The sequence below is a fragment of the Plectropomus leopardus genome, chromosome 17, assembly GCF_008729295.1.
Source record: "Plectropomus leopardus isolate mb chromosome 17, YSFRI_Pleo_2.0, whole genome shotgun sequence".
In the NCBI taxonomy this organism is placed as follows: Eukaryota; Metazoa; Chordata; class Actinopteri; order Perciformes; family Serranidae; genus Plectropomus; species Plectropomus leopardus.
Window position 1 is genome coordinate 23,018,851 of NC_056479.1, and position 71,274 is coordinate 23,090,124.

At 39.2% G+C, this 71,274-nt stretch overlaps 5 protein-coding genes across 5 annotated transcripts; 1 reads left to right on the forward strand and 4 right to left on the reverse strand.

Annotated features, from left to right (window-relative positions):
- Nucleotides 1-1,528: 1,528 nt before the first annotated feature.
- cdr2l (cerebellar degeneration-related protein 2-like) lies at nt 1,529-35,627 on the forward strand. Its single transcript, XM_042504441.1, has 5 exons — nt 1,529-1,601; nt 2,259-2,371; nt 3,877-4,025; nt 4,950-5,114; nt 31,522-35,627. Exons 1-5 carry the CDS (start codon nt 1,529-1,531, stop codon nt 32,450-32,452), a joined length of 1,431 nt encoding a protein of 476 aa, XP_042360375.1. The 3' UTR covers nt 32,453-35,627.
- LOC121956507 (rho GDP-dissociation inhibitor 1-like) lies at nt 34,571-50,734 on the reverse strand. Its single transcript, XM_042504764.1, has 6 exons — nt 50,645-50,734; nt 39,098-39,302; nt 38,046-38,129; nt 37,150-37,226; nt 36,933-36,996; nt 34,571-36,248 (listed from the first exon to the last, which is right to left on the reverse strand). The coding sequence occupies exons 2-6, from the start codon at nt 39,294-39,296 to the stop codon at nt 36,046-36,048; spliced, it is 627 nt and encodes a 208-aa protein (XP_042360698.1). The 5' UTR covers nt 39,297-39,302; nt 50,645-50,734; the 3' UTR covers nt 34,571-36,045.
- Nucleotides 50,735-55,475: 4,741 nt separating this feature from the next.
- Nucleotides 55,476-59,837, reverse strand: alyref (Aly/REF export factor). The gene is made up of 6 exons (XM_042505182.1): nt 59,471-59,837; nt 57,349-57,507; nt 57,079-57,226; nt 56,850-56,913; nt 56,592-56,772; nt 55,476-55,777 (listed from the first exon to the last, which is right to left on the reverse strand). Exons 1-6 carry the CDS (start codon nt 59,708-59,710, stop codon nt 55,763-55,765), a joined length of 807 nt encoding a protein of 268 aa, XP_042361116.1. The 5' UTR covers nt 59,711-59,837; the 3' UTR covers nt 55,476-55,762.
- Nucleotides 59,838-61,259: 1,422 nt separating this feature from the next.
- On the reverse strand, nt 61,260-66,261 carry mcrip1 (MAPK regulated corepressor interacting protein 1). The gene is made up of 5 exons (XM_042505098.1): nt 66,173-66,261; nt 65,363-65,456; nt 65,029-65,147; nt 62,120-62,224; nt 61,260-62,033 (listed from the first exon to the last, which is right to left on the reverse strand). The coding sequence occupies exons 2-5, from the start codon at nt 65,368-65,370 to the stop codon at nt 61,969-61,971; spliced, it is 297 nt and encodes a 98-aa protein (XP_042361032.1). The 5' UTR covers nt 65,371-65,456; nt 66,173-66,261; the 3' UTR covers nt 61,260-61,968.
- Nucleotides 66,262-67,798: 1,537 nt separating this feature from the next.
- Nucleotides 67,799-70,219, reverse strand: LOC121957199 (protein phosphatase 1 regulatory subunit 27). Its single transcript, XM_042505730.1, has 3 exons — nt 69,481-70,219; nt 69,196-69,346; nt 67,799-68,249 (listed from the first exon to the last, which is right to left on the reverse strand). The coding sequence occupies exons 1-3, from the start codon at nt 69,920-69,922 to the stop codon at nt 68,129-68,131; spliced, it is 714 nt and encodes a 237-aa protein (XP_042361664.1). The 5' UTR covers nt 69,923-70,219; the 3' UTR covers nt 67,799-68,128.
- Nucleotides 70,220-71,274: the final 1,055 nt, after the last annotated feature.

Here is a 71,274-nt window from a genome sequence, read left to right on the forward strand (position 1 = left end):
AGGAGGTATATGATAAGGTGTAGAAAAAAAACATCACAGATGGGAAGAGACCACCGGACTGCTGCATGAAAGTCTGGGGTTTGTTGGACCCATCCACTGCCCCTTCTGCACATCCCACAGGCGTCATGTTTCATGCGGATGTTGTAGGTGCCATCCTGCCGTCCTATGGCTTATAATAATTTCTCAGCTGGTTCTGTCCAGCCACGTTCTCACCTGATGCTGTCCAGCAGAGTTTCCTGCGGACAAGATGGCTTAGGGTATTGCGATCTTAAGCACAGTCAAAGCAGCGGTATTTTACGAGTTCTGAATGGGAATGGGTTGACAATATTCATTTGAAAAACTCTATATCGATGTCTCTTTCCAGAAATCATGGCCCAATTACTCAAAATCATGTTCACATCTCGAGCCTCTTATTTGGTCTTGGGCGATAACTTTTTTCATACCTTTATATCTTTCCGAAATTTTACCGGGGTATACGTTTTCTGGCGGTATTAGTGTGCAGCACTACTTTACCCGATTGGCGAGGTCGATATGTTCCACAAACTCTCTTTGCATTTTTGGTCTAATAAATAAACTATAAACTCACAAAATATCAAGAAAGTTAGTATTCTTACACCCATTTGTGTTTTAAACAGAGAAATGCAACTGTACACCTTCAGAATTCAAATTTTCTTTCACCAAACTAACACTAATATTAGCTTGGTCTCCTTATTAACTCATTGTAAAACACACTTCGGTAAAACTAGACAGAATCAAACTAAAACTCACCCAAACTGTCTTAATTAGTCTTGTAAGTTGTCTTGTTAGTTAGTCCACTTCACCAACAATCACCAGCTCTGATTTGGTCAATATGAACCCTTAATTCACCAAGTTAGATGTGAAAACGTACTGTTTGTCCCTGCAGTGTTTTTGCCATTGCTAGCCAGTTGTTTACAGTTGTGTAACGTTATCCCCACCACTCTCAGTCGCTAAGTTTGCGAGTTCAGCTGTCTGTTCCACCAGTAAAGACTAGGATGGGGATCAATAATGTTTTTATTGATATTGATACCATTATCTCTACTCCTTAACAATCTGGCTCTTTATCAATATCAACATTGCTACTTTTCTATTATTTGGTGAAAAGATGAGACAACAATGTATTTTTAACAGAACTGGTTTTGCTTTTATTGCATAACAAGTGACTGTTTCTTTTATATTGCTGGGAAAAAGAAATTTCTCAACAAAACAACTGTAGTATTTAGGTTTCTCGTCAAAAAACTAAAATTTCTTTTCTTGATGTTACATTTAAATAAATCATTTTTCAATTTCGTTTACATTTTTCAATTTTGCCTTTGGGGCGAAATGTCGCTTTAAGAATATTAGTTAAACCAGTGATTCCAGGTGCATTCAGACATACAGTAGCAGTAAATCACATCTAATCTCTTGTGTTTCACACCTACAATATTGCACGTGTGTGTATGTGTGTGTGTTCCTGTCATTGCTCACACCCAGTGCCATAGTGATAAAAACACTGCATTCATGTCCAGTAATGGGTGTCAATGGCTCTCTCTGTTTCTTCCCGTCTCTCCACTCCTCCAGTGCTGTGTTGTTACAGGCTCCAAGTATGCAGAGCCAGCAGGATTCTCCTCCTCCTCCTCAGTCCAGCTAGGCTTCTTTTCGGCAGAGGAGATGAATAATGTATGTTTCAAGCTGTGTTGAAAAATAACAGCAACTGTGAGTGTGGCGTCTGTGCTGTTATCACTGCTCAGAGCCTCCTGGTGTGCAGATGGCTACAGATTTGTATCAGTATGATTTGTGCTCGAGCAGCGGAGAAAAGTATTTTAGTTACATCTGCAAGGTCCTTCATTTTCTGTCAGCATTTCGTGTTCAGATGCTTTTATGCTTTCAGGTGTGGATTGTTAAGTCTTTTGTGCATTGTGACGGAAGTGATTAACAGTCACTTCCTACAAAAACACTCCCTCTTATTTTAGCTTTCATGAACACATCTTGAGAGCCAAACAGGCCAGAAAAATCAGGATTTTCTAAACCCCAAGGGGTTCAATTAAGGACAGGATGTTGTGTTTCTCATCATAAATTCAGTTTCAAATTAAGTTAGCCTTATCAAGGAGGGTACCTCAGCTGCAGTGAGTGCTTCTCAAAAAAGCAGTCGTCCAAATCCTTTGTGGTGACAACAAGAAATCAGTGTGTTGTTTCAGTGTTCGTTGAATCCACCACTTTCTTCTTGTTTATGTCTGTTCTTCTTTCTTGGCTCCTGTCAGATCTGCACTTGGCAGCCGAGCTCGGCAAGACTCTCCTGGAACGTAACAAGGAGCTAGAGGACTCCCTGCAACAGATGTACATCAACAATGAGGAGCAAGTGCAAGAGATAGAGGTACGCTTGTCCCACATATTGTTTCTCTGCAAGTGCAAGTTTCAGCTAATTAGTGGAGCATTAGGAAGAAAAAGAAAAAATAGCATAGAGGACAAGAAGTGTTTGTTCTGTGAACATAAAAGGATATGCAAAATTACTGACATCTCATCACAGCTCAAAGACTGGACTCCTTACTAGTTAGAAGTTTGGCTGAGGATGAGTGAACTCAGCAGACACAGAGCACGCAACTCTGAAGGAATCACATAAAACAAAACAAAACACGCTGTTCTTGTCAAGAATCTATGTTTCGGACACATGCAAGTGTCTATTATGTGTTATGTTAATATATGTCAGACTTGCAGCTAAACACAATTTTACATCAAAATGCATTCATTTGGTAAAAAGTGACTTAAAATAAGTGCATTTGAAGTCCACAGAAACAGGAGATAGATGTCATTAAATTTACAATTAAGTTAAGTGGTCTGCAATTTACATACCCTTATCAGATGGACTCAAGTTCCTTGAAATCATACTGCTTTTTCAGACCAGAGGAGCTTTTAAATACTTTTAAAAACTCCCTTTTTGTTTTGTCCGCACGGCAAGAATTGGGAATAATAATAATTCTTAGAACGCTGTTTTGAGACTTTTTAGCACATATTTTAAAGTAGATGCTCTAATTTTAAAGAGGACCTTGAGTGACATAAGTGTAAAATGATTGGTCGAGCACGCGATTTTTCAAAAACCTGCTAGCCGTATAAATCAGACAACACAAACAAAAGCTTGTATTGCAAAAAAAAAAAAAAGAAGAAAACACAGACAAAAATACCGACCAGTCCAGCGATGTTGCGATACCAACCACCAGCTGGCTTACTTCACTTTAACATTCCTATTGGCACACACAAACACAAAAAAAGTCCTGAAATGTATATAGCTGGTGGGGGAGATCCTCAGTGGGCAGTTCCTCTCAGGTATTCTCCAGAATTGCCTGGTCACAAAACACCTTTAGTTTTTTAAAAGTGCAATCTGTTGGTCAGTGGTGGCTGTCAGAAACATTTGTTGTGCTCCTGAATGTGACATAAGATGCATGCATTGTATTTGACTGATGATTCAAATGCCATAAAAAGTTGTAGTATAGTATGCAATAAAAAAGATACTAAAAAAGTCACAGAATATTATGCTGAAAAAGTCATAAAAATCAAGTATAGTATGTCAGAAATCACATGAAAAAATGTCATAAAATTGTAAGCTAAAAAAGTCACAGTATAATATGCTTAAAAAGTCAAGTATAGTTTGCCAAAGAAAAGGTCATACTATAGTACTACTATGGTACGCTAAAAATTGTCGTTGTATAGTATGCCAAAAAGGTCAAAGTATAGTATATTAGATATTACATGGAAACATTTTATAGTATAGTATAGTATAGTATACCATAAAAATGCTGTACAAAAAGTAAATTTGTTGTTTTTATGTCTTGTTGAGAAATGTAACAAACTTGTCTTGTAATCTTGAACTTGTCTTCCTTGCAGCACCTGTCCAAGCAGTTGGAGATGTTGAGAGAGATGAACGAACAGCATGCAAAGGTGTATGAACAGCTGGATGTAACTGCCAGAGAGCTGGAGATCACTAATGAGAAACTGGTGCTGGAGAGCAAAGCCTCGCAGCAGAAAATAGACAGGTGATCGCACACTGTTGCAAAACACATCAGTAACAAGAATTATGTCACAGGTCACCCTCGTCATCATCACATTACATAGGTCTTAAAAGCCACTTTGAAGCCAAACGAGTATTAACCAACTAAAACTAGGAGGTAACTTGGTATGTACATTGCCCAATATTTTTGCTTAACCCTTGGAAACCTGAGCAACATAGCCTGATTTCTCAAAAATTAGCAAGAAATTCATAAAAAGTTACAAGAAAATTGCCTATAAAATAGGCAATAAATAAATAAATAATAAGGAAAGGAAACATGAGAATTACCATAAGGAAGTGCAAAAAATAAGATAATGTTTTCCCCCTTTAATGCATTTTAAATATATTATTATAGGAATTATAAGTATATATTTTCTTGGACTTTTTTTTCTTTTTTGGATAATATCTAATAATCTCCTTCACAATCTCCCCAATACTTTTCTTTTCACCCTTTTCTTAAAAAAAAAAAAAAAGTTTTGTTGACATTTCTTGCCCAGTTGCACATTGCCTTTTTCCCCATGTTTTAAAAAGAAATCAAACCAATTGTCCCAGGTTCTATAGGTTTAAATTCCTGTGAAAGGTGCCTGAAAACAGCACAACAAAACTGATGTCGATCAGGGTAGGCCACTCTACCAGGGCAGATAAAGGGGACTTAACATTTTTGTTTACTTTGCAGTTTCATAATCACAATCAGGGATAAAGTTCTTTGCTAATCATATTAGTGGTCTTAATGCTAAAGATTTCAATGGTTGCCCCTGTGCTTTCTAAATATTCCCCTTCACATTCTTTATGTTGTAACAGTGGCTCACTGTAGCTTTAGGTGAATGGCATGCTAAGCAAAGAGAGAATTAAGTCACCTGAATAGTGACTAAGCAGCACTGAGAAAAATGTTGTGTGTGTGTGTGCACAGGTTGACAGGCACCATGGAGACCTTGCAGGGTCAGGTGGACAGCCTGTCCGCTCGGGTTGAAGAGCTACGAACTCTGGAGGAGCTGAGGGTCCGCAGAGAGAAGAAGGAACGGCGCAAGACTGTGCACTCCTTCCCCTGCCTCAAAGAGCTCTGCACTGCGCCAAGGTCACTAACTGTCAATAGCTTATCCTCTTCTTTTTTTTTTTAAGATTACTTTTTTGGCTTTTGCCTTTATTTGAGACAGGACAGATATAGTGTTAAAGGGGGAGAGAGAGTGAGGATGACATGCAGCAAAGGGCTTAGGCCAAAAACGAATCCGTGGCCGCTGTGCAAGGACACAGCCTCTGTACATGGGGCGCCCGCCCTACAAACTGAGCTACTGGGCGCCCCAAAAATGTATCTTCTAATATAAAGTGTAAAAGTACAGAAAGGCACTTTGTTTGCACAGATTAGTATGTTGCTAATATTTGCTGCAACACATGATTTGATTGCTCTGCAGGATATCTGATAAGTTGATTGAAGTCATTCTGTTGTTGCACTGCTGTGCAAAGCAAAAACTCAGTAACCACATTTTTGGCCAAAATTTTGTTAAATATGAGTGACTTTATGACTTTGACTTCTTGCCTTATCATATAAATAATTATACCATCAGATATATAATTCGGGGGACAGCAAAGGGAAAGTTGCAACAACTAGAAAACCTGAGGCAAAACCAAACTGCTGTAACTCTGCTCAACCTAGTTAACGTGAGGCTCACCGGTGAGATGCCTTAGCCAAAGCTTATTCACCACATTCTCGTTTCTAGCGGTTGAAAAAACAATTTTGATTCTACAACAAAAACCAAGTAACACCAGATAAATTTGTCCTACACAAAATTAACTAGCCTAACTGAGCAGAGTAATGTTTAATGTTAATGTGATGTTTTTGGCTGTTTTTTCGTCACAATATACTATGACGTGTCTCAGCATGCTTTTTTATGTGGTTTTCAGCTGTTTTTGGGACATGTCATTCTTTGACATTTTGCCATGCTATAGAATTCCTGTTTAGGTACTTTTTTTGAAATCCCATATTGTGGTGTTTTAGGCCATTTTTCCATCCATCCACCTATTTTCTTCCGCTTATCTGGAGTCGGGTCGTGGGGGCAGCAGCCTAAGCAGGGAAGCCCAGACTTCCCTCTCCCCAGCCACTTCATCCAGCTCTTCCCGGGGGATCCCGAGGCGTTCTGGGCCAGCTGAGAGACATAGTCTCTCCAGCGTGTCCTGGGTCTTCCCCGGGGTCTCCTACCAGTGGGACGTGCCCTGAGCACCTCACCAGGGAGGTGTCCGGGAGGCATCCTAATTAGATGCCCACGCCACCTCATCTGGCTCTTCTCAACGCGGAGGAGCAGCGGCTCTACTCCGAGCTCCTTCAGGATGACTGAGCTTCTCACCCTATCTCGAAGGGAGAGCCCAGCCACCCTACGAAAGAAAGCTCACTTCGGCTGCTTGTTCTTTCGGTCACTACCCAAAGCTCGTCGCCGTAGGTGAGGGTAGGAACGAAGAGACCGGTAAAACGAGAGCTTTGCCTTTCGGCTCAGCTTTCACCACACAGCTGCAGAGTCCCATTACTGCAGACGCCGCACCGATGCCTGTCGATCTCCCATCCATCCTTCCCTCAATCGTGAATAAGACCCCGAGGTACTTAATCTCCTCCACTTGGGGCAGGATCTCATCCCCGATCTGGAGGGGGCACTCCACCCTTTTCCGGCTGAGAACCATGGCCTCGGATTTGGAGGTGCTGATTCTCATCCCGGCCGCTTCACACTCGGCTGCGAACCGATCCAGTGAGAGCTGGAGGTCACGGCCTGATGAAGCCAACAGGACCACATCATCTGCAAAGAGCAGAGACCCAATCCTGAGGTCACCAAACAGGACCCCTCAACACCCTGGCTGCGCCTAGAAATTCTGTCCATAAAAGTTATGAACAGAATCGGTGACAAAGGGCAGCCCTGGCGGAGTCCAACCCTCACGGGAAACGAGTTTGACTTACTGCCGGCAATGCGGACCAAGCTCTGGCACCGGTCATACAGGGAAAGGACAGCCCGTATCAGGGGAGTGGAAACCCCATATTCCCGGAGCGGACCCTCCTCTCTCGAATGCCTTCTCCAAGTCCACAAAGCACATGTGGAATTGGGCAAACTCCCAAGCACCCTCAAGGATCCTGCCAAGGGTCCAGAGCTGGTCCACAGTTCCACGACCGGGGCGAAAAAACCGCATTGCCCTCCTAATCCGGGGTTCGTTCAGGCGGACCCTCCTCTCTAGTACCCCCGAATAGACCTTACCAGGGAGGCTGAGGAGTGTGATCCCCCTGTAGTTGGAACACACCCTCCGGTCCCCCTTCTTAAAAAGAGGGACCACCACCCCAGTCTGCCAGTCCAGAGGCACTGCCCCCGATGTCCACGCAATGTTGCAGAGTCGTGTCAACCACGAAAGCCCCACAACATCCAGGGCCTTGAGGAACTCCGGGCGGACCTCATCCACCCCCGGGGCCCTCCACCGAGGAGTTTTTTGACCACCTCGGCAACCTCAGCCCCAGAGATGGAGGAGCCCACCCCCGGGTCCCCAGGCCCTGCTTCCTCACCGGAAGGCATGTCGGTGGGATTGAGGAGGTCTTCGAAGTATTCCTTCCACCGATCCACAACGTCCCGAGTCGAGGTCAGCAGCGCCCCGTCCCCACCATACACAGTGTTGACAGAGCACTGCTTTCCCCCTCCTGAGACGCCGGATGGTGGTCCAGAACCTCTTCGAAGCCGTCCGGAAGTCGTTTTCCATGGCCTCACCGAACTCCTCCCATGCCCGGGTTTTCGCCTCGGCGACCGCCGCCGCTGCATTCCGCTTGGCCTGTCGGTACCTGTCTGCTGCCTCCGGAGTCCCACAGGCCAAGAAGGCCCGATAGGACTCCTTCTTCAGCTTGACGGCATCCCTTACCGCCGGTGTCCACCAGCGGGTTTGGGTGTTGCCGCCCCGACAGGCATCAACCACCTTACGGCCACAGCACCGTCGGCCGCTTCAGCAATGGAGGCACGGAACACGGCCCACTCGGGACTCAATGTCCCCAGCCTCCCCCGGGACATGGTCGAAGCTCTTCCGGAGGTGGGAGTTGAAGCTCCTTCTGACGGGAGACTCTGCCAGACGTTCCCAGCAGACCCTCACAATGCGTTTGGGTCTGCCAGGTCTGACCGGCATCGTCCCCCCCACCATCAGGAGCCAACTCACCACCAGGTGGTGATCGTGTTTTAAGACAGCTCCGCCTACCTCTCTTCACCCGAGTGTCCAAGACATACGGCCGCAAGTCCAACGATACATACAAAGTCGATCATTGAACTGCGGGTCATAGGGTGTCCTGATGCCAAGTGCGCTATGGACACCCTTATGCTAACATGGTGTGCTTATGGACAATCTTGGCAAGCACAGAAGTTTTAACAAAACACCACTCGGTGTCATTTTTGGGGGGCATTTTTGCCATACTATAGCCTTGCAACTTTTTTGGTTCATGGGCAACGTTGCATTTTTCAACATGCCCCAGAAGGAGCACTTTATGGACTGTTTTTGGATACTCTGAACTTTTTGCAACACCTAGGCACAAACTATGGCATGCATTGGCAGGCTATTTTAGGGCGTTTTTTTTAGCCGTTTTCAGCTGTTTTTGGGGGTCATATTTTGACATTTTTGCCATACTATAGCCTTGCATTTTGGTCAATTTTTTCAACATGGAATATTCCATGCTGTTTTTGACTGTTTTTTGCAACAATATATGCTATGCATGCAGGTGAGGCAGACTATTTTAGGTGGTTTTCAACCTCGCGCACCAGCTCAGGCTTTTCCCTGTTTTTGGAACATGTATTTTTTGACATTTTTGCCATACTATAGCCTTGCATTTTTGGTCATTTTTTTCAACATGCTATATTATGTGTTTTTGGCTGCCCAGTTTTTGCAACATATATGCTATGGCATGACTTGGCAGACTATTTTTAGTGTTTCCCATGTCACCTTTTTTCAGCTTTTTTGAACATGTCATTTTTGACATTTTGCCATACTATAGCCTTGCATTTTCAGTCATTTTTCAACATGGTTTATTATTGTGTTTTTGGTTTTTTTTTTTTTTTTCAACTTTCTATGCTATGGCATGTGTTTTGGCAGGCTTTTTATGGTGGTTTTCAGTTGTTTTTAGCTGTTTTTGGGAACATGCCATTTTTTGACATTTTTGCCATACTATAGCCTTGCATTTTCGGTCATTTTTTTCAACATGCATGCATTATTTGGTGTTTTTGGCCTTTTTTTGCAACATTCTATGCTATGGCATGCTTTGGCAGCTATTTTATGTGTTTTTTAAGTGGTTTTTTAGCTGTTTTTTGGGACATGTCATTTTTTGACATTTTTGCCATACTATAGCCTTGCATTTTTTTGTCATTTTTTTCAACATGCTATATTATGGTGTTTTTTTGGCTTTTTTGCAACATTTCTATGCTATGGCATGTTTTGGCACGCTATTTTTTTAGTGTTTTTTAGTGTGTTTTTTAGCTGTTTTTGGGACATGTCATTTTTTGACATTTTTTGCCATACTATAGCCTTGCATTTTTTTGGTCATTTTTTTTTTCAACATGCTATATTATTGTGTTTTTGGTTTTTTGCTTTTTTTGCAACATTCTATGCTATGGCATGTTTGGCAGGGCTTATTTTATGTGGTTTTTCAGTTGTTTTTTAGCTGTTTTTGGGACATGTCATTTTTTGACATTTTTTGCCATACTATAGCCTTGCATTTTCGGTCATTTTTTTTTTTCAACATGCTATTTATGTGTTTTTGGCCATTTTTTGCAACATTCTATGCTATGGCATGTGTTTTGGCATGCTATTTTATGTGTTTTCAATTGTTTTTTAGCTGTTTTTTTGGGACATGTCATTTTTTGACATTTTTGCCATACTATAGCCTTGCATTTTTGGTCATTTTTTTTCAACATGCCATATTATTGTGTTTTTTTGCCTTTTTTGCAACATTCTATGCTATGGCATGTTTTGGGACGCTATTTTTTATTTTTTCAGTGTTTTTTAGCTGTTTTTGGGACATGTCATTTTTTGACATTTTTGCCATACTATAGCCTTGCATTTTTTTGGGTCATTTTTTCAACATGCATATTTTGTGTTTTTGGCCTTTTTGCAACTTTCTATGCTATGGCATGTGTTTTTGGCATGTTATTTTATGTGTTTTAAGTGTTTTTTAGCTGTTTTTGGGACATGTCATTTTTTGACATTTTTGCCATACTATAGCCTTGCATTTTCGGTCATTTTTTTTTCAACATGCCAATATTATTGTTTTTTTGGCCCTTTTTGCAACTTTCTATGCTATGGCGTGTCTTGGCAGGCTATTTTATTTTAGTTTTTCAAGTTGTTTTTTAGCTGTTTTTTGGACATGTCATTTTTTTGACATTTTTGCCATACTATAGCCTTGCATTTTTTGGTCATTTTTTCAACATGCTATATTATGTGTTTTTGGCTGTTTTTTTTGCAACATTCTATGCTATGGCATGTCTTGGCAGGCTATTTTTTAGTGTGTTTTTGAGTGTGTTTTTAGCTGTTTTTGGGACATGTCATTTTTTGACATTTTTGCCATACTATAGCCTTGCATTTTTTGGTCATTTTTTCAACATGCTATATTTATGTGTTTTTTGGCTGTTTTTTTGCAACATTTGCTATGCTATGGCATGTGTTTTGGCATGCTATTTTTATGCTGTTTTTAGTGTGTTTTTAGCTGTTTTTTTTTGGGACATGTCATTTTTTGACATTTTTGCCATACTATAGCCTTGCATTTTTTCGTCATTTTTTTTCAACATGCTATATTATGGTGTTTTTTGCCCTTTTTTTGCAACATTTTTCTATGCTATGGCGTGTCTTGGCACGCTATTTTATGATGTTTTTAAGTGTTTTTTTAGCTGTTTTTGGGACATGTCATTTTTTGACATTTTTGCCATACTATAGCCTTGCATTTTTTGGTCATTTTTTTTTTTTCAACATGCTATATTATTTTGTTTTTTTGGCCCTTTTTTTGCAACATTTCTTTATGCTATGGCATGTCTTGGCATGGCTATTTTATGTGTTTTTTCAGTTGTTTTTAGCTGTTTTTTTGGACATGTCATTTTTTGACATTTTTGCCATACTATAGCCTTGCATTTTTGGTCATTTTTTTCAACATGCTATATTATGTGTTTTTTTGGCCCTTTTTTTGCAACATTTCTATGCTATGGCATGTCTTGGCAGGCTATTTTAATGTTTTTTTCAGTGTGTTTTTTTAGCTGTTTTTGGGACATGTCATTTTTTGACATTTTTGCCATACTATAGCCTTGCATTTTTGGTCATTTTTTCAACATGCTATATTATTATGTGTTTTTTTTGGCCCTTTTTGCAACTTTTTTATGCTATGGCATGTTTTGGCAAGGCTATTTTATGTTTTTTTAATGTGTTTTTTTTCAGCTGTTTTTTTTGTTTTTGGGACATGTCATTTTTTGACATTTTTGCCATACTATAGCCTTGCATTTTTGGTCATTTTTTCAACATGCTATATTATGTGTTTTTTTTGGCCCTTTTTTTGCAACTTTCTATGCTATGGCATGTTTGGCATGCTATTTTATGTGTTTTTTGTGTGTTTTTAGCTGTTTTTTTTGGGACATGTCATTTTTTGACATTTTTGCCATACTATAGCCTTGCATTTTTTGGTCATTTTTTTCAACATGCTATTATTTGTTTTTTTGGCTTTTTTGCAACATTCTATGCTATGGCGTGTGCTTTGGCATGCTATTTTATGTGTTTTTTGAGTGTTTTTTAGCTGTTTTTGGGACATGTCATTTTTTGACATTTTTGCCATACTATAGCCTTGCATTTTTTGGTCATTTTTTTTCAACATGCTATAATTATATGTGTTTTTTTGGCTTTTTTGCAACATTTCTATGCTATGGCGTGTCTTGGCACGCTATTTTATGTGTTTTTTAGGTGTTTTTTAGCTGTTTTTGGGACATGTCCATTTTTTTGACATTTTTGCCATACTATAGCCTTGCATTTTTTTGTCATTTTTTCAACATGCTATATTATTGTTTTTTGGCCCTTTTTTTGCAACATTTATGCTATGGCATGTGTTTTGGAGCAGTTATTTTAATGTGGTTTTTTTGTTTTTTTAGCTGTTTTTGGGACATGTCATTTTTTGACATTTTTGCCATACTATAGCCTTGCATTTTGGTCATTTTTTCAACATGCTATATTTTGTGTTTTTTGGCCCTTTTTTGCAACTTTTTGCTATGGCATGTCTTTGGCAGGCTATTTTTAGAGTTTTTTGAAGTGTGTTTTTAGCTGTTTTTGGGACATGTCATTTTTTGACATTTTTGCCATACTATAGCCTTGCATTTTTGGGTCATTTTTTTCAACATGCTATATTTATGTGTTTTTTTGGCCCTTTTTGCAACATTCTATGCTATGGCATGTTTTGGAAGGCTATTTTTATGTGTTTTTTAGTGTTTTTAGCTGTTTTTGGACATGTCATTTTTTGACATTTTTGCCATACTATAGCCTTGCATTTTTGGTCATTTTTTTCAACATGCCATATTATTATTGTGTTTTTTGCCCTTTTTGCAACATTCTATGCTATGGCATGTTTTGGCATGCTATTTTTTATGTGTTTTAGTGTTTTTTCAGCTGTTTTTGGGACATGTCATTTTTTGACATTTTTGCCATACTATAGCCTTGCATTTTTGGTCATTTTTTCAACATGCCATATTATTTGTGTTTTTGGCCCTTTTTTTGCAACATTTCTATGCTATGGCGTGTCTTTGGCACGCTATTTTATGTGTTTTAAGGTGTTTTTTTTAGCTGTTTTTGGGACATGTCATTTTTTGACATTTTTGCCATACTATAGCCTTGCATTTTTGGTCATTTTTTCAACATGCTATTTATGGTGTGTTTTTTTTTTTTTGCAACATTTCTATGCTATGGCGTGTCTCTGGCAAGGCTTTTATGTTGTTTTCAGTGTGTTTTCAGCTGTTTTTGGACATGTCATTTTTGACATTTTTGCCATACTATAGCCTTGCATTTTTTTTTCATTTTTTTTCAACATGCTATATTATTGGTGTTTTTGGCCCTTTTTTGCAACATTTTTTGTATGCTATGGCATGTCTTTGCAGGCACATTTTTTATGTGTTTTTAGTGTGTTTTTCAGCTGTTTTTGGGACATGTCCATTTTTTGACATTTTTGCCATACTATAGCCTTGCATTTTTTTGGTCATTTTTTCAACATGCTATATTATTGTGTTTTTTTTGGCCCTTTTTGCAACTTTCTATGCTATGGCATGTCTTTGGCACGCTATTTTATGTGTTTTTTGAATTTTTTTTAGCTGTTTTTGGGACATGTCATTTTTTGACATTTTTGCCATACTATAGCCTTGCATTTTCGGTCATCATTTTTTCAACATGCTATATTTGCTGGTGTTTTTTTGGCCTTTTTTTTTAACATTTCTATGCTATGCTTGGCGTGTTTGGCTAAGTTTTTAGCTGTTTTTATTTTTGTTTTTTTGCCAAATGTTTTTTCAGCTGTTTTTTTGGACATGTCATTTTTTGACATTTTTGCCATACTATAGCCTTGCATTTTTGGGTCATTTTTTTCAACATGCCATATTTTTTGACATGTTTTTTTTTTTTGCATTTTTTTTGCAACTTTCTATGCTATGGCATGTTTTGGCAAGGCTATTTTATGTGTTTTTAGTTGTTTTTTCAGCTGTTTTTTTTGGGACATGTCATATTTTTTTTGACATTTTTGCCATACTATAGCCTTGCATTTTTTGGTCATTTTTTTTCAACATGCTATATTATGGTGTTTTTGGCCCTTTTTTGCAACTTTCTATGCTATGGCGTGTCTTTGGCACGGCTATTTTAATGTGTTTTTTTAGTTGTTTTTTAGCTGTTTTTGGGACATGTCATTTTTTGACATTTTTGCCATACTATAGCCTTGCATTTTTTTTCATTTTTTTCAACATGCTATATTATTGTGTTTTTTTTGGCCTTTTTTTGCAACTTTCTATGCTATGGCATGTTTTGCAGCTATTTTATGCTGTTTTTGAGTGTTTTTTCAGCTGTTTTTGGGACATGTCATTTTTTGACATTTTTGCCATACTATAGCCTTGCATTTTTGGTCATTTTTTCAACATGCTATATTTTGTGTTTTTTTTGGCCTTTTTTTTGCAACATTTTTATGCTATGGCATGTCTTTGGCAGGCTTTTTATGTGTTTTTCAGTTGTTTTTTAGCTGTTTTTTTTGGGACATGTCATTTTTTGACATTTTTGCCATACTATAGCCTTGCATTCGAGGTGAGGCCGACTATATCTAGTCGGAACTTCTCAACCTCACGCACCAGCTCAGGCTCCTTCCCCATTTTTTTCAACATGCTATATCATGTTGTTTGGGGCTTTTTTGCAACATGCTATGCTATGGCATGCGTTGGCATGTTATTTTAGATGGTTTTCAGTTGTTTTTAGCTGTTTTTCGAACATGCCATTTTTTTGACATTTTTGCCATACTATAGCCTTGCATCTTCAGTCATTTTTTCAACATGCCATATTTTTGTGTTTTTGGATGTTTTTGCAACATGCTATGCTATGGCATTGTTTGGCACGTTATTTTAGATGGTTTTCAGTTGTTTTTAGCTGTTTTTAGAACATGGCATTTCTTGACATTTTTGCCATACTATAGCCTTGCATTTTCGGTCCTTTTTTTCAACATGCTATATAATGCTGTTTTGGGCTTTTTTTTTGCAACATTCTATGCTATGGCATGTATTGGCATGCTATTTTAGATGGTTTTCAGTTGTTTTTAGCTGTTTTTGGAACATGCCATTTTTTTGACATTTTTGCCATACTATAGCCTTGCTTTTTTGGTCATTTTTTCAACATGCTAAATTATGGTGTTTTTCAGTTTTTGCAACATTCTATACTATGGCATGCTTTGGCATGTTATTTTAGATGGTTCTGAGTTGTTTTTAGCTGTTTTTGGGAACATGCCATTTTTTGACATTTTTGCCATACTATAGCCTTGCATTTTCGGTCATTTTTTCAACATGCTATATTTTTGTGTTTTTTGGCTGTTTTTGCAGCATTCTATACTATGGCATGCTTTGGCAAGTTATTTTAGATGGTTTCTGAGTTGTTTTTAGCTGTTTTTGGAACATGCATTTTTTGACATTTTTGCCATACTATAGCCTTGCATTTTCGGTCATTTTTTTCAACATGCTATATTATCGTGTTTTTGCGAGTTTTTGCAACATTCTATGCTATGGCATGCTTTAGCATGTTATTTTAGATGATTCTGAGTTGTTTTTAGCTGTTTTTGGAACATGCATTTTTTGACATTTTTGCCATACTATAGCCTTGCATTTTCGGTCATTTTTTTCAACATGCTATATATTATGTGTTTTTCTGCTTTTTTGCAACATTCTATGCTATGGCATGCTTTGGCATGTTATTTTAGATGGTTTCTGTTGTTTTTAGCTGTTTTTGGAACATGTGCATTTTTTGACATTTTTGCCATACTATAGCCTTGCATTTTTGGTCATTTTTTCAACATACTATATTATCGTGTTTTTGCCAGTTTTTGCAACATTCTATACTATGGCATGCTTTGGCATGTTATTTAGATGATTCTGAGTTGTTTTTAGCTGTTTTTGGAACATGCCATTTTTTGACATTTTTGCCATACTATAGCCTTGCATTTTCGGTCATTTTTTCAACATGCTATATTTTGTGTTTTTGGCTGTTTTTTGCAGCATTCTATACTATGGCATGCTTTGGCAAGTTATTTTAGATGATTCTGAGTTGTTTTTAGCTGTTTTTGGAACATGCCATTTTTTTGACATTTTTGCCATACTATAGCCTTGCATTTTTGGTCATTTTTTCAACATGCTATATTATTGTTTTTTGGCTGTTTTTGCAGCATTCTATACTATGGCATGCTTTGGCATGTTATTTTAGATGGTTTTGAGTTGTTTTTAGCTGTTTTTGGAACATGCCATTTTTTGACATTTTTGCCATACTATAGCCTTGCATTTTGGTCATTTTTTCAACATGCTATTTTATTGTGTTTTTGGCTGTTTTTGCAGCATTCTATACTATGGCATGCTTTGGCATGTTATTTTAGATGTTTTCCAGTTGTTTTTAGCTGTTTTTGAACATGGCATTTTTTGACATTTTTGCCATACTATAGCCTTGCATTTTCGGTCATTTTTTTCAACATGCTATATTATGCTGTTTTTTTAGCTTTTTTGCAGCATGCTATGCTATGGCATGCTTTGGCATGCTATTTTAGATGGTTTCCAGTTGTTTTTAGCTGTTTTTGGAACGTGGCATTTTTTGACATTTTTGCCATACTATAGCCTTGCATTTTTGGTCATTTTTTTTCAACATGCTATATTATTTGTGTTTTTGCCTGTTTTTGCAACATTCTATACTATGGCATGCTTGGCATGTTATTTTAGGTGATTTGAGATTGTTTTTAGCTGTTTTTGGAACATGCATGCATTTTTTGACATTTTTGCCATACTATAGCCTTGCATTTTTTGGTCATTTTTTCAACATGCTATATTTTGTGTTTTTGGCTGTTTTTGCAGCATTCTATACTATGGCATGCTTTGGCATGTTATTTTAGATGGTTTTTTTTAGTTGTTTTTTTAGCTGTTTTTGGAACATGGCATTTTTTTGACATTTTTGCCATACTATAGCCTTGCATTTTCGGTCATTTTTTCAACATGCTATATTATTGTGTTTTTGCGCTGTTTTTGCAACATTCTATGCTATGGCATGCTTTGGCATGTTATTTTAGATGATTCTGAGTTGTTTTTTAGCTGTTTTTTGGGAACATGGCATTTTTTGACATTTTTGCCATACTATAGCCTTGCATTTTCGGTCATTTTTTTCAACATGCTATATTATGCTGTTTTTGCTTTTTTTGCAACATGCTATGCTATGGCATGCTTTGGCATGCTATTTTAGATGGTTTCCAGTTGTTTTTTTTCTGTTTTTGGAACATGGCATTTTTTGACATTTTTGCCATACTATAGCCTTGCATTTTTGGTCATTTTTTCAACATGCTATATTATTGTGTTTTTTGCCAGTTTTTGCAACATTCTATACTATGGCATGCTTTGGCATGTTATTTTAGATGATTCTGAGTTGTTTTTAGCTGTTTTTGGAACATGCCATTTTTTGACATTTTTGCCATACTATAGCCTTGCATTTTCGGTCATTTTTTCAACATGCTATATTATTGTGTTTTTGGCTGTTTTTGCAGCATTCTGTACTATGGCATGCTTTGGCATGTTATTTTAGATGGTTTTGAGTTGTTTTTAGCTGTTTTTGGAACATGGCATTTTTTGACATTTTTGCCATACTATAGCCTTGCATTTTCGGTCATTTTTTCAACATGCTCTATTATTATTGTGTTTTTGCGAGTTTTTGCAGCATTCTATGCTATGGCATGCTTTAGGCATGTTATTTTAGGTGATTCTGAGTTGTTTTTAGCTGTTTTTGGAACATGGCATTTTTTGACATTTTTGCCATACTATAGCCTTGCATTTTTGGTCATTTTTTTCAACATGCTATATTTTTTGTGTTTTTGGCTGTTTTTGCAGCATCTATATACTATGGCATGCTTTGGCATGTTATTTTAGGTGGTTCTGAGTTGTTTTTAGCTGTTTTTGGAACGTGCCATTTTTTGACATTTTTTTGCCATACTATAGCCTTGCATTTTGGTCATTTTTTTCAACATGCTATATTTTATTGTGTTTTTGGCTGTTTTTGCAGCATTCTATACTATGGCATGCTTTGGCATGTTATTTTAGATGTTTTCTGAGTTGTTTTTAGCTGTTTTTGGAACATGGCATTTTTTGACATTTTTGCCATACTATAGCCTTGCATTTTTCGGTCATTTTTTCAACATGCTATATTTTTGTGTTTTTTGCTGTTTTTGCAGCATTCTATACTATGGCATGCTTTGGCATGTATTTTAGATGGTTTGAGTTGTTTTTAGCTGTTTTTGGAACGTGGCATTTTTTGACATTTTTGCCATACTATAGCCTTGCATTTTCGGTCATTTTTTCAACATGCTATATTATGCTGTTTTTGCTTTTTTGCAACATTCTATGCTATGGCATGCTTTGGCATGCTATTTTAGGTGGTTTCTGAGTTGTTTTTAGCTGTTTTTTGGAACATGGCATTTTTTGACATTTTTGCCATACTATAGCCTTGCATTTTTGGTCATTTTTTCAACATGCTATATTATCGTGTTTTTTGCCAGTTTTTGCAACATTCTATACTATGGCATGCTTTGGCATGTTATTTTAGGTGATTCTGAGTTGTTTTTAGCTGTTTTTGGAACATGCCATTTTTTGACATTTTTGCCATACTATAGCCTTGCATTTTCGGTCATTTTTTTCAACATGCTATATTTTTTGTGTTTTTGGCTGTTTTTGCAGCATTCTATACTATGGCATGCTTTGGCAAGTTATTTTAGATGGTTTCCAGTTGTTTTTTTAGCTGTTTTTAGAACATGGCATTTTTTGACATTTTTGCCATACTATAGCCTTGCATTTTCGGTCATTTTTTTCAACATGCTATATTATCGTGTTTTTTAGCGAGTTTTTGCAACATTCTATGCTATGGCATGCTTTGGCATGTTATTTTAGATGATTCTGAGTTGTTTTTTTTTCAGCTGTTTTTGGAACATGCCATTTTTTGACATTTTTGCCATACTATAGCCTTGCATCTTTGGTCATTTTTTCAACATGCTATATTATTTTGTGTTTTTGGCTGTTTTTGCAGCAATCTATACTATGGCAAGCTTTGGCATGTTATTTTAGATGATTCTGAGTTGTTTTTTAGCTGTTTTTGGAACATGCCATTTTTTGACTTTTTTGCCATACTATAGCCTTGCATTTTGGTCATTTTTTCAACATGCTATATTTTATTGTGTTTTTGGCTATTTTTTTTGCAGCATTCTATACTATGGCATGCTTTGGCATGTTATTTTAGATGATTCTGAGTTGTTTTTAGCTGTTTTTGGAACATGCCATTTTTTGACATTTTTGCCATACTATAGCCTTGCATTTTGGTCATTTTTTCAACATGCTATATTATTGTGTTTTTGGCTGTTTTTGCAGCAATCTATACTATGGCATGCTTTGGCATGTTATTTTAGATGATTCTGAGTTGTTTTTAGCTGTTTTTGGAACATGCCATTTTTTGACATTTTTTGCCATACTATAGCCTTGCATTTTTGGTCATTTTTTCAACATGCTATATTATTGTGTTTTTGGCTATTTTTGCAGCATTCTATACTATGGCATGCTTTAGCAAGTTATTTTAGATGATTCTGAGTTGTTTTTAGCTGTTTTTGGAACATGGCATTTTTTGACATTTTTGCCATACTATAGCCTTGCATTTTCGGTCATTTTTTTCAACATGCTATATTATGCTGTTTTTTGCTTTTTTGCAACATGCTATGCTATGGCATGCATTGGCATGCTATTTTAGATGGTTTCCAGTTGTTTTTAGCTGTTTTTGGAACATGCATTTTTTGACATTTTTGCCATACTATAGCCTTGCATTTTTGGTCATTTTTTCAACATGCTATATTATTGTGTTTTTGCCAGTTTTTGCAACATTCTATGCTATGGCATGCTTTGGCAAGTTATTTTAGATGATTCTGAGTTGTTTTTAGCTGTTTTTGGAACATGCCATTTTTTGACATTTTTGCCATACTATAGCCTTGCATTTTTGGTCATTTTTTCAACATGCTATATTATTTTGTTTTTTTGGCTGTTTTTGCAGCATCTATACTATGGCATGCTTTGGCATGTTATTTTAGATGGTTTTCAGTTGTCTTTTAGCTGTTTTTGGAACGTGGCATTTTTTGACATTTTTGCCATACTATAGCCTTGCATTTTTCGGTCATTTTTTCAACATGCTATATTATGCTGTTTTCTCTGCTTTTTTTTCCAAAATGCTATGCTATGGCATGCATTGGCATGCATTTTAGATGGTTTTTTCAGTTGTTTTTGGCTGTTTTTTGGAAACATGCCATTTTTTTTTGACATTTTTGCCATACTATAGCCTTGCATTTTCTGTCATTTTTTCAACATGCTATATTATTGTGTTTTTGCCAGTTTTTGCAACATTCAATGCTATGGCATGCTTTGGCATGTTATTTTAGGTGGTTCTGAGTTGTTTTTTTAGCTGTTTTTGGAACATGCCATTTTTTGACATTTTTGCCATACTATAGCCTTGCATTTTCGGTCATTTTTTCAACATGCTATATTTTTTGTTTTTTGGCTGTTTTTGCAGCATTCTATACTATGGCATGCTTTGGCACGTTATTTTAGATGGTTTCCAGTTGTTTTTTTAGCTGTTTTTGGAACATGCCATTTTTTGACATTTTTGCCATACTATAGCCTTGCATTTTTGGTCATTTTTTCAACATGCTATATTATTGTGTTTTTGCCAGTTTTTGCAACATTCTATGCTATGGCATGCTTTGGCATGTTATTTTAGGTGGTTCTGAGTTGTTTTTAGCTGTTTTTGGAACATGCCATTTTTTGACATTTTTGCCATACTATAGCCTTGCATCTTTGGTCATTTTTTCAACATACTATATTTTTGTGTTTTTGCTGCAACATTTTTGCAACATGCTATGCTATGGCATGCTTTGGCATGCTATTTTAGATGGTTTCCAGTTGTTTTTAGCTGTTTTTGGAACGTGGCATTTTTTTGACATTTTTGCCATACTATAGCCTTGCATTTTCGGTCATTTTTTTTTTTTACATGCTATATTATGCTGTTTTGGCTTTTTTTGCAACATTCTATGCTATGGCATGCATTGGCATGCTATTTTAGATGGTTTTCAGTTGTTTTTAGCTGTTTTTGGACCATGCCATTTTTTGACATTTTTGCCATACTATAGCCTTGCATTTTTGGTCATTTTTTCAACATGCTATATTATTGTGTTTTTGCCAGTTTTTGCAACATTCTATACTATGGCATGCTTTGGCATGTTATTTTAGGTGGTTCTGAGTTGTTTTTAGCTGTTTTTGGAACGTGGCATTTTTTGACATTTTTGCCATACTATAGCCTTGCATTTACGGTCATTTTTTTTCAACATGCTATAATTTTGTGTTTTTGGCTGTTTTTGCAGGAATCTATACTATGGCAAGCTTTGGCATGTTATTTTAGATGGTTTTCAGTTGTCTTTAGCTGTTTTTGGAACGTGGCATTTTTTGACATTTTTGCCATACTATAGCCTTGCATTTTTGGTCATTTTTTCAACATGCTATATTATCGTGTTTTTGCCAGTTTTTGCAAAATTCTATGCTATGGCATGCTTTTAGCAAGTTATTTTAGATGATTCTGAGTTGTTTTTAGCTGTTTTTGGAACATGCCATTTTTTGATATTTTTTGCCATACTATACCATTCCTGTCAATGATATCACAAAGGGCTACTGCTGCTGATTCATGAACATTTTTTCAACATGCTATATTGTATTGTTTTTGGCAGTTTTTTCATCATACTATACTATGTCATGTCTCAACATGCTATCCTTTGTGGTTTTCCACCATTTTTTGGTATGTCATTTTTTGAATTTTTGGTCATGCTATAGTATTGCTTTTTGGGTTACATATTTTACCATACCATATGATGGTGTTTTTTGGCTTTTCTTGCAACATTCTGTGCTGTGGCATGTCTCTGCACTCTATTTTAGGTGGTTTTCAACTGTTTTCAGCTGTATTTTGAACAAGTCATATTTTGACATTTTGCCATACTATAGCCTTGCATTTTCTGTCATTTTTTCAACATGCTATATATTATCATGTTTTTGGCCCATTTTTGCAACATTCTATGCCATGGCATGCATTGGCATGCTATTTTAGATGGTTTTCAGTTGTTTTTTAGCTGTTTTTGGAAATGCATTTTTTGCCATTTTTTGACATTTTTTTCGGTCATTTTTTCAACATGCTATATTATTGTGTTTTTGGCTGTTTTTGCAGCAATCTATACTATGGCAAGCTTTTGGCATGTTATTTTAGATGGTTTTCAGTTGTTTAAGCTGGTTTTGGAACGTGGCATTTTTTGACATTTTTGCCAAACTATAGCCTTGCATTTTTGGTCATTTTTTTCAACATGCTATATTATATGTGTTTTTGCCAGTTTTTTTGCTACATTCTATGCTATGGCATGCTTTAGCAAGTTATTTTAGATGATTCTGAGTTGTTTTTAGCTGTTTTTTTTGGAACATGCCATTTTTTGAATATTTTGCCATACTATAGCCTTGCATCTTTGGTCAGTTTTTTCAACATGCTATATTATGCTGTTTTTTGCTTTTTTGCAACATTCCATGCTATGGCATACATTGGCATGCTATTTTTAGATGTTTTTTAGTTGTTTTTAGCTGTTTTTGGAACATGCCATTTTTTTACATTTTTTGCCATACTATAGCCTTGCATCTTTGGTCAGTTTTTCAACATGATATTTTATTGTGTTTTTTTGGCTATTTTTGCAGCATTCTATATACTATGGCATGCTTTGGCATGTTATTTTAGATGGTTTTCAGTTGTTTTTAGCTGTTTTTGGAACATGCCATTTTTTGACATTTTTGCCATACTATAGCCTTGCATTTTCGGTCATTTTTTCAACATGCTATATTATCGTGTTTTTGCCAGTTTTTGCAACATTCTATGCTATGGCATGGTTTAGCAAGTTATTTTAGATGATTTCTGAGTTGTTTTTAGCTGTTTTTGGAACATGCCATTTTTTGATATTTTTGCATACTATAGCCTTGCATCTTTGGTCATTTTTTCAACATGCTATAATTTTGTGTTTTTTTTGGCTGTTTTTTGCAGCAATCTATACTATGGCAAGCTTTGGCATGTTATTTTAGATGGTTTTCAGTTGTTCTTTAGCTGTTTTTGGAACGTGGCATTTTTTGACATTTTTGCCATACTATAGCCTTGCATTTTTGTCATTTTTTTCAACATGCTATTTTATGCTGTTTTGGGCTTTTTTGCAACATGCTATGCTATGGCATGCATTGGCATGCCATTTTAGATGGTTTTCAGTTGTTTTTAGCTGTTTTTTTGGAAACATGCCATTTTTTGACATTTTTGCCATACTATAGCCTTGCATTTTTGGTCATTTTTTCAACATGCTATTTTATTGTGTTTTTGGCTATTTTTGCAGCATTCTATACTATGGCATGCTTTGGCATGCTATTTTAGATGGTTTTCAGTTGTTTTTGGCTGTTTTGGAACGTGGCATTTTTGACATTTTTGCCATACTATAGCCTTGCATTTTCGGTCATTTTTTTTCCATCCATCCATCCATTTTCTTCCGCTTATCCGGGGTCGGGTCGCGGGGGCAGCAGCCTAAGCAGGGAAACCCAGACTTCCCTCTCCCCGGCCACTTCATCCAGCTCTTCCCGGGGGACCCCGAGGCGTTCCCAGGCCAGCTGAGAGACGTAGTCTCTCCAGCGTGTCCTGGGTCTTCCCCGGGGCCTCCTACTGGTGGGACGTGCCCTGAACACCTCACCAGGGAGGCGTCCTGGAGGCATCCTAATTAGATGCCCGAGCCACCTCATCTGGCTCTTCTCAATGCGGAGGAGCAGCGGCTCTGCTCCGGAGGAGCGGCTCTACTCCGGATGACCGAGCTTCTCACCCTATCTCTAAGGGAGAGCCCAGTCACCCTACGGAGGAAAATCATTTCGGCCGCTTGTACCCGCGATTGTACTTGTTCTTTCGGTCACTACCCAAAGCTCGTGACCATAGGTGAGGGTAGGAACGAAGATCGACTGGTAAATCGAAAGCTTTGCCTTTCGGCTCAGCTCCCTCTTCACCAAGACAGGCCGGTGCAGAGTCCGCATTACTGCAGACGCCGCACCGATCCGCCTGTCGATCTCCCGTTCCATCCTTCCCTCACTCGTGAACAAGACCCCGAGGTACTTAAACTCCTCCACTTGGGGCAGGACTTCATCCCCGATCAGGAGGGGGCACGCCACCCTTTTCTGGCTGAGAACCATGGTCTCGGATTTGGAGGTGCTGATTTTCATTCCAGCCGCTTCACACTCGGCTGCGAACCGATCCAGTGAGAGCTGAAGGTCGCGGCCCGATGAAGCCAACAGGACCACATCATCTGCAAAGAGCAGCGAGACCTAATCCTGAGGTCACCAAACCGGACCCCCTCAACACCCTGGCTGCACCTAGAAATTCTGTCCATAAAAGTTATGAACAGAATCGGTGACAAAGGGCAGCCCTGGCGGAGTCCAACCCTCACCGGAAACGAGTTCGACTTACTGCCGGCAATGCGGACCAAGCTCCGGCACCGGTCATACAGGGAACGGACAGCCCGTATCAGGGAGTCCGAAACCCCATATTCCCAGAGAACCCCCACAGGACTCCCCGAGGGACACGGTCGAATGCCTTCTCCAAGTCCACAAAGCACATGTGGACTGGTTGGGCAAACTCCCAAGCACCCTCAAGGGTCCAGAGCTGGTCCACAGTTCCACGACCGGGGCGAAAACCGCATTGCTCCTCCTGAATCCGGGGTTCGACTATCCGGCGGACCCTCCTCTCTAGTACCCCCGAATAGACCTTACCAGGGAGGCTGAGGAGTGTGATCCCCCTGTAGTTGGAACACACCCTCCGGTCCCCCTTTCTTGAAAAGAGGGACCACCACCCCAGTCTGCCAGTCCAAGGCACTGCCCCCGATGTCCACGCAATGTTGCAGAGTCGTGTCAGCCACGACAGCCCCACAACATCCAGGGCCTTGAGGAACTCCGGGCGGACCTCGTCCACCCCCGGGGCCCTGCCACCGAGGAGCTTTTTGACCACCTCGGTAACCTCAGCCCCAGAGATAGAGGAGCCCACCCCCGGGTCCCCAGGCCCTGCTTCCCAAACGGAAGGCGTGTCGGTGGGATTGAGGAGGTCTTCGAAGTATTCCTTCCACCGATCCACAACGTCCCGAGTCGAGGTCAGCAGCGCCCCGTCGCCACCATACACAGTGTTGACGGAGCACTGCTTCCCCCTCCTGAGACGCCGGATGGTGGTCCAGAACCTCTTCGAAGCCGCCCGGAAGTCGTTTTCCATGGCCTCGCCAAACTCCTCCCATGCCCGGGTTTTCGCCTCGGCGACCGCCGCCGCCGCTGCACTCCGCTTGGCCTGTCGGTACCTGTCTGCTGCCTCCGGAGTCCCACAGGCCAAGAAGGTCCGATAGGACTCCTTCTTCAGCTTGACGGCACCCCTTACCGCCGGTGTCCACCAGCGGGTTCGGGTGTTGCCGCCCCAACAGGCACCAACCACCTTACGGCCACAGCACCGGTCGGCCGCCTCAGCAATGGAGGCACGGAACACGGCCCACTCGGACTCAATGTCCCCAGCCTCCCCTGGGACATGGTCGAAGCTCTTCCGGAGGTGGGAGTTGAAGCTCCTTCTGACGGGAGACTCTGCCAGACGTTCCCAGCAGACCCTCACTATGCGTTTGGGTCTGCCAGGTCTGACTGGCGTCCTCCCCCCTCCATCGGAGCCAACTCACCACCAGGTGGTGATCGGTTGACAGCTCCGCCCCTCTCTTCACCCCGAGTGTCCAAGACATACGGCCGCAAGTCCAACGATACGACTACAAAGTCGATCATTGAACTGCGGCCTAGGGTGTCCTGATGCCAAGTGCGCATATGGACACCCTTATGCTTGAACATGGTGTTCGTTATGGACAATCTGTGGCGAGCACAGAAGTCCAATAACAAAACACCACTCGGGTTCAGATCGGGGGGGCCATTCCTCCCGATCACACCCCTCCAGGTCTCACTGTCGTTGCCAATGTGAGCGTTGAAGTCCCCCAGCAGAATGAGGGAGTCCCCAGAAGGAGCACTCTCCAGCACCCCCTCTAAGGACTCCAAAAAGGGTGGATACTCTGAACTGCTGTTTGGACCATAGGCACAAACAACAGTCAGGATCCGTCCCCCAACCCGAAGGCGGAGGGAGGCTACCCTCTCATTCACCGGCGTAAACTCCAACGTGCAGGCGCCGAGCCGGGGGGCAATAAGTATTGCCACCCCTGCCCGGCGCCTCTCACCAGTGGCAACTCCAGAGTGGAAGAGAGTCCATCCCCTCTCGAGAAAGACTGGTTCCGGAGCCCAAGCCATGCGTCGAGGTGAGGCCGACTATATCTAGTCGGAACTTCTCAACCTCACGCACCAGCTCAGGCTCCTTCCCCATTTTTTTCAACATGCTATATCATGTTGTTTGGGGCTTTTTTGCAACATGCTATGCTATGGCATGCATTGGCATGTTATTTTAGATGGTTTTCAGTTGTTTTTAGCTGTTTTTCGAACATGCCATTTTTTGACATTTTTGCCATACTATAGCCTTGCATCTTCAGTCATTTTTTCAACATGCCATATTTTTGTGTTTTTGGATGTTTTTGCAACATGCTATGCTATGGCATTGTTTGGCACGTTATTTTAGATGGTTTTCAGTTGTTTTTAGCTGTTTTTAGAACATGGCATTTCTTGACATTTTTGCCATACTATAGCCTTGCATTTTCGGTCCTTTTTTTCAACATGCTATATAATGCTGTTTTGGGCTTTTTTTTTGCAACATTCTATGCTATGGCATGTATTGGCATGCTATTTTAGATGGTTTTCAGTTGTTTTTAGCTGTTTTTGGAACATGCCATTTTTTGACATTTTTGCCATACTATAGCCTTGCATTTTCGGTCATTTTTTCAACATGCTATATTTTTGTGTTTTTGGATGTTTTTGCAGCATTCTATACTATTGCATGCTTTGGCACATTATTTTAGATGGTTTTCAGTTGTTTTTAGCTGTTTTTAGAACATGGCATTTTTTGACATTTTTGCCTTGCATTTTCGGTCATTTTTTTCAACATGCTATATTATGCAGAATGAGAAGTATGAGAAATTTGACGAGTCTTTGGCAATTAGACCATATTGTGAGACATACCTTTTAGAAGAGAACCCCGCCTGAGGTTTAGACACTGGTGGTGGAAGTAGTGGTGATGAAAGGAGACATGGTGGGATAAGATGCGATAAAGAGAGAGCTGAGGATCTGGATGTGAAGAGGATGGAACGTGATGAGTTCATCCACTGCTCAGAAAAGTGCTACTGGAGGGGAATGTGGTGGAGGACACCACGATGATTATTCCTCAAATGACAGCTGAAAGCAAAAGAGAGGACACCAGATGTGTTTGTCAGTCATCTTTCTGCTTTAACCTGTGCTGAGCTCCACAAAAAAGTCACAGTAAATTATATCATCTGTAACTGCAATAAAAATTCATAACACAGTATGTCATCTAAAATGGCATGCAAAGGTCATTTCTTGTCCAAAGATGCATAAATGGTACAGTATGTGGTCCAGAAAAGTATAAAAAAAAAAAGTCACAGTATTATGTGTCATCCAAAATAGCGTAAAATAGACATAGTGTAGTATGTCATTCAAAATACCATAAAATATAATAGTATGGTATATCATCCAAAACGACTTAGAAATGCCATAGTACAGGATTTCTTCCAAAATGGAGTAGAAATGTCATAGTAAAAATGTTGACCAAATTAGCCTAAAACAGTAATAGTATATGTCGTCCAAAATTCCAATTAAAAAGTCACAGTATTGTGTGTCATCCAAAATGGCATAAAAATGTCATAGTATAGCCTAAAGTCAAAAATGACATTTAAAAAGCAGTAGTCTAGTATATCGTACAAAATAGAATTACAAAAAATTAATCAAAGCTGCATGCTGTGATGAAAGGGCCCTCGCACTCCCACATATGTCTGGGTACTGGTGAACTCCAGCTAAAGCAGTCGTTTTTTCGCATTTCTGTGAAAGTCGGATAATGCACACAAGGAGTTTGGACCCTGGAGTGAGATATTTCACATGATATAGTACTCCCAGTGCCCACTAGATCACACTGGGGGGGCACATTAATACGTCATCTTGGTGTACATCATTTGTAGACCAACCCATGAATATTTCATGTAAATGAATGAATGAATGAATTAATATTAAAGCAAAAATAACTATTTGGAATGTTGAGTTTGAATCTTATATAGGGCAGGTAAGTTTTACAGGCGGCTTCCCAGAGAAGAATCTCAAAAGGAAGAAGAAGAAGAAGAAGAAGAAGTCTTTACTGTGCCCGAGGGGCAATTTGGTCTGCAGATGTCATCAAAGTTAATTGTAATGAATATAAGACGCCGATGATATCAAGTTAGAGCGTGCACACTGTCCGCCTGAGCTGCGTGTCAGCTGCAGCACATATAGAGAAACGGTGGCTCGCGTATTTTTTTACGCATGACGCGCGCGTGTCAGCAGAAACAGACATTAAAGATGATGTTTTGGTGATTATATTGACTCTATACCGCGTTTTACTGCGGTTTAAGAGTCTCTCTGCCACAGACATCAGGAAATACAAACACGGCTGTTTTACTCCAACTTCCCTGTTACCCTTTTAAAACAAAAGTCCTCTGACAGTGTCCCTGTGGACAGAATCCTATCAGTTGCTGATACAACGCATTTTATTTTGAAACTTTTACAGGACCAGGTTGTTGGCTGTGCGAGAATTTGCAAAACGTCATAAATGAGAGGAAATCGTGCTTATAAATATGAAAATACAATACGAATAGCAACGGGCAGCGACGTTGCAACAAGGCTGCACGTGTAAACACCACAAGCATGACACGCGCTGCTGCCCGGCGAGGCTGACATCGCGCGCTCCTGACGCGCGCTGTGGGAAACGGGCCGAAAGACTGTTTCAGGTTGTAAGACCAAACTTTATCCGGGAATTTCAAAGACTGATGTCAAGACCGTCGAAAACACTCTCCTGACAAAATGACGTTTGGGTCAGTGGTTTAAGAAAGCGGTCAATGATCCGGAGATCGTGAGATCGCGCCCCGCTCAGAGTAGGTGATGTATTATAATTGTAGAATTCAAAATTAGCAGTGATGTCTGTCTACAGCATAACTAATGCATTAAACTAACTACTAATTTTCTTAGCAGGGAAAATAGAGTTTTCACTTTATGAAAGTACAGGTGACAGTACCGTACACCTGAATATTAAACTATGTCTGTAATCTCTAATGGACAAAGTATGTTATCACATTACAGTTTCTAAATTATCTCAGATTTTATTTTGACATTGGCATAAATAAAATAAAATATTGGCTGATATATCTGTCAGCTCTGCTGATATAAGGGTCATGTGGTGTTGAAGTGCAAAATTGAGTATGGCAGTGACATCTGTCAAACTTGACTGATATATGAGTCAGGCCGATATTTCTTGATTTCGACAGACGCATCTGCCGATACTGGTTTTACCTGTTTTGGGACAACTTCACCTGATTTATTGGCCAAAACGATATATAACTCAACTTTACGTGCTTTAATTTGTTCTGCATATCACAGTTAGTGTCTGGACACTATGCATTTACTGCCAAATTATACTTTATTGCATAAATAAAATAAAATAAAATATTGGCTGATATATCTGTCAACTCTGCTGATATAAGGGTCATATGGTGTTGAAGCGCAAAATTCAGTATCGGCAGTGACGTCTATCAAACTTGACTGATATATGAATCAGGCCGATATTTCTTGATTTCGACAGACGCATCTGCCGATACTGGTTTTACCTGTTTCGGGACAACTTCACCTGGTTTATTTGCCAAAATGATATATAACTCAACTTTACATGGTTTCATTTGTTCTGCATATCACAATCAGTGTCTAAACTGTATGAATCTACAGCCAAATTATATTTTATTACATAAATGAAAATAAAATATGAGCTGATATATCTGTCTGCTCTGCTGATATAAGGGCCATACGGCATTGTTGTGTCGTGCTATGTTCCTGACTTTCCTGCCTCACTACTCTGCCACTTTCCTAATACAGTCCCTTAATTTCTACTTAAACTGTTCTCATTTCTATTTTCACCTCTTATACTCTCATCTTCTACCACCATCTTCTACCTTCACTCAACTTCCTGTCTGTCAACTTCACTTTTTGTAACTTGATTAACCTTCCTGTCTCTCAACCCAACTTCCTGTTTCTCACCTCAACTTCCTGTCTCTTGACTGTCCTTCTTATCCCACAACCCAACTGTCTTTACCTTTACTGATTTTCCTGTCTCTTCACTTCTTGTCTTTCCCCCAAATTCCTGTCTCTTGGCTGTCCTTCCTGTCTCTAAACCCAACTTTAAAATTCAACAGTCCCAGATCAGACTTGAACCAGCAACCTCTGGCACACTAACCACCAGAGTTAACCACTGAGCTAAACCTCCAGATACTCCATGTGTTTTCGATGTTCCCTTTAGCTCAGCAAGCAGAGACATTTGTCAAAAACTTGACTGATATATGAGTCAGGCTGATAATCAATGAAGTTCGTTGCAGGGAAAAAATTCAGGAGAGGGGGAGACAATTGTGTATTCTTTAACAGTTTAAAGTGTTCAATGCAAGGTGCATCATCGATGACTTATATCAGCAGAGCAGACATATAGCAGGCAATACTTTATTTTATTTATGCTATAAAAGTCAAATATCATCTGTTGGAGGTAAGACTTGAACCAGTAACCTCATGCACACAAACCATGTGATTTACCCACTGAGCCAAGCCTCCAGACACTTTGCAGCTATGACACAAAAAAGTGATAGTATGGTCCGTCTTATTTAAAAGTCATAGTATGGTATGTCAAAATAATTTTAAAGGTTATCCTGCTATAGTATGTAGGATTTAACTAACAGACCTATGTCATACTATGTTAAGCATCACAGTATACCCATATAAAAGGTGCTTTAAAAAGTCATGGTATAGTATGTGGAGATAAGTCTTAGTATAGTATTTTAAAAAATAAATAAAACATAAATAAAAATAAAAATTTAAAATTTATAGTATCTCGTCAAACATACTGCTAAAAAAGTCATGGTACAGTATGTCCAAAAAAATGTTAGTTATGGAATAGTATGTCCAAAAACTGTCATGAAACTCATATAGCATTAGGAAAAAGTGAGTGTAGTATGTCAAAATAAGGCCATACAATAGTATGTTGAAATAAATTGTTAAAAAAACATCACGATTAGTTTGTCCAAAAAAAAAAAAAAAAATGCCAAGGTTGTTTGGAAAAAAAAAACTGTTCAAGTTCTGCACCCAGGACTTCCTTATAATACATCCATGGCCCATTAGCTCAGTTGGTAGGGTGGGCGTCACATGTACAGAGGTCCTCGCTGCAATGGCTGCAGGTTTGATTCCTTCCTCAGCCCTTTGCTGCATGTCATCCCCTCTCTCTCTCCCCCTTTCATGCTATATCTGTCCTGTCTCAAATAAAGGCAAAAGCCAAAAAATGAATGGACTTAGCAGTCTTGAATGGACTGCATTAATGGATTAATGCACTGGTTGTACGGTTGTACAGTTGTGAAATATATATAAGAAATTGTCTAATGGTGTCTCACCTCTTTTCATCAGATACGAAGATGGCTTCCTGTTGGCCAACCCGGGCAGTGTGGACTTGGCTGAGCGACGGCCAGTAGATGAGGAGAATGAGCGCCTGAGGGACATCGTCTCTTCTTTGCGCTCAGCTGTAGCCACAGAGCGTTCCCAGAGGGAGGGCGCTGAGCGGGAGTGTGCCACTGTGCTGCAGGAGTTTGAGCGTCTGGAACAGCGTCTTTTAGGAGCAGAGGGCTGCCAGCTGCGGGTCCAGGAGCTCGAGGCTGAGCTCCAGGAGATGCAGCAGCTCAGGAAGTCCAGGGTGTGTCTGATTGGGGGCATGGAAGACGGCCTAGAGACGCTGCTCAGCAATGGCCCTGAGACAGACACCCCAGAGGAGGGCATCGTGCAGGAGGAGGGAGGCGAAGGAGGCGAGGCAGGGGGCACAGGGCAGCAGGGAGGCCCGGTGAGGAAGAGCTGCAGCGACACAGCTCTGAACGCCATCTCAGCCCGGGACGCCTCAGGTAGGCGTCAGGGCAGCTACGCGCTCCATGCCAATGGGGTGCGCAAACGTGGCATGTCCATCCTGCGGGAGGTGGATGAGCAGTACCACGCTCTGCTGGAGAAGTATGAGGAGCTGCTGGGGAAGTGTCGCCGTCATGAGGAGAGCCTGTGCCACGCCGAGGTGCAGACGTCAAGACCCGTCTCCAGAGATCCTTCCATGAAGGAGTACAGCATGGTCTGCGCTGGGCCTTCAACATCAGGGGTTGTCGCCACCCCTCCCACGCCCCCTCAAACTCCGTCCACCCCGGAGGCGCTGGAGGGAATCAGCAGGCAGGTGGAGCAGGTGGACAAACGGCTCAGCCAGAACACGCCGGAGTACAAGGCCCTCTTCAAAGAGATCTTCTCCCGCCTGCAAAAGACGAAGAGTGACATGAACTCCACTAAGAGCAGAAAGAGTCACAAATGAGATGGAGCTGCTACGTGCACTGAAAACAGTGACTGCACAACTTTTAATTTACCTCGCTGTTTTGAAGGCTTCTTGTTCTGCATTTCACCAGTCCTGACTCATGGATGCCTGTAGTCATGGAGCCGGGTGATTAACGACACATTAGCGATGGAGACTGATGAAACTGCCAAATGTTATATTTGACTATATGGATTGAAGATCAGTGACGTGGATGAAATGCCTTTTTCTGATTGATCATAACCGAAAAATATCGAATGGAGTTTTGTTTCTTAGGACGGTCTAGTGTGTGATGTAGTATTTAACTGAGATGTCCTGATGCAGAGATGATTTATTATTTTTTATTTAAGAAAAACAATACTTAAGCCAAATAATATAAAAAAAAAAAAAAACAGCCATTGGCTTTGAAACTATTCACTGCATTGGAAGCATGCATTTGTCTAATAAACACTAAGTGCTAAATAAGTCTTTAAAAGCAGGTTTAAACTAAATCATACAAGCTTCAGACCAGCTTGAGGTCGGTTAAAATGCAGCAGATATTTGACTGCGTGCATTTTGTTTGATGGCACAAATCCCTCCAGATAGCTGCCAAAGTGTACTGTGTGTTCAGTGTTGTTTTCGTAAATGCTTCATTGTAACTTATGTGGTGAAGGAGATGAGGCCAGAATGCCTCTGTGGTGTTTTTACAGCATGCATTACAAGCCGCAGGGGAGTGGTTGCCATTTCAGGGATTCGTTTGATCATTTCAGCATTATCAGTTCTACGCTGTGCTGCCACATTGTCAACGATGTTCTTGTAGTATACCATTAACGATGTTTTCTGTTGATTAAATTTAGAAATTTATCGACCATGTTCTTTACTGTGGAAGGGAAGCTGCCATTTTTCCACCTGGAACCTATTTTCCAACATTTTTGTGTCTATGTGGGAAACCAAGACAATTTTTTAAATTGGTCCTGTATTAAGAGAGATCTCTGCAGCCACAGCAGCGACACAATGTACAACGAAATCCCTGCGGGTGATTTTGCACCATCATTTAATATCCACTAAAAGTACTTGGTTTGTTTGTTATTATGACCAAGTCTCACTCGAGAAGTCTCGTTCTTAAATCTCGCAAAAGGTGACTTTCTGCAGGAAACCCATGGTGGAAATGTGGAGTGCCAAGAAGAGTTTGAAAATCTTTAAGACAACACTAAACTACACTTTGTGTACTCCAACACAACATTATAGCTGAATATTTAGCCGATTTGGACAGTGTGGAAAATTCCACCAGATTTCAGAGGGATACTTCTCTTTGAGCGAGACACACTAAAAAACACAGGATAAGGGTCTTTTCTGTAATGTTGTCAGAAACTTATGACAATCTGAGCCTGTCGGCTACAAGAACAAGCACTTTTAGTGGCTGTACATTGACGGCGGACTATTGACCGCAGCCTGATTCACCAATACTGGAGCAATTTTTTAAAAAACTTCACCGGGTTCACACTGGACGTAAAGTGCTACAAATCGCCTATTTTCAAAAGAGTATTACCCTTTTCCTTTAAGCACCCATGTGAATCAATGTGGCTGTTCACACTGGACCGCTGAGGACCCTTACTCCATATTCCACGGCCAGCTCACAATTTGCAGCGATATTTTCAGCATCTAGTCTATTTTTTCCTTAAGCCACGAGCAAAAATGTTAGGAAAGCACACAAATAATCTGTTATGAATAATCTTAAGGCGATACTAGACATAATATAAATGATAAAATAAGCATCCATTTCCTCCATGTATTTGTTGGTTGTGTCTAAACAGAGCGAAAGACAGACAAGCAGACACACATGCACAGACTCACAAGCAAGCAGGGGTAGAGCTCTCTACGAGATTAGAGCGTGCGGACGTGGCGTGGAGAAATGCGCTTCTGGTGTGAAAGGCAGGGCAACTGCAGACGGATGGCTGAGCAACAGTTAACACGTTGGGATGCTTCTGTGTCCGGTTTGAACCTGCCGTTAGTCTAGACACAAAAAGATGGGGAAAGGAAGGGTCAAGGTTGGAAAAATACCAAAGTTTCCCTTTAAGTGCTCAGGGAGGCAACAAATCAAATCTTACAGCAGTTGAATAAAACAACAGGACACAAGCAGACTCAATCTGAACACTTTAATGTGAACACAGGAGATCAGTAAACTGAAGGTAATACAAGTAGCACATATTGAATCAAACCCAACCTGCAGAAAAACAGACAACCAAAACCCCAGTCCGTGACACGAGAGCTGAACGAAGCTGCCGCAACAGACTTCATTCCCATGCTTCTGGAGTGTATAAAAAAGCTTTTATATGGCAGGATGTGTTACCCATTGACGTCTGGTTGGGGGACTGATGTCTCTATACTGGTTCGGAAGTCAATTACAGACAACGTTTCACCTCACTGATGTTGAGCACAGAGTGCCGCCGAGTCAGCAGGAGCAGCATGTGGTTGTAAGAGACTGGAGGCACAGTCAGCATTGGTATTTTGAGTAATACTAGGTGAGCAGTTCGTGGACACTCTGGTTGTACGGGGACTTCAGGGACTAGAGAGGACACGGGGTGACAAAAAGCCATTAGCACAACCTGGACTCTTATTTACAGCTGTAAATGATCTAAAAATTCATTTAACTGATATTTAGAAACTACATTGATGTTTGTAAATAGAGCTAATATGATCGACATCAACATGTACTGGCTTTTACAAATCATCAAACCTGATAAAATAAAAGGTGTTAAAAGTCCTTAGTCCCGATTCCTTGTCCATGTATTACAAGTATTGTTAAAAACAGGCTCACATGATGGTCTGGCAAATATAATCTGAAGGCAAATGGCTCAATTAGGTTGTCTATTTTTTACTTGTTAAGGCCACATGGCTGCTAAAAACACTGCCAGAAAACCCTGATCAGGAGAGGAACAGCCACACCTGCAGCCACACGGGGTTCGAGGTAATTCTGTTTCCCCTGTTCTCTCAGTAGACTTTGCAGGGTGCTAAATCATTTGGAAAAAAAAAAGACGTGGCCTGAATTCCAAATAATTTACCTAGACCCTGGTACAGATAATCTGCTCAAAGGCTTTAGGAGGACTGCGTCCAAGAGTTGTGTCCAGCAATGATTGTGGCCACATACATACAGCACTACTGCTTCCTGCACAACGCTTTCCAAGGCAGATCACGGCAATTGTACAAAACAATCTGAAAAAACAGATAAGAATGAAAAGGGGGAAGACAAGAAAGCGCTAAATTTTATAACCGAGAATATACTACTTTTTTTTTTTTTTTTTACTTGATTTTTTTTCTTTTATAAATGAACAGCAAAATCTGGATTGTGCACATTGTTTGCTTTCTCCATGTTTAAAGATTTAATACTTAACAGCAACGGTGCAAACAAATGGAAACGTCACAATGTGAGGAATGATGAAGTGATTGGACTTTAGAAAAATGAAACTGTAAGAGCGAGTTGTCGATGGACGGAGAGAGCAAAAGCTGAAATCAACACGTGATCCAGACAGAAATAATGGAATGACAGGGAAAAAAAAGAGAAGCGAGGGAGAAAGCGGGAAAGAAGAAAGATGACGATGAAAAATGTCGAGGAGGAATCAATCTTTCCAGTCTTTCTTGATATTCAGGGTCCACTCCCAGGAGAGATGATCATGTTTGTCGTCATCGGTGAACTTGGACTTGATGTTGTAGGCGCCGCGGGCCAGCATCCCTTTGGGTGCCTCCTCCATGGTGGTGAAGAAGTCGTATTCCTCGTCTGGTCTGGGCCCGTAGCTGCCGACCATGTATTCCGACTTGTCAACTGTAAATTAGTACACAAGGAAACGAGTTGCTTCTTGAAGACATCCTCAGTTTCAGACTGAGCAAAAGTAGCATTAACCCTTCAACACCTGGAGCAATATCAGTTTTCTTCTGCTGCATTTAGATGCTTTTCATTAGCATTTAAACCTCTGACAAGTGAGAAAATTGATTTGATTTCTTAAAAAAAGGGGGAAAAACATATTGAGCAACTTAATAAGAAATATCTTAAAAACTGAAAAAACAAATTTTAAGGGTAAGAAGGAAAGTATCTGAAAAACAGCCGTGGGAGGAAATGTCCATAAAACTGAAAAAAGACATTATCATTATTTAATTTTCTTTAAGGGTGATTTTCTCCATTTTTTTCTTTTCTTTTTTTTTCACTTATACTTATTTTTAGGCAATATTCTTGTAACTTTTTCTTGTAATTGTTTCCAGATTGGGCCCATGCTTGTGACAGTGCAGAATGTAAACATTAACGCTGTCTTCTTTATGGGTGAAATCTCCAACACTTTGCAACACACACCTAAACAATCTACACCGGTAAATAGCAGCACGGTTAAGAGGAAAATTGCATATTTTAGATTTAGGAGTGAACTGTCCCTTTAAGACAAAGGACGCTACTTTACATGACATTTAAAAATCCACCTTAGGAACTGCAGAGATTAAATAACTGAGGCAGCCTTACTTTTTATTCCTTTCCTGAATATGTTCTGAACGTACTTCAGGCCTGACACAATTTCCTTGTTGACCTGCAAAAAGCAAAATGCAAATCATATCCTGCTGAACAGCTTCCCATGACAAAAATATTTCACTGCAGCTGCAGTAACATCATCACGTCTCCAACAGTCTGAGACCACAAACAGAAAGGAGTCCTGAGTTGGACAAACACCAGAGTCTCTCACCTTAAAGCTGATCTTTATTTTGTATTCAACTCCCTCCTTCAGAACCAGTGGGTTCTGCTTGAATTGCATCAGGTCACCTGAAAGGGATGAACAACAAAGCATGAAAGAGAAATGTCCTAAAATCCTACAAATGTCTTAAAATCTGAGAAACACCCTTAAATCCTAGAAATGTCCTAAAATCCTGGACACGTCATAAAATCCTAAAAAAACATTCTAAATCCCAGAAATCTGTAATGTCTGAAAAATGTCCTAAAATCCTAGAAATTACCTAAAATTCAAGAAATTTCCTAAAAATCAAAGAACCATATATAGGGCTGCTGCGACTGGCCCCTAGCCTCCTGTCATTTTGCAAAAGTGGCCCTCAAGCAAAGCAAGCAGAGTATTTTCCTGATAAAGTCTGAGAGTTACTTTACAGTGAGAACTGTATGGTTTAGCTTTACCAAAGAAAGAGGAATCACATTCTCAAAAGTCAAGAACTATTTCAAGTTTCAACACCGTATGATAATGACACTGACCACCAGGTGGCACAGTGAGCACAGCTCTCCTGCTCACTTGTGTGACCACCGAGGGAGGCCAGGAGAGCCATCAGGAAATGGCTCATTAACCCACTTAGACAGGAATCATGTCATTACTAATTAGCGTGCTAATGACGCAGAAGGTCATCGTTCCACACAAGGACGGGAGTGATTACCGTTCATAATTAATGTTACTAAGAGCTGATTGCGAGTCTGCTGTAAGGAAAGACAGCTGCCTGAATGTGGCCTTTATGCTTTCATGTAAAAAAATATTTCAGATGTGAACTATAAATAATCTGTTTTCACTCCAGATACCTGCTGTTGAGTTTTGTCCCCGTCCCAGCGTCACAGAGAACAAACGGCCCAGTCTGCTCTACTCACCCGTCAGGTCGAGGACCAGAGGAGTCTCAGCCTGATCGCAAACCAGAGTCATTCTCGTCACCTGGATGTTGGGGGCGTTGGGATCTGAGACAGGAGAGAAGGTAACAGTATCCAAAATTATGATAATCAGTTTACAGCCGCTGAGAGAAATACTGCGAGAACTCGCCTGTGCAAAAAGGGAAGTATCTCATCAACCATGCTGTTTTCACTCTAATGGTTTCCATTTCAAACATTTAATCAGTCGGTGTGATCTTTTTTTCACACACAAATAACAATTTACAGGGTTACCACACAAAATTTCAAAACTTTTCCACTTTTCAAAGACTTTTTTCCTTGCCCAATATCTTTTTTCTTGCCCCACTTTTCCAGCATTTTTCATACATATCAATCAAAATCTATTCAAAAATAATTTTATTTTTTAATTTTAGCATCCCCAGTTATGTGTTCAAGGACATTTGGAAATGTAATAGTTTCTGACAGGGTCATTTTGGCATTTTTTTAAAAAGAAAACATGCATTCCAAACCCATTTTCTTAAAAAAAGAATTTTCTATGCAAAATTTTATAAGAGAAGAACAAAATGCAAATTTTTTTGATAGGAAAACATGCCTTCCAAATCTGCAGTTTTCTTTAAAGGTATATTTTAAAGATTTTTGATTTTTATAATTAAAAAAAAATCACCAAAAATCTGGAGAAAAAATAAATAAATAAGACCAATTTTATAATAAACAAATCTGAAGAAAAGTAAACATAAATCAAAATCAATAACTTAGAGTTCAGGACTATTTTGTCCAAATGTTTAATGCAATATAAAAGATGATTTCATTTAATTGGATGTTGTTTATGAGTGCTGTTGGTTCTTCTATCCTGATATACCTGACATTAAATTCTGTAATATATTTAAAAATAACATAATAATTCATAATATAAAAAAAATAAAAATAAAAATAAAAAAAATATAATTTAAATAAAAGTTATTACCAATTAAATTTGGTTTGGAAGTTATATTTGCGTATGTTCGAGAAGATACTGAGAGTTAACAGAGATCACTAACCTGATACAACCTTGACCTCTTGCCCAGCAGCGCCTCCTTGTACTTGCGCAGGCTTCTCATCCTCTTGGTCCAGTTGCTGGATCTCCTGTAAGCTCTTCTGGGCAGGAGGTTTGTAGTTGGGATTGGTGGTGGATTCGTCGTCGTCAGCCTCTCCTACACACGCTGTCAGCTGCTCTTGCGTAGGTTCCTCCTCTGCCATGGTTTGCTAATAACAGCAAGAGAAGCGACAGCAGGGAGGTTAGAGAACAGGAAAATGACAGAATAAGGACAGACATCAGGGAGTCCACACAACAGACCACTTCCCTTTTTACGCTTTGCATTGTTTTAATGAAATCAGACTAACATGTGGAGCATGGCAGCACATGGTAACTAGACATCTGGCTGCTGGATGATTATTACAGACTTCTTATCCAGAGGGAAACCTCAGTGAACTTTGACCTGTGGGGCTCTAGCAATGTAAAGCAGCAGTTTATGTAGAAGCAAACATCATTAATCACATTGGTCTTCTTACTGTGTGTTTGCCGTTTATTAGGGACACTCCGAATAATCAGCCCAAAATTAGCATTAGCCGATATCAGCTTGCAGAAGTTCTTGTGGGTAAAAATGCGTATTGGGCTGAAAGTAGCCTAAGCAGTGCACTTGATGTCATTTACCACATACCCCATTTACATATTGAAAACCGCCCAACATAACCCCTAAGCACTACTGTCTATAACTCTGTTCCACAGAGTGAAGCATAATAGAGATATGAAACCCCGGACAAATATAAGGAAGACAATCTACTATCAGACCTTGCTGCGAATAGTTTAGACCACAGATTGCAGGGTTATTTTAACAGCAAAAGTTTCCTAATTAAAATAAGGTGCTCACATCAATCTCACACGAGTAACTTTATCATTATTTTTGAATGGAGATGAGACGGTTTTTATTGCGTTTTTGTCGGTGTCTGCTCCGAAATAACCACATGTGAGTGCACAAAATGTACACACTAGCAGAGACAAGAGCCAGGACCTGTAACCAGCGGTGACACACAGCAGAGGCCGGTGGTCTTAAAAAGCTGATGATTATCTGAGCTCCAGGCTTCTCGTTCATGTGTCTGTACTCCGCCACAAACTGCTGTCAGACAACAGAAAGACAGCAGTGCTTATGTGGCCATCTACACCCAGCTGTACCGTCACAACAGTCACAACCGTCACAACAGTCACAACAGTCACACAGTCACAACCGATTAGAGGCGAAAACGCTGACCCAGAGCAGGGAACAGCACAACAGTGACATCATCCTCATTTTTTATGAGAACATAGAGGTGCAACAAAACTCATAAAATGGCCATAAAATGCAGTGAAGAACAAAATAATTCATTAATAACATCTGGTGCACATATGCTGAGCGTGGCTGTACAACGAAAGCCAAGAGGCAGCTGGATGATAATGTTCAAATAATACTTGTTCTGTGTGGTATGTTGTTTGCAGTCCTTAGGGAACTGACCACACACACACACACACACACACACACACACCACACACACACACACACACACACACACACACACACAAACACAGGTCTAATGGTGTTTAAGCTGTTTTCATATCCGCTTACAAAATGCAAAGTACATGGTTGTTACAGTTTTTATTTCCTGATTCAGGCAGATATTGACACAGCCATAAATATGTTATTAGGACAACTGATAGTAATGTCAAGCATAGTTAACCAGGGTTAGATTTAAGACATTTTATTGCCACTTAGAGTAAATCTAAGACCAAATTCACAATAATGCAAAACCAAAGGGTAAAAAAAAACCCCATAACTGTCATCAATTACTTATTAGGGACAATTTTGCCCAAATACTGACTTCAACATAATACATTATTTTAAATTCAAAGTTAAAAAGTTAGATGATCTACATCCAATACTGAAAAAAAATAATTATTTTTAAGAGTGGAACATGTGGAAAACAATGGTCATTATTGTGTTATTAAAGTATCCTTTGAAATAATACCAGTTAAGGCCTGATTTTTAGATGCCTTGTAAAACTTGAAGTATCTGCAGTCACCCCGAGCACATCTAGCTGTGGTGTCAGTCACCTAAAGTTCACTTATTATTTAATCTGATGTGCTAATAGAATTTTAAAAGTTAGCAGCGCACCACTCATGGTACGGGTAGCAGGTGTACCACTAACTGCATGGATTGTGAAATGATTACTATCATTGGCTATGTTTACATTTTTAATGAATATTTTTGTAATGTTATGTAAGAAAATATTCAGAATTTGATTTATGGGTCATGCTAACTGCTTATGTTTGAATATTCCTAATTAGGCCTTTTTCTGAATTAAGCATTTTCTAATTAAGATGTGGGATATGCCGGTATTATTTGGGTGTTAATAGCATTATTTGGGAATGTTTACAGAGCATTCGGCATTTCCACATCGATATGCGTTTTGGGTGCAAGGCTGGCGCTGTGGAGGAGCAGAGGTGGATCTGGCTGAGAACACTATGAGCAGACAGACGACCGTGTCACTCAAAGCTGGCCACTCTTTATCATGTGTATCTGTAAAGCTGCTCTCACACTATGACTGATGCTGCAAACAGACGACGATTCATTTTCAACAGAAAAAGGTGACACAAAGCTACAAACTGATGCACGACACTAAAAAACCAAATCTGAGCTGCCAACTTCTTTCAGCGCTCCAATGACACCGTGAAGCATCAACCAATCACATGGTGTTTTTAGCTGAGCCACTGTGTTATTCAGCTTAGTTAGCTGATGCTGTGCTCGCTTTATGTAAATTGCGGTGTACACAGGATACAATGAGATTTTAAAATGGGGCTCAGATGTGGACTATAAGCATAGATATATAACTAGCACACACACAAAAGCCTGTGACGACGTTACTACAGCTGGGACGTTGTTGCTGTGTCGCCCATCGTGTGAACGCAGCATAGGCCTGATAAAATGTTAACAGGTGAGCTATATACAAAAAAATCACCCTCCTCAGCAGTTGTCATGAAGTGGGAAATGGACCACAGAGAACAAAAACAGTTGGGTTTTTTTTGTTACAGAATGTTATTATGTTTATTTCTGCTGTAAAAGTCGGGCATTTTAACGTCGGGGTTTTTGGGTTGATTAGCTTCTAGAACCAGCCTCACCACACGTGGCCATTAGAGGAACTTCACTTTTTGGCACTTCCATGTTGGCTTCATTTTCCGGCCCTGGAGGTTGCCACTTAATTGAATCTGACTTTTTTGGCACATGAAAACATTCCTCTCAGTGAACACAGTAAGTACGCCCTAAAAACATCTCATCCTACATGTTTTCAGCTTGTGCATGTTGAAAGAAGCCAACTTCCTGTATGAGTGAATTCAACCAAGCAGGAAGCCCAGCAACTGCAGAAGAGGTTTATTGCTCTGAAAAAACTTAAACTGTATCCAAATGTTATGTTAAATGACTACCCACGAAGATCAATGAGGTGACTAAATCTGTGTACAGAAAAAAAAAAAAATCACTGTCCTCAAGTGAAAGAGGAAGACGTATGGTGATAAACAAACTGCTTCTCCATTAAGGTCTAATTAAACTAAACTTCTTCTTCTCAGTGTAAATAGTCTCTAAGTTTAGTCAAGTTGCTTTTTAGTTTGCATTTCCCTTTTTTTTTAAAGGTCAAAAATCAACACAGACAGGCTAACAAATCAGACGAGTCAGTCATACTCAAGCACACTTTTTACAATCTGAGAAATATCAATAAATCTCACCACTGAAAAACAGACTCTTCACAAAACAACACACAAAAACTGGTTTGTCTTTCTGCCTGTCTATCTGACACCCTTCTCTGCTCTATTGTGTCAACCATATACAGTTGGGTATTAGCCAAGCAGGAACTGAGAACACAGCAACGTTTTTCCAAATGGGGCCTCTGTGCCCTCATAAAAGCACAAATTCCTTTCCTGCCAATAGCTCATCAGCTGCGTTGTGTCAGTGTTTCTGGTCGTATGGAGTAAGTGAGAAGCTCTCGTTGCACAGAGAGAGGACGAGACAGGAAAATAAAGCAGATAACACAGCGATGCCATCATTTCATTCTTGAAGTATCAATGAACAGGTTGTTTTCTTACTTCCTCTACTCGTCTGCAAGGAGGCTGCTGTGTGACCGCACGTACCGAGCCGTCGCAGAGAGAGGAAGTGCTCGGTCTTACGAGACATACGTTTGGTGGAGAGCTGCACAATTCACACAAATGTAGTGCATAAAAGACAAGTAAGGGGCTTCTGCTAAAAACTGACATTAACGCGAGACTTTCAGCCAATTGTTAAAAAATAATAAAATAAAATTTTACCAACTATTTTGAGATTTTACTATGCAATGAAAAAAAACAATATATAAAACCTTAATTTCCTTGTTCTTACTATTTCTAAGACTTCTGAAAGATTGATTTAAGACATTTTAATATGGACATATTTTTTTTTTAGCCTGTTGAATTCAATGCCTTAAGACTTTTAAGGATATGCAGGAACCCGCGCTGAACTGCTGCTAGTGTTTAGACATTTGAAAACTGCTGCACCTGTAAGGGTTTTGCAGAAAAATACATACAGTCCTCTAGTAAAATATCTCGTGTAATTTCTATATCAATATAAAATGTCAATCATTGCCTTTGTGCTATTATAGGAAATAACTGAAATCCCAAGAGAGAGTGGGTAACAGTGGCAGTAGATGATCAGAAATATAATGACCAAAATAAATGCAGAAGTTGCAAAACAACAGTACATTTTATGAAGCAATTTTAAATGGAACTTTGAGAGTTACAAACACTGTGTTGATTCATGCTGCATAATGGTCCTTGTACAGTGTAGCTACAGTTAGTATTCATGACCCAGTGCAGCTTCCCTGCAGTCTGTCCATGTCAATATCATCCAACATAAGCATTGGTGGATTAAGAAGAAATGCTACCTTAACTGAGAATGAAATTGTTGGATCAGCAAATTAAAGGCCCATGCATTCACTGAGTAAAATGGATTAGTTTAAACAATATTGACATCACCACCCTCATAATGATGCACACTCTGTCTGGCTAACTCTGCTCAAACAATGCACACTGTGACTAACTGGCTGCATGCTAATCTGAGAGGAAAAGGCCCTCTCATTGTTCAGCCAACACACAGGTCATGAGATCATGCAAACAACCGCTTCACCTCAGTGTCCTAACCTTCACCTGCACCGTCCTGCATGCAGCTCTCTGCTACAGGAGGCTGATCTGAAAGCTTGACGGGGGCTAAGCAGCAGAGTTTCAAAAACACACCGGGCTTGGCAGCAGCTTAGGCCTGTTCCTTAGCAACACCGCTGAGCAGTGAGATTAGAGAAAGTGGGATTAACGCTAACGAGGCATTCAGGGACAGGAAAGTGTTTGGAGGTGTCAGTGGTGACACATCAAGATTCACTGTGACAGCGTCATCGAACGTTACTGAAGATAATCAATTAACGAGGGGGAATCCCTGTGGGAATGATGCTGGCTTTATGAAGTGGAGGTGTGTCTGTGTGTGTGTGTGTGTGTGTGTGTGTGTGAGTCTGTGTCTGTGTGTGTGTGTGTGTGTGTGTGTGTGTCTGTGTCTGTGTGTGTGTGTGTGTGTGTGTGTGTGGGGGGGGGTTAACCATTATCTGCATCACTGTGCAAGTGGGTTATATAACATGTTTTACCTTATCTTTTAGGCTGCATTACACGTCACCCATTTGTGTATCAATCAGTCAAAAATCTAAATCTAATTTCTTGCACTTTGCGGGATACTTCATGTTGAATTGCACATTGCTGTTTTTTCTCTCGTGTTTCTGAAAAAAATCAAACCAACTTTGCTCAGGGTTCAAAAAACACTTGAGAAAGGTGTCTGATGGCAGCACAAATGGTTTCCAAACTCACACACAACTTGTGCAGTATAATCCACGTCTCATTTATCCAGTCATACGCGCAGTATTTGACCTAACACTGCATTTTGGCTAAAATGTTACAATATACAACACTTCCATCCAGGAGCAGCAGCCCCTGAGCGTGCCCGAGCATGCGCACGAGCTCCTCTTCAGCAGGGCTCAAACTCACACACCTGCCCAGACACACTCCTCAGCTGTGCATGTTGTGACTTGCTCTAAACAGAATGTTTTAGCGAAAAACACGTGTGCATTGGAAGTACTGACTTTACGGATAACGGTGTGTTTGAACTCTGCTCATGTATTCAGTTAAGCGGAGTTCAGATGCACACTCTCGCACAGGCGCTTCTCGTTCATGTGTGAGATGTGTATTTATGCGGAAGTGTTTTACCTCATAAGTTTTAGTAAATAATGCACATTTGAGAAGAACTGAGAATATGACAAGATAAATGAGACATGAACTATACGCACGTGTTGTGTGAGTTTGCTAATGAATGTTTTGATGTAGTTTTGCTGTTGTTGAACATGGACATTCACTTCAATTCATGAAAAATGTTTGCCTTTTCTGGATTCTCCGCTCATCTTGGAGACGAGCAGAAAAAAAAAAGTGTCCTCCATGAATTCGACATAACGCATGATGAGTTTACTGATACACAAATGGTCATTTCACAGGTGAGGTATTCCTTTTTAACCCTTTGAAACTGTGCAAATTGATTTGATTTCTTTCAAAACATGCCGAGAAGGCAATGAGAAACCTCACAAGACATGGCCTAAAAACGAGCATGTAATTAGGAAAAAAAAAAAAAGTTGACATAAAAATAAGCACAAGAAAAAGTAAAAAAATTTTTAAAAAACAGGAAAATGACCCAAAAGGTGTCGATTTTTTTAACCACATGTATACCTTTTTTTCTATATAACATAATTTAAAACATAAAATTATAGTATATATATAAATATAGTTCTTTTTACCCCACCCAACGCTTTTTATGTCGACTAATTTTGTGATCATTTTCCTTTCACCTTTTACCAATTTCTTGAAATTTGTGGGACATTTCCTGCCAAGTTGGTCATTGCCTTTTTCCCCGCGTAAATTTCAAAGAAATCAACGATCAAACCAATTTGGTTTCAGCGGGTTAGCTGATACAATACCCTGACTAGACTAGTTAATTATAACACTGAAACATAAGTTAACTAGTTGGTCATCTTTAGCCAACTAGTTTTTGGACAAATATTAGTCAGCAGTCATTTGTGGAAAGTGATGCATCTCTGGCATCACATCTGGTCTTTAATAAATTGAGGCTGGATAGGATTAATATATAGCGGATGAAAAACAAAAGAAAGCATTGTTTGATGATCTTTGCGCTCTCTCTGATGCCGTTGATCATACAGGGGTGTTGGTGGTCAGTCTCTCAACAATGTGGCAAAGGTTAGAGCGCAGCAGACATACGGCAGCCAGACATCACAAAAACATGAAACCTGACAGAGGCTTTGTAGTTCAAGCCACTTTAATGGATAATTTGAGAAGTGGAAGTCTTACAGCTGATGAATAATACTCTAAATTACTGCACACCATTTTCCTCAGAGACAGCAACGGGAGATGAAAGTTGCTTGACTAAAAGTACCTGAGAATTGGCAACCTTTAAGAAGTGACATTTAGCTCTTGGCTTGTCTCTCTATTGATGATGTGTCCTGCAGATCTATGGCTACTTTGATCTCCGGCCTCTGTTCATCTCTTTCATGCACAGAGACCTTTGCATTTGTCCCTTTATCCACCCGGCCTCTCCACACTTCAGCGTATCTTTATCACGAGGCTTTGATAAAAGCTGATCAAGTATAGGTGAAACCCTCCACGGTTTTTCATCAAAGAATAATTGATTCTAATCGACATTTTGGTTGTTGACCCCTCTTCAGGTCGTTGTAAATAACTGATTCTGACACTGTTGTAATGCAACTGGAGCTGAAATTAGTACATCCTTCAGGAATGTTTCAATGCAGCAAAAGCATCGATACATATATCATTTATTTTGTAAAAAAATGTCATGCATAAGAATAGAGTTTGATGCAAAGAATCTGGTCATATTATACAAAACACAATATCTTGATTATGATTTTCAAAACTGCAATGCTGCAAGTCTTTTATTACAATTTTTCCTAATTTAATCTTAGGAAAACTATCATGGTGTTTAGAGCATAACACTACATACAAAAAAGTCTGTATTTGTATTTATCCGTCTCTGTAACAACAGCACTACTTTCCGTGCAATCTAAGCAAGGGATTAACATTTGACTACATCGGTAAAAAAAAACATAAATCAATAGTTTTTAAAAATTGATACAGACTCACAAAACATATGACTGCATTACTTCAGTGTTACAATATTTTCTTATGCCGCTTGATTTTGATGGACTGATATTCTTGTGTAATTTACCTTTTTTTTTGAGGAGCAGCCCTGGTAATCATTTTTAATTTGTCGTTCCCACTTTCTCACATTTGCATCAATTTAGGTTTTAATTGACAGCTGCCTGAGTGGATAACAGTGCACAATATTACAACAAATGCAAATGGTGAAGCTGTGATTGGAAGACCTGTGGATTTATTTTTTCATTTGGAGACAATAAAATTAATCACTAAACCAAGTACAATACGAACCTTTAAAAACATACCGGAAACGTGAGACTAAATAGCAGCAGTTTACTTTTATTCAAGCAAATTTGCCTTAAATGTCAAAACCTGCACCAGGCTTTTTTGTTATTATACTGTCAAGAAATGACTGCGAACTTCCTTTTTTAGGCAAGATGATTTCACATCCTCTTGAGCGCCTAACCACACGGTGCAAATCTGAAGCACTACTCATTTTCTCAAAGCTCCACCTGCGAGGCTAAACTCAACCCAATCTTTTTTTAAAAGATGCAGCAATGATATTAATGCAAAAGGACACTGGCTAAATGCTATATGAGTAGATAAAAATCATGCTGGGTACTACCAGGTTGAGGATGTAGTGCAACTCACACCAAAGTTTTGAGGAAGTGGTGCACAATGGCAGAGCTGATGCAATGAGGGGAACGCAACCTCAACAGGAACAATGAAGGAGGGTAGAATAAAACTGATGAAAATTAGAGAAGCAGCAGGAAAGAAAACCTTTGATAAGCTTGTGGACAATAATTAAGTGGAAAGCTATCGGCCCGAGAGCCTTCTAACAACCACGATAAAGTTTGCCGGATGTCTATCACACAAACTGCTATATCAGTAAAGAAGACTAATCTGATCACAAAGAAACTGAGCCACAGAGAGATGTGGCTGCGAGAGAGAGAGAGAAACAAACCCTGACTCTATCCCAGGAAGAACCAGAACAAATAGGAAGCTTTAAAAATAGCCGTGAGAAATCCCTGCGTGCAGCAGCAGGAAGTTGTGAGTGAATGGGATAGTCAAGGTGCCAGCTGAAAGGTCAGGGCTTATTCCCAGATTCGGGTCTGCCTCTTCTGGGCACCAGCCTCGGTGGAGGTGGCGGACTCTTCATAATGCAAAATTACAGCTGTGTGGAGGTTCCCTTCAAGGGTGGAAACAACAAGCGTGCCAATTTTAAACCAACTGGGGGATTAACCCTTTGAAACCTGAGCGCATAGGCTTGATTTCTCAAAAAAACATTTAAAAAAAGGAAATGAGAAACAAGTCATGACCCAAAAACTACCAGGAAATTAGAAAAAAATTACAAGAAAACTACCTGAAATTAGCACACGCAAAAAAAAAAACTACAGGAAAAGACCTATTTGAAAAAAATATATAAAATAAAACTATAAACATTTTTTTTTTTAGTTCTGTGATTGAATTTTAAAATATATAATTATAATAATAATAAGCATGTAGTTTTCTTCATAAAATGTCTAGTTACTTGATGTTTTTCTGAAGATTCTCTTTTAATAATAGACACTAATTTTCAGGTAATTTCCTTGTAACATTTCACTTTTATTTTGGCAATTTCTGAGACATTTCCTGCCAACCAATTTGCTCAAGTTCAAATGTTTAAATACTTGTGAAAGGCGTCGGGATGCAAGCACAAGAACACTGAAATCTATCAACGTTTCAAGGGTTAGAAGGTAAAAATCAGGAGTAAGAAATTAAAAATGCATGGCCTTTCTGGCACTGAAGCCATCATTTCTGAGAGGACGTCCTCATGAGGGCGGGGCTGTTTAGGCTGAAGAGGACCACACAATGTGAGAAAGAAGCGCTGATCATTATAGGCTCACACTGGCCCTGCACCTATTCCCCTGTGACACTAAACGAACACAGAAGAGGATACTGACATGATTTGGTCATGGGCGGCTCAGAGAGGTCGAACATTGCACAACACGTACAAAAAAACACAAAAAGACTAAATCGCAAGTACTACAAGAATGAGATCAAATAGACAAATTGAAAACTGTAGCACTGTGAAGCTGCAACCAGCAGATTTAGAGTATTTTGTCTCTTCAGCTCCCTAAACAGGATGTACACACCTTAACTTTCTATATATGAGCTCGTATGTACATTTGACGGTTCAGCTCAGTGGTTTTGACCCTTGTCCTCCTTACTGTGAGCTGCTTGAAACACATTTGCAGCTTATACTGATGTCAATGAAATACCAAAAATGAAAATGAAGCCTGCTGGTTCATCTTTAGTTAATTCTTCCTCTTTGGGCCTTGTCGATTTCAACCAGGTCAAACCAGGAAAAAACAAAAACTGCAAAAGGGACATCCGGTGCCACTGCAAGGCTGCAAATTCTCAGTTTGAAACAAAGTAAATGTAAATGGCCTCGGCAGAAATGTGTTATTTGAAAGTGAGTCCTAGAGGGTCAGGGGAAAAACAACGCTGAGGGCTACTTGTAACACACACAGGAAAAAACAGGGAGGATTCACAGATGCATGATCTCTTAGAGAAAATCACTTATCAGGCATTCAGCTGAGCACACAGCTTAACCAACACACAAAAAGTACATTAAGGGACATGTCACTAGCAGCTCTTTAAAATCTAAGCAGATGTAATCTATGTGCACTTGGCTGTAAAAGCCTTTTTAAAATAAGATTAAGAGCCAAAATGGTGGCTGTTTTAAGGTGTGTGCCCTCCAGGCCAATTCAAAAAGAGACAAGTTAGTTTCAGGAAGTGGCAAAAAAAATATCCTCATGTTCCACATGACAGAAATCATTTTAAAGAATTACTCTCTCAAATAAACTTTTGGTCCACCGCTCAACACATCCACTCATTGTGCGAGAAATTGTAAACAATGAAATGCAATTAATAAAAGTTACCTAACGCTGGCAGCTCAGGTCAGGCTCAACACCCGGAAATGATGATCACCTCTGATCCAAACTGCCCGCCGAACAACTTACAACGATGTATCGATTTAATTAAAAGTTTGATTTACAACAACACTACAGCAACGATGATAAAAATCTGTAATTTTAAAAAAAGGAAGTTGCCAGGAAGTGACTCTTTGCAAACACATTTCATTAACTCGCGTTCACGGGTGACCGTTAACTTGGTAATACTTTCGTATCAAGTGACCAAAAACTTGCTAACTTCGCTAAAACACGTCAGAAGTGAACGCTAACCGGCTAAAAAATGAACGACTTTAAAGGAAGAGTTTAGCGAGTGTTTCATCAACTCTTACCGTTATACCGCCGGCGGATCAGACAGTCTCTTGTGAATGGTGGTGAGAGTGAAGTGAAGCGGCGGAGGAAAATCTGAGCTAAACGGCCGCTGACCGGGCACCACATCCGGCGTGCGACCTTCAAAATAAAAGCAGATTTTAAAGTCAGTCAACGTACGATGAATAATTGTTAATTAAACATGATATTAAGGGACTGTTCTTTATTTGTCCGAGGAGGGGATTAGCAGGTGGGTGACTTTTTTTTTTATATTGTTTTATTTTTAACCTCCCTGAGGCAACACATATTTCCCCTCAAGCCTCCCAAAAGCCTATTTTTCACTGCACAGTAGTCACTTACATCAGCCTTTTTTTAATTTATTTTATTTATACAGCCTTTTTTTTTTTTTTTTTTTTTTTAAGTGATCTTATTGCATTGTGAATATGTTGTGTATGGTACTTCTATGTGTCTTTTATATCTTTTTTGTATGTGTTGTCTTGCTCTTATCTGGACCACTGAGTCTGTAATAAAGTTTATTTATTATTATTATTATTATTATTATTATTATTATTATACAGTTTATTTAATAGGGACAATGTGAATTTACATAGTATAAACAAGTTGGAAGTAACTGATGTTGCAGATACAGAAATTATATCTTTTGCTAGTTTCCAATTTTCTGTCCCTCATAAGGCTTTTAGTAAAGACACAGAAGAAAAAAAGATATCATGGTTACATACAACAGCGTGCATACAATAAGAGGTACTGCAAAAAGAAGAACAAAAAAGGTGAACACTTTCATCACGATTACATTGAACACAACATATAGTTAGAGTAAATAAAATAAAAAATACACAAACATAGCACCCAGGTGAACACGTTAGTTTTAGCCCAGCAAATACAATGGACGCGATGCCACTAAAAAACTATCTCCACTTGGGATACTCGGTATCTAAAATCTTCATACCTTCCAGAAATTTTTACAGGGGTATACAGTATATAAGTGTGCACCCACCTCCGTTTACCTGCGTTTAAAACGCCTGCGTGCATGTGCATTGGTGAAAAGGGGTTTAAGTAACCTGGGAAAAGATGCATGAACCACGCTAACCCGCCATAAATTAGACAGTAGGTTTTAAAACTTACCTTTTGATGTTTCAAAATTAAAAGTTGACGATGAACTCTTGATAGAGAGCCGTAGAGAGGTTCACAAACCTGTTGGGATAGTTCAGATTTTCTGCCCTTTTCTATCCACCGTTGGTGCGTTGTTGGTGGAGGCAGAAGGAGCAAAAGGACTCAGGACTCAGGAGGCTGGAGGACACATGTGTTACTAAGGCACGAAACAAGAGAAAAGAGTTAGATTAGAAAGAAAAGAGAGAAATGAAAAGAAATAAAGAGAGAGGGAAGACCTTATGTGTAGTGTATGTTATTTATGTTGTGTGTGTGTTTATGTACGTGAAGTTAAGCAGCAGTGGTGGACAGTACTCTGTGTGTTGGACTGGTTAATTGGTTGTGGGGGGCTGGCTGAGCTGTAAGATGAGTGAAAGGGGGTGGCAGCTGTTGGATCTGTTTCCTGGGTGGTTTTCTGGATGGCGGGATTGTTGGAGGTGGTCTTCAGATATTTCTGTGCTATTGTTTGGTGTCTTTGTTTGATGGTCTTGATGCCTGTCATGGTGTAGATGTGTTGGTTGCTGATGAAGTATGTGGGCCAGTTTGAGTGCTTTGTTTTGAATGGTTTGGAGGATTTGGAGTTGGTTGTCGCAAATGGTGATCCAGATGGGGGGGAGTATTCAAAGAGTGGTCAGATGTCTGCCAGGTAGACTCTTATGACTGTGGAGGGTGATGCCCCATGCTTTCTGCAAAGGGCTTTGAGGTGGTTTAGTCTATTGTTTGCTTTTTGTTCCAGGGTGTTGATGTGTTTGGTCTAGGTCATATTGCTTTGAAATGTAACTCTGAGAAAGTATGCTGTGTTGCTGATATTTACTTTTTGGTTGTTTAGTGTAAGGTTGACGTTGTTTGACTGTACGTCTGGGTTTTTGGTGAAAATGGCGCCTGCTATTCTGGGTGATCTGGAGCTGGATAGAGGTTGTCTATGAGCTGCGAGATTTTGGCTATGGTTGCTGGGGGGTAATAGATGTCATAGTTGTATAGAGGAAGAGTAGTGGACTTAAAACTGAACCTTGGGGAACTCGGGCTTAGGGGGTGAAGAGTGTCCTACGAAATCCTAGTGTTAAAGAAAGGCTTCACTCTTGTTGTTGGCTGTTATTTTGGGCCAAATTTTAAATGAAACAAGTTGATTAAAGTAATTGTTTTGATAAAATATCAACATTTTAAGCTTAGATTTGGTTATGTTTTTTTTTTTAGTTTAGCTTTTTTTGAGAGAAGCATTTGTTGCACATGATGTGTCCAAGGGCCATCAAAACTTTGAAAATCAGGCAATAATTTCTCATTTTATAGTTTCAGGCTGTAATAAATGGTGTATTTTCGCAATTTTAATAAATAAATAAATAAAAGTATATACAAAATACCCCCCCCCCCCCCCCCTCCAAACTATAGTAACTTATATATTTTTACTTTGCTTTGAGTAAAGGATCTAAATACCTTTAAACTCATATAAACATGGCTTATTATTTTCCACCCACCTGTGGATAATACTGCTATGTAAATGTTTTGAGGACCCCAAAAAATATGTATATAAATAAATAACAATTTAAGTTTTCCAGAACCAAATGAAAAACAAAAGCTAGTATTAGCACTAAGCACAAGCACACACACACACAATAAACTGAACCAAAACTTTAACTATGAAAACCTAACCGGAAACAGTTTTTGTTAGCAACGTAAACTTTTGCGTCTATAGACACGCTTCCGGGAAAAATGCGCTAAATGTATGAAGAACGACACGCGTGGGCATGCAGACCTACAGACTCATAAATCTCGCTTTCGGAGGCCCAGACATGTTAAACTTTGTTCACTTTAATTTTGGCTCACTGAGCAGAAACCCCACTTCAGTCTGAGCAACAGCAGAAGTTCCTCATCCACTGAGGCGGGTTCAGGTCACATGACAGGCATGCAGGTACAGAGAAGTACATTTCAAAAACCGGCTGACTCAAACTTTGACAGTATGTTGACCGTATATGGTTAATACCGTACAGATTATGATGACATCTAGTGGTGAAGACGTGACAGTGCATCAAAGCAGCATGTGCAGCTATGAAACTACTCACGCTACTCCGCTGCAGGAAATGTCCCATCCAGCAAGTTATATGGACGGATAAAGTTAACAAAAAAAATCTATTTTGACATTTGACGTAACTGCTTTGCACTTAGCCACTGCTGCACTTCTTTAAAATGTTGGATTTTCCTTAATTGTATTCACACTATTTTCAGCTTTTTTAAAAATTAATATTATCTCAATTTTTTTCTATTTTATGTTGTGCATTCTTTGCAATTATTATGCAATTTTTTTAACTTACTTTTATTAGTATTATTATGTGAGTTCTATCCATGTGAAGATGCATTGTATGCATTCAGTTCCTTTTTTAAAATATACATGCTGGTGTCTATGTCCTCTATGTTTTCACGTAACGCTCTTGGTGCATGTTATTTATAAAGCATGTTGGGCTGCATTTCTTGTATGAAAGGTGCCATACAAATTAAGCTCATTATTATTATTATTATTATTATTAACAGAGATATAAGAATGAGGAAAGACTTTGATGATCGTCATGTCTATCACACTGTATGACATCCACAACCAACATTGTGGACTGTGCATTGTGTTTGGTTGTGTGCAGGTGCATACACACATGTATGCATGTTATGTTCAATATATACATGAATATGCATGAGTGTGTAGGCTATATGGGTAGATTGGTGAGATGCCTATATGTCAGTCTGTGTGTGTAAATATCTATTTATATATTTATTAATAGAGATGAAGTTCACTTATTGACTGATAAGCTGAGAAGAGGTAGGAAATAACTCCTTGAACTTGTAAGATGCAATTTCTTGTTCCTTTTTGGGATCTATTGTGTATATGTTATCATCCATTTTTGTTATTGCATTTTGTTTTGTTTCACATTTTCAAATATCTATTCACAACACCATCAGTCTGCCCTCAAAAGCTTTAGTGTATGTTTAATGCTGTTTATTTTGTAAATGTATTTGAAGTGGTATATTGGATTTCTGTGGGGGAAAAGCTGGACCTGTAAGTGCCAGTAAAAGGTCTTGAGTCACTGTGGGTTACAGTGTACTGCACATGCCAAAATTTCATAAACATTACAAAAAAACCCACCAAAATGGATCACACATCCATAGAGCATAGTAAAGAGGTTTGATTACCAACAACAGCTACAGACAACACAGGCATCACCTGTGGACTCATCTACTGAAGATGCCATCACCTTCAGTCACATACCTGTGACTGCAGCTTTCAGCCAGGAGATGATGTCATCAGGTGGCTTCCACCTGCAGACATCATTCAGTATTAGACCACCAATGAAAGCAAAGCATATAGAATAACACCCATTTTGTTTTTGCACATTATTCGAACTTGAAGGAAAAAAAACACACCACTCACCTGGTTTTCCGCTGTATATGTTGATAAGACATTCAGTGTGTTGCTGTACATCTCTTGCCACAATGCCATCTTTAAGCAAATCTTTGGACAATTGGACCACAAAACTGATGCACTTGTGTACATTTTACATAATTTATTACGTTTTTAACAGTCACTGTAACCTTTTTAATTTCAAAAGTAACCTTCCCAAAACTGATCATTGTTAGGACTTTCTTTGAATTTTAAGGCATTTTAATCTGGATGGACGAGCAGATATGAGAATAAAAGAGACAGTATTTGGTAAATATGCACTGTAGGTTTTATTACAAGTGTCTTAAACTACAGGGTAGAAGAAAGAACTGGGAAAACCCAATTCACATTAACCTACAGCCAAAACCATTTTCATCAGAAAAAGGAAAAAAAAATACTGGTAAAAAACACTTCGGAGCATTTAAAAGAAGAGGTTGGAACAATAATTTCAATCACATCAGAAGACAACCAAGTGTAAAATATTCTGCACATTTCTAACAACCACCCTTCTGTGCAGAGAGGAAGGGACAACAACCGAGGAGCTTCGTTTTTTTTAGCTGGTGTCCATCTGAGAAAACAAAACAAGGGTGAAATTAGACAGCTGCAAAAACACAATTAGTTAATTGCCAGTAACAACAGGGGTGTGTACTACCAAGCGAGATTAGTGCCTTAGTGAGGTCTGTTGAGTCTAAAGACAGGGTTTCCTGTACTACGACAGTGGCGCTCTTTTAACCTGGCTGGATCACCATGGTAACTTATCGAGCAAACCTGGTTGAGATCAGGTTTTGTTCTGAGTTTCAGCCTGAAATCAGCTGAAAAGCTTTGAGAAGCGTCACTTAGGGCTGGGCAATATGGCAAAAATATAAACATTATCACAATAATTTTGCCCGTATTCTCTCACTGAGCTGCTGAATGTGTTTTTTGTTTATGTGTTTGTCTACAGCTGCTCTAGAAGAAGCTTCCTTAAAACCACAGATCCCATACACAAATACAATTCCTTCAAATCATACCATCAGCACCTCTTATGTTTTGGATATGCTTGGCTCTGATTTTCTGAAGTCTGTTTTTACATAAACATATATACAAATACATAATCTCTTTCATTACAGCGAGCATAACGTGCATTTACTAAATGTCATTTTCTGTCGTCATGACAGCGCAATTCAGCGGCACGCGATTATAAGTGCCGAATGACGTGAACAGTGTGTCATTTGACTGAGTTTGTAGCAGAAAGCCCGTGTTAACAAAGAAAGTTAGACCTTCGTGGTACCGTTAACTCTGAGCGAGGCTGCAGGGTTTGTTGAGTTGGCTCAGTCAGAGAGAGCCTGGCTCGGCTGAACTGGCTTTGTGGTTTACCCCCCAGAATCAGCAGCTGAACTCACCCTGGCATTGTAGGCATCTAACTGGGCGTCGAGTTCTTCTGCTGACAGCTGCTGCTTGCTACCGCCGCGGCCACCCCGACCTCTTCCTCCGGCGCCGCCTGCACCACGTCCTCCGCGGCCTCTCTGCATGCCTCTGAAGCCGCCCCCGCGATTTCTGTTCATGCCTCCGCCTCTGTTCAGACTGGAAACAAGACTGCCCGTCACACAGTGTCCAAGGTGTTTATGAGTCAAGTTGCTTGAAAAGGCGGGAACACTCACCCCTGCATAGGTCGCCTCTGTGTGTCAATTTGTGATGTGACGAGTTGTATGTTCATGGGCCGCCCTGTAGAGACAAAAACACCATGAACCTCACAATTCGTGCACGGCAGCAGTAAATTTTGTCAGATTAATTCAATTTCTAAGGTTTTAGTAGTGTTGTAGTGAAAGCAATGTTCGGCCAAAATTGAAAACATGACATGATGCATATATTTTGCATTTTAAGGCGTACCATCAAGTGGGATTCCATTGTACTGTTTCATGGCCTTTAAGGCATCTGCCCTCCTTTCAAAGTGGACATCTGCTGTTCCTAAGCTTCTTCCTGATCGGTCGTAATGAACTGCAGCTTTCTTCAGAGTCCCAAATTCAGCAAAAAGTTCCTAGGATAAAAAGAAAGTTCTGAGTAGAAATTCTTGGTGCACTAATCATTGACAAACATGCACAATTAAAAATAATTAGAATAAAACAAAACAAAATGGTTAAGGCAAATAACCTCAAGTACCTGAATATCTGCATCTGAGACCCCAAAGTCGAGATTCGAGACAAGGAGCTTCCCTCCAGTTTCCACACCGGCTCCTCCGCCACCTCCAGCAGCACCACTGAAGCCGCTGAAGCCGTTGTCAAACATGTCGTGCTGCCACTTATCGGGAAGCTGTTTAGGCTGCAACAGATGAAAGACAACGCACCTGCTGACTTCAGGATCCCCCTGCCTCTGTCAATCACAGAGTCCACACGGCTGGGTGTTGGGGCAAGCAGGGGCTCCACTTCCAACAGGGCCAGGGTGCACAGCTCCCCCAAGAGGCTCCCCAAATGTTCCCTGCCCACCCCATCACTACAAGCAAGTGAATCAGCTCAGACAGAGGAGGACATACACGGGACAAACAACTGAACTACAGTACTGTGCAAAGGTCTCAGGCCACCTCAAACTGTGTTACTTTAGCAAAGTTAATCATACATATTCATTTCTCAGCAGTCTCTTCACTAAAATACAACAAGGACATACAAGTAATATGTATACAGCATTAAAATGCAAATGCAAATATTTCAAAATAAAACAACTTCAACAGTTGCAAACATTTAAATGTGGCCCCTTTAACTCTGCATGTCTAGCTCTCTTGGGCATACAATGTGAGATTTACAGTACGATTCCTCTGAGTTATTTACACCAGGCTGCATTCAAAGCTCAAAATTGATTGTTTGAACTAGCTTTAGGTATGATTGCACGATTCTGTATTTGGCATTTTCCGTTTCCTTGTTGGGCAATACATACACATTTTATGACAGTTTAACTCACTGGAAGTGAACTACTACTATATACTATACCATACTACTATAAGACCAAGTCCAAATACCATTATTCCATTCAAAATGCCAAAAACTACACAATTTGACAAGCAGAAGTGTTTTTTTTCATCAACAACAACACTATGGCGGCCTAAGTCTTTTTCACAGTACTGTATAAAAGCGAGGGGATGTGTTGCAAATCACTTGTATGTACACCCACATAATGTAAACAATTTATAAATGTATGACATCTATTCATTTGCTGAAATGTGTACATTTACTCAATGGCTATGTCAAACTTGAGCAATATTAGTTACCCAGCCACAAACTTTAAACTAACCCCTGAACAACTTGCCCACCCGGGCTAGCTACCAAATATCGCCCATTGTTCTCTTGCCATCTGCGCCTCCACCAAAGGCTCTCCATGATCCTCGGGTACTCAGGGGGTCGCCATCTGAAGCAGTGTTGCCTCCAGCGTTGGTGTTTCCTGGCCCGCCCAAAAGTTCTTTACCAAGCCACGAAAAGGGCTTTCATGAAGGGGAAAGTGTCCATAAGATGAAGGGGAGGGTGGATCTGGAAAAACAACTAAGATATGGGCCAGCTATGCGAGCGTGGATTATCTGAGCGTCCATTTTGAGGCCACGCCATTTTGATTGTTGGGCTCGTTTAAATACTCATTCAGACTAAAGGAGTGAAGCTGTGCCTTATGTGAACACTATCGGGGTGGTTGAAGTCCACTGATCCATCCGCAAGTAACAGCCAGACTGGTTGAAAAGCCACCAAAAAGGCCTTGTTGTGAAACCCGCCAGCCACTCCCGAACAAAAGGCCGCTGCCCCGGGACAAGAACAAAAAACTATGCTCCAAAAACATGGTAGAAAAAAATATCTGCGGGTGAATTTTCCCGATGAAGAGGTTTCCTCTGACCATCATTTTGACACTTGGGGTGGAAAAGCTGCTTTTGACCGTTGACGACTAGCTCTAATTTAAAATGGCGCCGCTGAGGCCTTCACGATCCAACGTTAGCTAGTTAGCCAAAACATGGCTCACACACTCGCTCTCTCCGAAGCCTCCTCTTGACAAAAAAACGATGTAACACACATTTGTTGTGGGAGAGGGGACACATTATGCATACACAACTTCCATTAATGCTTAACCGCAAACCATAGAGCTCCCCCGGAGGGCAACTCAGCGGTTAAAGCGAACATTTAATCGCCGACTAGCAAGCTGGCTAGTAGGGTTAGCTAGCAAGCCTGCCGGAGAATAGAAGGATGTTAACCAGGCATTTTCAGGTTTGCCGAAGGGTTTTCCTTTTTCTGCCCATTCCTCTAATTTCTCATACCCTGCTGTAAGGCGTTGGTCTGCCTCTACCGCGATTCAGGTTCTGTCGGTTCCTCATGGGGCCGGATCCGCCGCCTCGGCCTCCAAATCCTCCGCCGCCGGGTCCAAGACGCCCAGGGCCTCCTCCTCGGCCGCCGCCTGAGCCACCGCGGCCTCGGCCTCTTCCACCCCGGCCTCCACCTCTCTGCTGCCTGTTCTGCTTGATAATGTCGTCTAGAGACATATCCATTTTATCGGCCATTATGCTGCCTTAGTAATGCTAAACTGTGAACAAAATATAAAAAAAATACACCCTAAACTCGTTTGGTCCCTCTCCTTGCTCCTTCTTTGCTCAACGCTCTCTGCTCCGACAAGACAACACAAAAGCCTCTGCTGTATATAGGCAGGCGGGCTCCGTACGTACCGTACGTAAACTCTACGTCATCACGTAATATGCGTCCCCAAGACACAAAACACCATAAACAAATGTATTGTATCAATAGCACTACTCAATATCAATGATATGAATGGATGATTTAAAAGCTCAGATTTTCAATCGAGTGATTAGTCGATTGGCAGAACATAAATCTGCAACAACAAAAAAAAATTAATCTGTGAAAAATGCGAGGAAATTGCCAGAAAATTTGCCAAGAAAAAATCGAAACAAGCAAACAAGAAAAGACAAGGTTTTAAAAAATCCAAAACATGAAATGACCTGTAAAAAAAGATTAGAAATTATAATAATTCTGTAAAAACAATTAAACCTATAATAATAATAATGATGAATATAGGCATTTTCAACAAACGTTCAAGCGTTTTATACTATATTTTTGGCATATTGACTATTTATTTTTTCTACAACACATCTGAAACAGATTGTGTTACTTGATTTAATTGTTATTTGTATTTATTTTTGTTTATTTTATTTTCACATTTTTATTGACAATTTGTTTTTTTAAATATTTTATAAAAAATGTTTGTTTACCAGATTAAATTTTTATTATGATAAACGATTTTCTTTTTTACAGTTTGTTATATGTTTATTGTTTGAAGTTACATTTATTTTCAGATTTCTATTATATCACATTGAGTTTTGCACTTTTTACACTGCATTATACTAGGAAAATTCTTTTTTCTTAATAAACTGATGCATTTCGTTAACATATTCTATGGTCTATAATGTTTAATTTTTGCAAAGGCATTTCTCAGTGTGACTGTTAAAGGGTTCAAAGCATCGCAAAAGTTTATAAAATTATGTTTTGTTAAAAATAAAAATACACAAGTTAATGTAAGTACTGCTAAACAAGTACTGCATTAGTGAATAAGCTGCATATACACTCACACACACACACACACACACACACACACACACACACACACGCACGTATTTTCTGGATTAGGTACTTTCAGTACTTAAAGTACATGTTCCAAAGTATACTTCCTTACTTTACATATATTATGTGATAGGTATTTTCATTTTTTTAGTATAGTATAAGTACTTTTACTAAAGTAAAGAATCTGAGTACTTCCTCCACCACTGATTAAACTAAATATCTAATCAGACAAAACAAGCAAATTGAATTCTAAGAAACAGTTTAATATTTTCTAATAAGGTATGGCTTAAGTGATTACTCAGTTATCAAGAAAGTAATTGATAATGGAAACAATTACTTCCCACAGCTCTAAAATCACTAAAATTAGTATAAACCAGAAAAAAAGCATGATCTTTTATTCTCTGTCTGGCTTTATGAAATTCCCACCAGTGTAAAATTCAAGATACAGTATGTATGTAGGATCAATACAAGCAGGAGTACTGTAAAAGTCCTTTATTCAACATTTTGTTTCAAGGCTTAGGGGATGGGGATTAACCAAGGGCAGCGTACTTGGGGGAGGTCTCTACTTAGTAAAGTCCGTTTGAGGGCAAGAAAATTTATAATAAAAATGTTGGCCTTCTACATTGCATTTGGCTTCCAAAACTTGCCCGTAAAGTGTTTATCCAATGTGACCATCTCATTATTTCTACAATTTACTGATCAAACTATCCTCCAAAATAAACTAAAAAAAAATAAAATAAAAATAGAAGTCAGCCCTTTCGCATTTTCCTCCAAAGTCATATAAGTAGCAGTAGTAAAGAAAACAAGGTTTGTATTTAAGACTGCAGTCTTTTGTGTCCTGTGGAGTGTGTCCACAGTTTGTACCTCAGCATCAGATGTCAGCAAATTTTGATGAAAGTTTGCATCAGTCCCATCCACATAAAGAATGTACATGTGAAGATTTCGTGACTAGAAAAAAACATGAACCAAGAGACGAGAGAATTCGTGCTCCCTGGAGTCCCGGTTCTTTTCTTCTTAGTCGGTCGTAGAGGGCAAAGAAAGAGATGGGGCTGCAATGGTCCAGAGTTGAGAAACAAGATTGGCATTCTGTGCTAGACTGGCCAACAGGGCTGACTTTCTGGCTGATGGAGGAAAAGTTCTCGAGGATAATGGGTGGAAAGAAGCGACTGGACCATCATGAGAAAGACTAGGACTTCTTGGAGTCCTGTGTGTTGCGTTTCTTGAGGTCACTCAGGTCAACTGGTGTAAAAGCTGCAAGGGCAGACAGAAAAGAGTTGTTAACCTTTAGTGATCTAAAATTAAAATCCACTTCACTACTAAATTACACTATAACTTACAATGTAGGTTGGGGTTTGGGTTCTTCTCCACATACTCCTGTGGTCCACGGTCATTACGTTCACTATTTTGTGTTGATCTGATGTCTCTGAGCACACACTGCCAGGCTGCGAAAGAGTAAAGACAACAGTGCTTTCGTTACATTTAGAAAACCTTATCCCTCCCTGTAGATTAGTAATAATAGCAGGACAAGGCAGACTGAAGAGGAGGTTCAACTTAAAGACGGTGAGACATATTTAACAGTTTCACACACTGCATGCGTGAGCAGCAAGTGTGCATCGCATAACCCGTTGTATTTTTTTGCCCATGTTATTAGAGCATCCATAATCAGCTGCGGAGCATCTAGAGAAAAGAAGTCTAGCTGATTTTTTTCTGCGCTGCGCACACAGTTTTTAGCAAATATATACAGGGAAAATGATCTTTTGATACTTATAATGACACTGTACCACCTTTCACTACAGTTTCAATGTCTTCATCAGAAATGAAGACAAATACAAATCTGTTTTACTCAAACTTTACTGTTTCTGTTGAAAAATAAAGGTTCTCTGACAATGAATTCCCTCAGTTTTTAATTTATTTTCATTTAATAGATGTATATCATGTCGAAAGTGTTGTTGTTTTTACTCTCACTGCCAGAATAGGGGATTTCAGGTTTAAATCACTGCAGCGAGGAAAAGGCAAGGACGATCATAAATTTGCTTAACGACCACAGTACCATCATCCAAAAATAAAAAAAAACTGTGTAACTCACAGCCAAATATATTCACTTTTTTCTCAACTGAGCCAGGAGGCAAATGGGAAAGGAGAATTATGCTGTGGTGAAATGTTTCTCAAAGCCAAGAAAGATTAAGTGAAGAGGTGAATTATACACACTTTGCTCATGATGTACTACTATTTTGTAAATATATACAGCTTGTTCAGACATCCTCTCCTTGTTGTGTTCACTTCGTTTTAAGTTTTTAATATACAGCGTGAAAAAAGGTTTGAACGCAGATAATTAAATTACTTATCCCCTGTGCCATCGGACTAAAGCTAACCACGCCGATAAGTCATTCATTTTCGGTCTGCACCACTGAGCCTCAAAACAATTCTTGGGAATATAGTGCACACTGTTATAATTTCATTTAAAAACTGCACTTTAAGAGAGAAAAGATCTCCGTACACGCAAGAACTTTAGCACTGTATAATCTCTGTTCATGATCATTTATGCACACTGGCCATGTGTGTGCTGATGTAAAAAGGAGGCAGATTGTCTACTCTGTGATTGGTTGCCTCGGTACAGAAAGTATGACAAATATGGCAAAAAGTGAGACCAGAGTTTTCTTTGTGAGTTGTTGCAAAGAAAATGTGGCTACATAATAAAGCAGCAGCTGTGGGCATTATCCATCATCAGAGGAAGCTTTGGCAATGATAAAGGAGTACCCACACAAGAAGGGTGAAATCAAATAAGGTGTGTAGACCTAGTTATAACGTTTTGGCATGTGGGTGTCTGTGTCATTATTTGTCCTGTGCAGAAGGACTCACGTGCAAGCGTGCACTCACAGGTGATGAGATGCTTTGTCAAACTAATGGTTTCACATTATCCCACTGATCTACAGGTGGCAGTAACACGCCAAGATACAAAAGTTTTTTGAGGACAGAAATGTTGTCAACACATCTGTTAGAGCTCAAGGACTCACACAATGAGATTTGGTGTTACTCACAGAATCTCGCTGTAATGACACAATGGAAACAGTGACGAGATTTGGTGAGTAACACAACAGAACTCCACAGGGCACCTTTGAAATCCACAATAAACAAGGTGTGGTTCCTTCAGCTTTGCAAACAATGAAAACAGATTAATCACTGAGTTTCACTCATTGTCGAGAATGAGAGTGTTTCGTGTGGCTTCTTGTACAGCGGAGAGGGAAAGATGGCTGACAGGTGGAACTGTTGTAATGCCATTATTATTTACAATTCATGTCCTCACATTACATTGGGCATATAAACTGTTTAATGAAGTGAGTCCACTGTGTTACAATGTTATGTTTGGAATAACCTTCTATATAAATTACTGTAACAGATGCACATATTCAACTTTTATGGTATTCTACAGTTAATGGCAAAAGTGACCAAAAGGAATTTCTGCTTAAAGGTGCAGTCGAGAGAGGTTGTTGATATTTGAACTCAACACCCAAACAAATACACCCCTCCCTTCATGTGCTCCTTCAGAGGCTGAGTTTTACCATCCCACTCCCTCTTTGAACATCCATGGCCTTTCCCATGTCCCGTGCACGAGCACAGCACGCCAGTGTTGTATGTCTCTGTCCGAGCCACTTTGTTGGTTTCCCATTTACAGAGTCAGGACAGTGTTTTCAGCGCGCACACAGAACGGACAGCTGGCAGACTGAAAGGAGATATTCACTACATATGGCCAAAAAAGTGCATTGGATAAATATCACAGGCTCCACTTTTAAATATTTGATCGGGGTTTTTGACGAAAAGCAAATAGTGTACTTCTTCAGTTCACTTCAGTGCCTGCATTAATCTCTGGGGCCGCGATTGGTTTACTGCTGAGCTTCAGCTGAAGTAATTGTATTGTATCAGTAGCTATAAAAAATAAGGAGGTGCCTGTGATAGATGAATAGACCAATCAATAATCACCCACCTAAATTAAGTGTAGTGAAAAAGGATGTGAAGAAAGAATAAAGGGGTTTCAGAGATTTCTACATGACAGATCTAAACAGGCCAACGTTTATTTTTCTGTTGTTGTTTCTGCAAATGCCAATAGTATACAGGAAATAAACACCCTAAATCTAAACCTGGACAACACAATTAGTTCTGAGAAATCATTTTTTTCTGATAGGTAACAATAAATGTTCAGATTGTTTTGAAATAAACTGAACATATCAGTGTTAGAAGGTGTACTTACTATCATGTATAAAGCGCACATTTTCCTCATGTGCCGGGGTGAAGAGCTCCCCACTGTTAGTAGGGGATCGGGGGCTTGAAGTCCTCTTGTAACTATTCACCATCCTGGGAGCAGATGAGCTTCACAATAATAAAAACAGCAAAATTAGCAGCACAGTAGACAGTCATTTTGTAAGTCTTTTGATCATTGTTTACTCAAAACTTCAAAATAATATTCTACTGTGTCTCAAGCACAAAGCAAGTACATAACTAGAGTTTCATTTACATAAATTACATTAACACCTTTGAATTTGTACTTGTGCATCAGCACTAAATTGCCACAACTTGTTACAGACCTGGTCATTCTGTTTGCAGTCTGTACTCGCTCCTCGCTCCTCTATGGTGAGTGGATTTGAAAAATAAAAAGCTTCAGAAGTCCTCAGCTGAATTCTTACAATAAACAACAGTGGCATGTTAGCATCTCCACATGATCTAAGAAGACAGTTTCGAAACAACATAACACATGCCAATATTTACCTCCAAACAGACTATCTGAAACAGTTAACTAGTGACACTGCTGGTTAAGTTAGCCCACAGTTAATTTTGCTAGCTATTTATTAGTCAATAACAATAAACTATAGCATCTGAAGACTTATGACAAGTAAAGTAACATTACCGGGGTTGTTAGCTCACAGTTTCTAACGTAATATAATTTCTATATAGCTACGGTACGCTGTGCATCTGGAAAAAAGTGAGCAAATATTGACGTTAGCAAGCCAAGGGGCTTTTGTTTACGTTCTTACTTCAGTAGCTTCAGTGTTGTTAGCAGCAGGCTACTAAGCCAGACCCAGTACATTAACCGCTGGTGAAATCACACGAACAAGACTATTTATTTTCTCTACATATGTGTCTGTTTATCGGGACACGTGTCCCCCTATAGCTATGTCCTGGACAGCTACCTAAAGATTTGCTGACACAATAATTTCAGCTAACTTTAGCCAGCTAGCAAGCTAGCGATTTACATTGTCTTGTCGTAACGTTAGCTTCATTAGCTAATATTTTGCTACCGTTACTGCTCCAAAATATTTGTTAGAAAGACACTTAGCGCAGTTACAAAATTTTCAAGGTGCACAGCAAAGGACACACTGTTTAAATATTTAACAAACCTTTTCGTAACCCTTCCTTTCGGTTTCTTTATTCAGAGACTGTGTACGCCCGTTAGACCTGGCTAAAACGTTGCCAATGCCAACCAATCATTTCCGGGAAAAAGACACGGAAGTAAAAACGGCTCTCATCTTTCTTTATTATACATCTATGCTCTCACAACCGCAGTATACATTTAATTTTGCAGCCAATACTACTACTTCTACTACTACTACTACTACTACTACTACTAATAATAATAATAATAATAATAATAATACCAATTCTTTATACGCCACTTTTCGTGCACCCAGAGAAACTTCACGAAGAACAAACCAATAACACAGACTGCAATTATCATTATTATAATTATTATAATAACAACAACAACAAGACAGTTCATATCCACTGGTATAACACTATAAAAATATTATAAAAATAATTCCACTTACTTTCCCATTACTTTCTTTAAAACAATGTATAAATAAATAAATCCATCTTCTTTAATAAAAGTAAAACATGGCAGTTTTTTCTTACTGTTATGGGTACTGTATTTACATTCCCAATCATTATACCACACCATATAAGGAGCATGCACATCTCAGGAAATCCTGTACTATATTAACAATGTTTATACATACAGGATGGCTGAAAATGGATCTATGCTCTCACTTCTATAAACTCACAACTATCAAACTATAAAGAATTTATAATAATAAAGTCAATAATAATAATAATAATAATAATAATAATAATAATAATAATAATAATGATAAATAATAATAATAATAACAGGCGCTCCTTATCTACTGATGTGATATATTTTTGAAAATGAATAAATACACCAACATTTAGTACACTAGTTGATTTACAACATATTTTTTTCCACTTAATTTGTCATAATTTAAATATATATATGTATATCTGTCTTCTCTAATAAAAATAAAACATTACAGTTATTTTTTCATTGGTACTACAATTGCTACTGTATTTCCATTTTCCCTTCATGCCTGGATACATTACCAGAAATATGAGTATATATATTTTTGTTATCATTTACAAATAATGTGACAGCAGCAGCAAAACCTGGCTAAAGTTAAGGGCATGCATATCCCAGGTAACAGAGCTTCACGCTGCAGTGATGGTGATGAAAATGCCGATGTGTTCACTTTTCATTCACAGACTACACAACGGCAACTAATTTATAAAAGGCGTCTTTATTTATGAAAACGTACAAAAATAATTATCAAGGAGAAAATTATAAGACTTTCATTGCTGACATTCATACTTCTACTACAGAAAACAACAGCAATACATAAGCGAAAAAAAAGCAGCGGTAAAAGTGCCTCTACAGCATGAACTTAATGTTTTATGATTTCTGACCATCAATGAAGTATCAATTATTAATATGGATGATCCTCTTTCTGCCCAGCAGTGAGGATTCATAACTCAGACTGTAAAACACAAACATCTCGGCCCAAATTCTGTGTTGTAAATTCAATACACAGTAAACAGAGTGTAACCAGCTACTTAAAAAGTAACTGTTTAATATTAGCACAGTTGAAAGAATACTTGCTGATACTGAAATGCTAAAGATATAAAAGATATATATTAATCTAATTTTTCTTCACTGGACCATTGTTGGTATTAAAGATGAAGAGAGGGAGATATTTGCTTCATACTCACCGGCAGTATGAAAAATACACAAATGCAAAAATGAAAGTTAAATAAAATAACATAAACAGAAATATAAATACAGCCTTATGGAGTATTACTTTGAAGCTGTAATTATAATAATTTAAAAAAAGAGAAACAAACAGCACCTCCGCCTTGCTTTACAGGATCAGTAACAGGCCCGAACTATGTTCTTCTACCCTGTAACAAGTTTGTTCGGTATTGCACTGTTTCATGCTGTTAAATGTGTTTTATCGGTGTCTGCTCAGCTGTCTGTTCTCTCTTTGGGTACATTTAGTGCCTGATCACACGCAGCCCGTCTCGAACAGTTTGAGCAGCTCTGTGCAGTCTGGGTCGATGAGGTCTGCAGGCTTCTCTCCGCTTTCGTTCTCGGCCTCTGTGCTCGCTCCCATCGACAGCAGATACCTGAGCAGAGACAGAAGCAGCTTACTGTCAAACAGAGGCTCTCAGATATTTAAAAAAGACATTTCATAATCAAAAAAACATTTAACACAATACATTCTCCAGTGCTTCACCCATATTTTAATCTGCAGTATTCTGTATTCCTGTGTTTTGTGGTGAATTATGTCACAGTTTCAGGGGTGTTGTTCACTGCCTACTGTCTTTGTTCAGAGCCAAACCACCTACGATGAAATATTAATGCTACACTGAGAAAAAAAAAATCTAAGATTTGGAGGTAAAGTCATAATGTTACAAGAATAAAAGTCAAAGTTTCGAGAAAAGTAATATGCTGAAATTAAAGTCATAATTTAATGAGAGTAAGGTCATCACTATTTCAAGAACAAAATATTGCGGGAACAAAGTCGTAATGTAATGAAAAGAAAGTCATACTGTTTCATCATAAAAATTGTAATTTACAAGAACAAAGTAGTAATTTAATGAGAATAAAGAAAAAAAATCACAATTTTACGAAAATAAAGTTGTGATTTAATAAGAATAAAGCCATACTATTTAAAAAAAACCCAAATCATAGTTTACGAGAATACACATAATTTAATGAGAATAAAGTCCAGACTATAGTCTTTAAATCCTGTTTGTTTTTCGACTGGGCCCTGACACTCTGTTGTTGCATCATATCCAGATAATCCCTGTCTTAGTAAGGTTATTATGATCCCTTCACTTCATATTACTCTACAAGGGATATTTGAGGTGAGCAGATTTCTTGGAAAATGTGCAGAGTTTGATTGTAGTTTCACATACATGTCAATCTGCTCAATACTAAAACTAACTTTTATTTTACTGCTGAGAAACATGCAGCAAATGATTAAGTCTTTCATGCTTTACTCTTTGCGATCAGTGTGCGGAAAAAGTAAGCATGATTGGTCAAAAAGGTTAGAAGGTCATGTGCTACCTGGCAATTTCTGGGTAGCCGTCACTGCAGGCCATGTGAAGTGGCGTCCAGCCGTCTTCGTCTCTCTGGTGAACATCAGCTCCGTATTTCACCAGCAGCTTCACCACCTCCATGTTTCCTGTTAGCACGGCTTCATGCAGTGCTGCCATACCTGCACACGTCAGTCAGTACAAACATCGTCAGCTGACATCATAACAGTTTCGAACCCTCATTGGTCGGCATTATTTCTAATATCAAATCAAATTTGCTGCACATTGTGACGAAAAAAGCGGCGACTTTGCTCACCTGAGTGGAAGAGCGTATCCACACGGACCTTCCTCGCTCTCATGAACCGACCAATCTGCTCCAAATCTCCTCGCCTCACAATATCCTGGAAGACGATGTCATTGGGGAAGTGCACAGTTCTCTTTGCAGGTGCGACAGGTATGACAGGTGCAGGTTTCTCCTGCGCTTGTGTGCGCTGAGTTGAACTGTATCGTGACCCTTTGCTGTACGAGGGGATGTAGGTCGATGCCGCCTTGTAAGTGGACGTGTACTGTGACGGGGTGTAGTGTGTCGAGCTGTACTGTGTTGAGCTGTACTTTGTCGGGGAGGTGTATGAGGACGTGTAGTGCGGTGTAGTTGGTGTGTAATGTGAGGGGGTGTAGTAGGTGGGTGTGTGATATGTTGGCGTGTACTGTGAGCTGCGTGTGTACGTTGACACTGGTATATGGTAGTTGTACTTCATCCCTGCGGCGGCAGCGGCTTGGCCTCCTCCTCTGCTGTCAGCCCAGGAGGAGGAAAACCGAGAAATCCAAGCAATCCAATAAAAGAGCAATATCCTTCGCCCTGCGTCCTTTTAGTTGCCTCCTCGCTTGCTTCTTTTCCTTTTAGTTCCCAGCTGGAGAACCTCCTGCTGAATACAAGCACTTTACAAATCTCAAATCCCCTTCTTTAGCTTTTATGGTCCTCTTTTTTTCTCCTGCTGTGAATTTCTCCCACTTGAATTTGAAATGATCTTTTGCACAGTGTGTTTGCAGTTGCACAAAACCGTTGTCTGATGGGGGAAAGTGGGAGAGGACCCCTATATACCCTCTGTAGGGCTATTTTAGGGCCTAATATCCAGTGACTTCAGCTTAGAAATGAGTCCTCCCACTGTGCAGTCACATGCCGACTGACACCGCACCCACCCCTCATAAAAATGTTGACAACCCAAATGTTCCCTCTGAGACCTATGTCTTCCCACATAAACACTCAACCCCTTTGAAACCTGGATAAACGTCACTTTTGTTGTGATGCTCTCAGACACCTTTCACAAGTATTAGAGCCTTCGAAACCGGAGCAAATGGGTTCGATTTCCTTCAAACACATGGAGAAAAAAAGCAATGAGCAACTTGGAAAGAAATGTTCAATAAACTGCAACAAATTAATTGTCTTAGAAAAATTATTTAAAGAAAAAGGTAGAAAAAAATTAAATTTTCTAAAATTTTATAAAAGAACAAATTGGTTCAATTACATTCGATCACATGGAGAAAAAAGTAATGAGCAACTTGGACAGAAATTAATTGCAAGAAATGTACTGATTCAGAAAATTCTTTAAAAAAAAAAGAAAAACAAGAGACATTTTCTAGGGGGGAAAAGTAAAAAGCTAGGGAACAATTATATTAGATATCATTATATTATTAATAATGTAATATATAATTATTATATTAATCACATTCAAAATATTTTACATAATTATCATAATATGACAGCATTTTTTCAAGTTATTTCCTTTTTAGTTTCGTTTTCTTGAGTGCAAATTCTCAGGTAATTTTCTTAGAATTTTTACTTATTTTTTGCCAATTTTTGGGTACTTTTTTCTTTAGTTGCTTCTTTCCATGTTTTTTAAAAAATCAAGCCAATTTGCTGAGGTTTCAGAGGGTTCAGAGACACATATTGACAGAAAAGTGAGACTAAACTCACAAGAGACTCAGCTATTTTCCTATTTACGGATATTGCAAGCTGTTACATGCATCAGTTTTCTGTGGATCTTGTTGTTTTGGTTCTGGATGTCCTGCAGGGCAAATAAACAACAGCAAACAGGAATAGCACATGATT

Bases quoted from the DNA above. Each gene is read 5' to 3' on its own strand.
- LOC121957199 (XM_042505730.1), bottom strand. From the start codon at position 69,922: ATGAAGTACAACTACCATATACCAGTGTCAACGTACACACGCAGCTCA. The intron at 69,347-69,480 runs GTGAGCAAAGTC...TGACGTGTGCAG, and splicing joins GGATACGCTCTTCCACTCAG to GTATGGCAGCACTGCATGAA. The intron at 68,250-69,195 runs GTAGCACATGAC...GTCTCTGCTCAG, and splicing joins GGCTACCCAGAAATTGCCAG to GTATCTGCTGTCGATGGGAG.
- LOC121956507 (XM_042504764.1), bottom strand. From the start codon at position 39,296: ATGGCAGAGGAGGAACCTACGCAAGAGCAGCTGACAGCGTGTGTAGGA. The intron at 38,130-39,097 runs GTTAGTGATCTC...CTCCTGTCTCAG, and splicing joins AGAGGTCAAGGTTGTATCAG to ATCCCAACGCCCCCAACATC. The intron at 36,997-37,149 runs GTGAGAGACTCT...TGCTTTTTGCAG, and splicing joins AAATAAAGATCAGCTTTAAG to GTCAACAAGGAAATTGTGTC.
- alyref (XM_042505182.1), bottom strand. From the start codon at position 59,710: ATGGCCGATAAAATGGATATGTCTCTAGACGACATTATCAAGCAGAAC. The intron at 56,914-57,078 runs GTACGCCTTAAA...TTGTCTCTACAG, and splicing joins CAATGGAATCCCACTTGATG to GGCGGCCCATGAACATACAA. The intron at 56,773-56,849 runs GTGAGTGTTCCC...TCTTGTTTCCAG, and splicing joins CAGAGGCGACCTATGCAGGG to TCTGAACAGAGGCGGAGGCA.
- mcrip1 (XM_042505098.1), bottom strand. The intron at 62,225-65,028 runs GTAAGTACACCT...ACTCTTTCGCAG, and splicing joins TGTGCGCTTTATACATGATA to CCTGGCAGTGTGTGCTCAGA. The intron at 62,034-62,119 runs GTAAGTTATAGT...CTGCCCTTGCAG, and splicing joins CCCAAACCCCAACCTACATT to CTTTTACACCAGTTGACCTG.
- cdr2l (XM_042504441.1), top strand. From the start codon at position 1,529: ATGGGTGTCAATGGCTCTCTCTGTTTCTTCCCGTCTCTCCACTCCTCC. The intron at 1,602-2,258 runs GTATGCAGAGCC...GGCTCCTGTCAG, and splicing joins TGTGTTGTTACAGGCTCCAA to ATCTGCACTTGGCAGCCGAG. The intron at 4,026-4,949 runs GTGATCGCACAC...GTGTGTGCACAG, and splicing joins TCGCAGCAGAAAATAGACAG to GTTGACAGGCACCATGGAGA.